The 72089-nt window shown below is 43.9% G+C and overlaps 1 protein-coding gene and 1 long non-coding RNA gene across 2 annotated transcripts; one reads left to right on the top strand and one right to left on the bottom strand.

Annotated features, from left to right (window-relative positions):
* The first annotated feature begins 16038 nt into the window (after positions 1 to 16038).
* HTRA1 (HtrA serine peptidase 1) lies at positions 16039 to 42949 on the top strand. Its single transcript, XM_069980241.1, has 10 exons — positions 16039 to 16301; positions 23221 to 23675; positions 26843 to 26942; positions 28711 to 28918; positions 33273 to 33467; positions 34449 to 34481; positions 39071 to 39185; positions 41247 to 41304; positions 41660 to 41755; positions 42137 to 42949. Exons 2-10 carry the CDS (start codon positions 23273 to 23275, stop codon positions 42303 to 42305), a joined length of 1377 nt encoding a protein of 458 aa, XP_069836342.1. The 5' UTR covers positions 16039 to 16301; positions 23221 to 23272; the 3' UTR covers positions 42306 to 42949.
* A 19013-nt stretch (positions 42950 to 61962) lies between these two features.
* On the bottom strand, positions 61963 to 69653 carry LOC138799286 (uncharacterized). The gene is made up of 4 exons (XR_011364234.1): positions 69469 to 69653; positions 69292 to 69350; positions 62360 to 69083; positions 61963 to 62135 (listed from the first exon to the last, which is right to left on the bottom strand). It is a non-coding gene; the product is annotated as an uncharacterized lncRNA (long non-coding RNA).
* Positions 69654 to 72089: the final 2436 nt, after the last annotated feature.

Below are 72089 nucleotides of genomic sequence, written 5' to 3'. Positions count from 1 at the left end.
ACCATTCAGCACCCAGGAGGCATGTTGATTGTCCATAACCATCTCTCCATTAGGGAGTTCAGGCTCCACTGCCACAATGAAAAAGTGCACCTGATGTACAAGATAAGTGGGCGATTCTGCTATAGGAGCCAGAACTTCTCATTATGTACTTATGTGTCCAGTACACACCTTCTATCCCAGGGTATACAGTGAGTAAGTCACATATGCTGTCACTACAGCCTATGGTGGACCTGTCTACTATACAGAACCACATTAATAAAGTACCTAATTTCCCGATCCATTCATTTATGGCATTTACTTCCCTCCAGATTCATTCTATGTGGCTGGGAAGTAGCCCCTCTCCCGTCGTCTGTGTCGGTGGGGTGGGGGAGGTTGGAGCTCTGGAGCAGACTCTCCATGCTTGATCTGATCTGCTCCTGGCTGTGTGGTCCTGAGTTTAGGCTATACAGGCTGATGACTCCCCCTGCAGGACAGATCGCAGATTCTTTTTTGGACAGTCTGTGGTGCAATGTGACATTGGTGGATAGAGCGACAACATGATGTCCCAGATGTGCTCAATCGGATTCAGGTCTGGGGAGGAACTGCTGAGACACTTCAGCCTCATGAGGTCTAGCATTGTCCTGCATTGGGAGGAATCTAGGGCCAACGGCACCAGCATATGGTCTCACAAGGGGTCTGAGGATCTCCTCTCGGTCAGGCTACCTCTGGCGAGCACATGGAGGGCTGTGCGGCCCTCCAAAGAAATGCCACCCCCACACCATTACTGACTCATTGCCAAACCAGTCATTCTGAGGGATGTTGCAGGCAGCAGATCACTCTCCAAGGCGTCTCCAAACTCTGTCACGTCTTTCACATGTGCTCAATGAGAATCTGCTTTCATCTGTAAAGAGCACAGGGCGCCAGTGGCGAATTTTCCAATCCTGGTGTTCTCTGGCAAGCGTCCTGCATGGTGTTTGGCTGTGAGCATAACGCCATCTGTGGACGTCAAGCCCTCATACCATCCTCATAAGAGTCGGTTTCTAACTGTGCAGACACATGCACATTTGTTGCCTGCTGGATGTCATTTTGCAGGGTTCTGGCAGTGCTTCTCCTGTTCCTCCTTGCACAAAGGCAGAGGAAGCGGTCCTGCATCTGGGTTGTTGCCCTCCTACGGCCTCCTTCACGTCTCCTGGTGTACTGGCCTGTCTCCTGGTAGCGCCTCCAGCCTCTGGACACTACTCTGACAGACACAGCAAACCTTCTTGCCACTGCTTACATTGATGTGCCTTCCTGGATGAGCTGCACTACCTGAGCCACTTGTGTGGGTTGTAGAGTCCATCTCATGCTACCATGAGTGTGAAAGCACCACCAACATTCAAAAGTGACCAAAACATCAGCCAGAAAGCATAGGTACTGAGAAGTGGTCTGTGGTCCCCAGGTGCAGAACCTCTCCTTTAAAGTGTGTCTTGCTAATTGCCAATAATTTCCACCTGTTGTCTATTCTATTTGCACAACAGCATGTGAAAATGATTGTCAATCAGTGTTGCTTCCTAAATGGACAGTTTGATTTCAAAGAAGTTTATTGACTTGGAGATAAATTGTGTAAAGTGTTCCCTTAAATTTTTGAGCAGTGTATATATACTGAATATATGTGGAAACTTGGGATGTTGATGAATTCCCAAATCTCATTGTAGACTTTCCACCATAACTAACATATCATAAAAATCATTTAGACGTATTTTATATGCTTTGAAATGTTTCAATTGGATATGATGGACCAGACCACAAGGATGATGGAAATGATACCTCAATATTAGTGACTTCATCGCTCATGTGATGGACTGTGTCAGTATGTTTGGGTGCAATGTTTTGACAACTAAATCTTTCTGACCGCAAACAGAGTCCTCCATTCACTTTAGTAATAAGATGACTTAAAGTTACGAATTGCCTGTATGGCCCTGCCCTTTCCTGTGTACTATATCCAATTTTTCATTATGGTCTGGTTAGTGCCATGTACACATCTGAATGTTTTATTGCTAAAGAAATTGCTCCCAAAAGATTTCTGCCATAAACATACAGAGTAAAGTACTATGTAAGCTAATGTACCAAGACCTGAGATGAACAGTAAAAGGTACTGCACCTGCACCATAGGGTTAGTGTGGGATGTAGAGGACATCCATGTGTAGCAAAGAACAAAAATCTATATAATCCTTATATCACACAGTATAGTAATCTTTTTTTATACAAGTGTACATGATTAATAAATATCCCAGATAGATAATACATGAAATCTACAGAGTCTTACTTACATGCAAATGCATCACATACCTGTCTACTTGCACTTACTGTATTAAACTAATTCATTATACTTCATACCTGGTAAATAAATACAGTAACAAGCAAACGCAGTATGTACAGTAACAGAACTAAGCTCAGTTCATTAATATAGAGCCAGAGCCAAGCTCAGTTTTTAAATGTGATCCAGATCTATATGAACATTAATATGGAACTATAGCCTGGATGCTTTTCTTAAAAAAATATATAAATATATAAATAATAAATATTTTTGTTGATAGGAAAATCATCCAGGGATGATTCTGATTGCCATATTGGAATCAGGAAGGAATTTTTCTCCCCGCTGTGGGGTAATTGGCATTTACTTTTATGAGGGTTTTTTTTGCCTTCCTCTGGATCAACGTAGGTTTATAGATTGAACTTGATGGACTCTTTTAACCTTATTAAATTTATGTAACTGTGTAAATAGACGTATTAAATCTAAGCTCAGGAAAAAAAAGTACCAGAACAAAATACATACTGATAGATACAGATCTAATAAATACAGAAAAATACAGATCTAAGCTCTATTCAAAATTATGGTTGTGGAACTAAGCCAAGTGAATACATATGGTACCAGAACTAAGACTAGTAAATACATATGGTAACAGAACTAAGCCTAGTAATTCTAGTACTAAAACTAATCTCAATAAATAAATACAGCCTCAAAACCAAGCTCAGTACCTAAATAAAAGTGGTAGAACCTAGCTCATATTCACGTATATGTTCCAATACCAGAAACAAGTGCAGTTTCTAAATTTAGCACCATAACCAGGGGCTGCCAACCGGAATTTTTCCTTTTTCTAGACAACTTATCTAAAAATCACAGAAAATATTTTTATGGGCACATAAGAAAACGATGAATTATGTCTAAAGCTCAGATACTAAGGCTTTGTTCACACACAGTATAGCATTGTTTTTTTTTCTTTCAATCAAAACCAAGAGTGGATTGAAAACACAGAAACAGTGCCAATTCTACCATTATATTTTTTTCTCTCTTGGTTCGGCTGCTGATTGTGGGTACAAATTCTGACCAAAATACTGACAGTAATACTTAAGGAGCACCCAAATGGCAGTTACTGTAAAATAATAAAAATTAGAGTTACAACTTGCATCAGCTCCTCCAGCTTCTAACTAATCATAGTTATATTACATGTTTCTTATAGACAGGGAAGTTGGGGGGGTCCAATTTTTATGGACTTTCCAGGGCTTTCTCTCTAGAGATCATACCACTATGACAGCTGCTCCTGAGCATGAGTTGTCTTTACATAGTTTGTTGTCCAGATACCTCCAATACCTTGGCAACCTAATAAAAAGCATTTCCCAGCATTTCATGTAAAGGCTAGGGCGAAGACACAATTACTGTGGAAGTAAAAAGAAAACACAATTTTTTGTGAGTGGACAAATGAGACCATTGCGTATGGGTTTTTAAGTTTGGAAACTGTGGAGCACCACCTGTTCATTGATGTGAACATCGGTTATGAAGGTTCACAAGGACAAACCGACATGCTACAGTGGACTGCCAAAATGAACCAGGGGACTACCAGACGTGTCTAAGAAAACCCTGATGAATCCTACTTTGTATGGGGTTCTGAGTCAGATAAATGGTCGCTGAACCTCTTCTAACAAAGTTACACCAGCTTCAATTTTTAAGGCCGTATTGGATTTAGATCTCCTCTGATTGTCAAAAAATTTTTTTCTCAGATGAGTCATGTTTTTTTCCTCATCAACCATAAGGATATTGGCATGTCCGACAAGAAACATCAGAGAACAAGCACCATGCAACCATTGATGGAAGAACATGAGCTGGTGGTGGCAGCATTGTTGTCTGGGGAAGGTTGCCATGGCATTATCTGGGCCTACTCAGTTATGTGTGTTAGGGCTGTGAAAGAGTCCTGCGTAGAGATGAGTGAATTGGGTTCGAGTCGATCCGAACCCGAAAGATCGGCATTTGATTAGCAGGGGCTGCTGAACTTGGATAAAGCTCTAGGGTTGTCTGGAAAACATGGATACAGCCAATGATTATATCCATGATTTCCACATAGCCTTAGGGCTTTATCCAACTTCAGCAGCCACCGCTAATCAAATGCCGAACGTTCGGGTTCGGATGGACTCGAGCATGCTCGAGGTTCGCTCATCTCTAGTCCTGCGCTCCATGTTGCCGCCGCCCCCACTCTCCCAGCTCCCATTATTCCCATGGATGCCAGAGCCCACATGCCTAGGCATGGCGGAATATGCTTTGTGAAAACCCGACTTAAGAGCATATGTTGAGGTGTGTTCTTATCTTCCTTCTTTCCCTACATTTGGGTTATACCCCAAACAGTGTTACTGTATGTAGGTTGCCTATGGACTTTCATTATTTATTAATCCACAATTGTTGTATAAAGCAAATAGTAAGAAAAGTGAACATACATATACAATTCCTGTACAAGTTACACAATCAGATGAAATGCAATAAGTTACAGAACGTGTAGAGTTATTGAAAAAATGACCATGCACAGTCTCCTTAAAATACTAGAGTGCTATTTACTGTAAGATCTGTTTTATTCTGTGTACCTCATGCTACTTTGTTGGACATTTCTGTAATGGTATTTGAAGGTTGTGTGGCCTCTAAAATAGAACAAGTTACAGTAGATATGTTACAAAACCTTGAACAGAAGACGACAGGCCCATACATCAGTGTTTTTCTTGCATTTTTTGATTTCTGAACTCTTAAATGACAGCCAAATCACTTTTTCTGAATAGCGCTAATAAATGCTATGTGTGAACATGGCCTTGGGGGCCTTAGGCTAGCCATACACTGATTTTCTACAACCTGGCTTATTTACGTTCTATGGGAGTGTTCATACAGAGAAACACGCAAACTATGCTGGCAGATTACTGTCAGTTTAGAAACAAGTAAACAAACAAAACAAAAAAAAATACATGGTTAGCTTGCACGCACTGTTAAAGGGGTTTTCCAGGCAATATAAACTGTGGACAGTTCATCTTGCCTGGAAAAGCCCTTGAACATTGTGTGCAAGCTCATCCTGTCACCAGTCACCCCCACTATTTAGCTGTTCACCACCTGGTGGTGGTGGTGGTGGTGGTGATGTGTAACGACATCTCAGGTCCCCTTCAAGTGAATAGAAGCCCAGCTGCAGTTACACATCACCACCACTATACAATGAACTGAGACAAACTCTAACCCTGCCTGTTTGATTTCTGCTGTGACTGCAACACGGCCAAAGGTATCTCCAGTGACTCACTCAATAGGGCTGCATCCAACTTCTTCAGCCACCGATATTCAAATGCCGAACAATTGGACTCCAGCATGTTTGAGTCACGCTCATCTCCAGTGCTTATGTAATGCAGAGCTTTCAGAGTTTTATTCTTCTCTGATGTAAAATGATTATCTATACTCATTCAGCTTTATAGGTATATAAAATCACCATAGAGGAAAGAGCTAATGTAACTTTTCTTTCATTCAGCCACAAATTGGCCCAGGCTTGTACGGCTGGTTCCAGCGCATGTTATCGCCTCCGGGCAGGAATATGCATCAACCTGTTTTTATATGGGCAGTGAGTGCCAACCTAGTAGGAAAATCAACAAGAGTACTCTAACTTTCAGGAGCTTTCTGAGACAATAAACTTACACAACCATCTTGCGTAATGTTTCAGTGTGAACCCATTCAAGTCTGTTTTAAATCTTTAGTACTATTCCTCGTCCTATGATCTATGATTTATTCTTATGAAACCAGGCTGCAATGTTATATAAGACAGACATAGCTCTTATGACTGACTCATACAGTCATTATCATCCACATGCTGCAGGATCGATGTACAGTACATGGCACTTTCTACTGCAGAATGAGAACAGGTGAGTGCAGATTTTCCTCATTGAGTCCAACAGAAAAGTAAAAAAAATTAAGTTGCAATAAAATGTATTTTTATGGAATTTTTGCAAATTTTCTACAGATTCCTAGATGTGGGTAAGCAATATATACACTTTACCAATTCTCTATGTTGACAGTTTCCTAGACCCCCCGATAATCTCTATTGGTTGGGCTCCAGCAATGGAATTACATCAACACATTTGCAGTTTTGTTCGGATTTGTAATGCGGATTACGCTTGGTTGAGTGTGCTGTGGAATTATGTATAGCTTGGGAATCTATTCTTTATCTGTATTCAGTAAGTCAGGTACAGTTTCTATAATACACAACATAAAGTATATTACATATGGCTCACACAGTGCTTTTATAATACCCGGCATACAGTGTATTACATGGAGATTGGCAAACACTGACCTTGTATACACTAATCAGCCATGGAATTCCACTGACAGCAGTAAATAAGACTAGGTCCGCACTTCTGCCAGGGTCACAGATCGGAGCTGGAAGGTCTATTCAAGAATGAAAACTAAAGGTCGTATTACACCTAGCGATTATCGTGTAAAGATCTGCCACAACGATTGATCGCTTGTGAAAAATGGCGATTATGTAGTGAACGATTCTGAGGTTATTTCATTCACCAATTTCTGTTATGAACAATCATTTTTACGTTGTTATATGGTCGCTAGTCGTTCCTCAGGACGACCCATACAACATGTTTTATTGGCGACCAACTTATTACACGAACAGGTATGCAAACGCTCGACGAACTACCAATGATAATATTTCAACATGTTGAAAGACAAAAATGAACGATTTCTTGTTTGTCGTTTGATCATTGGGTGTTAATAGACGGACGGATAATTGCTTATTTTCGATCGTTATAGCAAATTTTTACATCACGGCCTGTGTTACAACGGCCGTAATTAATAGACATTTTACGTTGTGTGAACATAGCCTTAAGGAACTGCTAATAAACAGTCAGTTCTTCAGGTTGTAAGTGTAAGGATCTGAGTGACCGAGTGTCTTATGAGGGGTTTCCAGTACACCGTGCCAAATGTAGTCCAAGAAAGGACAATTGGTGAAGCAGTGACAATATTATGGGTGCCCAGGGTTATCAATACCTGTTACTGGAAAATTATAACTTATCTGGTCCAATCCCAGCAAAGAGATGCTGTAATACAAATTACTGAAAAATGTAATGTTGTCTTTTAGAGAAAGCTGTCAAAATACATAGTGCATCACAACTTGCTGTACATAAGGTGTAACCATACTGACCCCTGTTCATTGGCAAATGCCCTAACAATGAGCACATAGGCATCCGAACTGGTCCATAGAGCAATGGTGGGAAGTAATTTGGTCTGATGAATAACATACTACCTATGTTAGCACTGTACACAAGTACACCCCAGCATGGCATTGGTAGTCTATTACAGCAATGCCTTCCTTTAGTAGAATAATATACACTGCCAAACTGAGAGAATTGTTCAGGAATAAAGAACATACTCTGATTTTCCAAAGTTCTTTCCTTTAATACAAGTAGAAAAGATTTCTAGGTCAATTACTTTTACAGTAATCGGAAAATGACATAGAATAGCACTGCAAATAGAAGTGTTATTAGGAAGGTAATATCACGATTAGAAGCAGCCTTACCTCTGAATAGTTTACTTTTCTATCAGTCTCATCTATTATTACATGACCTTGTAAACTGGAGGGAGATATCTCCTTGAGCAGAGCAGTAGTTTTGCTTGCATAAGAAAGCAGTACAGTTAGAGATAGCGCTTCCGAAAATTCTCAACACTCTAATCACACCAGAGCGACATTTCAGGCAGGGTCTGGTGTGGGGTGGCTTGTTCCCATCATCTAGAGTTTGTTCCTGTGTTTCTGTTGTGTTTATCGTGTTTGAATTTTTGCTGCTGACATTTAATGCGTTACTATAATGTAAAAAAAAAAAAAAAAATAGGCTCCATACACTTAAAGGGAAAGATTTTCTTTTACTGATTTGATACAAAACTTTTTATTCTAATCTGTTTTTATTTTGTGACTGTAGTTTAATTTTACTTTTTGTTCACTGTTATGGGGGCTGCCATATTGTTAACAGCATTTGGTGACATGCTTTACAGCAACCCTCATGGACATAGACTGCAATAGACAGACTCTGTTCCCTTGAGATTAATGTAAAACATTACTGAGCATACTCTTTCACCTTTAAAAGAGGACATTCCACAGGGAGATGCTAGTGTCTCCTCTACTGGTGTCACATGAAACTGCAATGCTGTACAGATCATTTTACAGCAGCCTGCTCCTATCACTACAGACATGAAATGGAGTCTTAGCTTAATTTTAGTCCCAGTGGTGACAATGAAAACTGCAAGATCTCTGGATTATTTTATAATATATATAGAAAAAAGGAAAATTACAAAAATTGTCACCAAAAATTCTTTAAAAATACGTTTAACATAAAAACATTATTTAAATAACAAGTCATTTTCTGATGACACACTCCCTTTAAGGCTGGGTTCACACTACGTATATTTCAGTCAGTATTGTGGTCCTCATATTGCAACCAAAACCAGAAGTGGATTAAAAACACAGAAAGGATCTGTTCACACAATGTTGAAATTGAGTGGATGGCCGCCATATAACAGTAAATAACGGCCATTATTTCAATACAACAGCCGTTGTTTTAAAATAACAGCAAATATTTGCCATTAAATGGCGGCCATCCACTCAATTTCAACATTGTGTGAACAGATCCTTTCTGTGTTTTTAATCCACTCCTGGTTTTGTTTGCAATATGAGGACCACAATACTGACTGAAATATACATAGTGTGAACCCAGCCTCAAAATGCACTCTGGTTTTTTTTTCTCACCACAAGCAGCTGGTGGTGAAGCTGGCATCCTGTCCCGCTGGCGACCATGTGACCATGTGACTTCTCCTCTGACTCCACTGTCCTCTATGCATCTCTAGAGGAGTGCTCATAGAGATGCATTAGAGACAGTGACTTCCTGCCTCTGTAGACTCTGGATATCCAGAGGAGAGGTGACATAGGCACCACAGGACTGTGATCAGGCAGAATAAGTATACACACAAGCTCGCTGCTGGGGGTGAAAAAAATGGACTGCTTCTTTAAGTGTATGCCTATTGCATGCAGCAAGATAAGGACAGCAGTGTGCAAAGGAGAGAGGCACTCAGTCAAGCACTTCTTCTGACTAGTTCTTGTGATCGGTAGAAAATCTGAACACTCAGACTGCGACCAATCAAAACTTTCTCTGAAACATTTCAAGAGTTTTTTGAAATGGTAACAATTTAAAGAGGACCTGTAATGCCCCCCCCCCCCCCCCCCCTTCTATTTCTAGGTGGTATCCACATGACGCTAAGAGGGCACGACTCAGGGTATGAATATGAGGTATTGGATTTTCTGGCACTAGAGGCTACAAATATCAAGTCATGCTGAATTGTATATTAGTCTTGTACTGTGGTGTTTGTACCCTCAGGGGCTGGTAGGCCGCTGTAGGCCACTGTTGCTGTAATGGTTTCTGACAGGACAATTGATCATTAAGCCAGGTTGAACGTTCATGTGTATAGGGGGATGAAGTGAGATGGTTGTTTGGCTAAACATACAAGGTGTAGACTAGGCCCGAGCCCTGAGAGAGTGAAAGCTCTCCTTCCCTTGGGGTGGTGGAGAGTTACAGACAAGGAACCAAAAGGGTTTCTTTATCTGTATATCAAAACTGAGAGGGTTAGGGTCCTCGGATTCCACGGGCCGAGCAACGATGTAAACGAGTGCCGATCTGCTAGATTGGCGCATGTTTACTGGGCCTATTCCACGACCCCGATGATCATGAAACAAGGGCTGCAAGGACATCGTTACCGATGTCCTTGCAGCCCTTGTTTCATAAATTACCTGTACCGGGCCGCAGGTCTTCTTCTCCCGGTCCCGCGCAGCAGCATTGGCTTTGGAGCGGAGCTGTCTGAACTGACAGACCGCACAGCCAATCACTGGCAGCGGCGTTTCCGGCCACTGATTGGCTGAGCGGTCTGTAAGTTCAGACAGCCCTGCTCCGAAGCCGATGCTGCCGCACGGGTCTGGGAGAAGAAGACCTGCAGCCCGGACAGGTAATGTATGGTTCTGCTGAAATCATCGGTCACCGCCGCGCACCACTATTCAACCGTAGCGATGCGCTGGTGGCGAACGACAATGTTATGTCGGGCCGATTCGGACGATTATCGCTCCTGTGGAATAGGTCCCTTACTCTGTGTAGAGGTCGTTTCCTGTAAAGAAGAGTGACCTGTGTATGACTCAGATGACCACACAATGACTTGGAGCTACACTCTCACATAATGCTTCTTAAACTTTTTCTATTGGAGCCTCACCCAACAGACAACATGATGCCTGGGCCTCACCAGACTAACCAACAGGGTGCTGGGCCTCACTATGGTAGAGCTCCATGGAAATATAAAAACTATTGCTTAGTATACCCTTCATTTGTCTTCTTATTTCTGTAGAACATTAAATTAGTAAAATGAGTCAATAATGTTCCTAAACCAGAGATTGTTACAGCCAGGAAAAGGATGTGCAGGTTATAGTCATGTTTGTGAAAACTCTCTCCCCAGCAGTTAGGGGACGCCTTACTGGTAAGGCCTGCTACACAGTTTAGAGGGGTTATCCAGCGCTACAAAAACATGGCCACTTTTCCCCCTTTCGTGTCTCCAGATGGGTGGGGTTTGAAACTCAGTTCCATTGAAGTAAATGGAGCTTAATTGCAAACTGCACCTGAACTGGAGACAAAAGAGGGGGAAAGTGGCCATGTTTTTGTAGCGCTAGATAACCTCTTTAAGAAGCACTGCAAACGTTGTGACTCTAAAAAATGGAGGGTTTGTAGTGTTCAGCACAGCATTTGAGGACAGAGAACATCTACTGATTGATTAGTTAGCAAATGGACACCATATGTACCCACCTACTCATGCCATCAGTCAAGGAGGAGTTTTAGGGTGGTAGGATCAAAGACATAGTTTAGCTATAGGAGGAGCAGCCAAAACTGGGCCATGGTGCATGAGGGTACCTAAGGGCGCCTCTACCACAAATAAGGCCACCGTATTATAAATGGTGCGTGATTGGCGAGGGACCTTACTACGGATTGGGTAGAACCTTGTCTGTCTCTGGGAAGAGATAAACTGAGAATTCCCAAATTTGCACCATCAACTTTATTATTTTAGTAAGTGTGACCCCCTGTTCTACCATTTGGAGGGGATGTTTAATGAGTGCATATTGTGCCAACTGTTTGAACTCTGAAAGGGCATCATCCAGATGTACATAGTTAAGAGTATGTTATGTCCGGTGACAGATGCACATTCATGAGTTGGCTGACCCCTTTTAGTCCCTATACTTCCACAGTGCACTCCTATTACAGTACATTGTTGGCACTGTATGTGGCGCTGTGTAGTGTGGTCTGTGCTCTCTGCTTCATCCCTTAGCTGTGCTCTGGCCTGTCCTCTGTTTCCTGGCCTGTCCTGCATATTTGTGATGCTGTTTGTTCCCGGCACTGCGCTCTTCTTTGTGAGCGATGCTCTTTGTGCGCTGATCTCAATGGCTCTTTATGCTTTATTCTTGTGTGTTCCATAATACACAGCATTGTATGTAGCCTGCACTTTGCACTTGCACCCAAACCTGTAATCACTGTGCAATATGACTGTATGCTTCACTGATATGACTGATTAATATAAAAGTTATCCACCTATGGAGCCTCTTATACAGTGACTTAAAAGGCAAATCCATTACTATGGACATCTGAAATTCCCAGCATGTCCACTACACAGTGCATGGAGCTGTCTGCTCTTGGCTATGTTCTCTGTATACATGCAGGTCTGGAAAACCACTGATCGATAGGGGGCTGGATCTTAGAGCTGCACTGATCAGATGGTGATGGCCTATCCTAAAGCCAAGCAGGCCATCAATTAAAAAAAATAAATAAATTTTTCCCCCTCAGAGGGTCACTTTAACATGCTCACATTTCTGCATGGGGTCAGCAGAACAGCTCTGCCCAGAAACATATAATCCTGATAATAACACTATATTAGGTAACTGAGATATCAAATATTATTTGATATATTTCATGCCTTCCGGTTATAATTATAACTGTGGCACCTAATGTTCATGTGCTGTATGTTTCTTTTCTTAAAGGAGTTTTCCAGAACATTTATATCGATGGCCTATGCTAAGGACAAGTGTTACACCTAGATATATTTTAGAAGCTTTTCTGTGCGGGATTTTTATCTTTTCTGTAGATATAACTCTTGTGATTTTTATCTATATTTTTAATTGATGTGGAACTTGCCCCTTTAAAGTTGAATAGGGCAATGGGTTCTGAGGTTGTCCACCCATGAGTTCTTGAAGAACTCTGATCTGTTATTGATACCCTCCTGACTGATCTGTATAACCACTTGCATAGTATACATATAAAATCTAAGTACATTTTTTAAAATGACAATAACCCTTTAAAATGGTTAAAAAAGGTGAATACAAACCAACTGATGGGGCAAAATAATCCGCCCTTTCCCAACAATGGGGCATCCCAAATGATTATTTCAATCCTCCAATAATATGATATCACAGCATATAAATAATGCAAAAATGTAACGCTGCAGTAAAGGGATGATGGAAAAGATGATCTCAAATTACAGCTATATCAGTTCCTTACAGCAATAGTCATCACTAACTCTGTATAATTCTCTAACAGCATTTTACCTCAGAATATGCAATTCTGCAGAGCACCAGTATGAAGGCTCCCCAAAAAAAGTTCTGGACTAGCTGACGCTTTAATACTGTTGGGAGATAAGGGACAGGAATGTTGGATTGTATCAATTTGACCCTTTTGTTTTGGGGAGATAAGCTGCCGCCAGAGCTGTCTGGCTGCGGCTTGTCTCCCTTCTGCTTATTCGGGGGAACTTATAGAAAGGAATTGTCTGATATAGCTGCAGTTTGTTGGGCTGACATCTATTGAAGGTGTATGGAGACTCTAAAGGGGTTGTCCAGGATTACAAAAAGCATAGCTATTGTCTTGCAAAAGCAGCCCCACCCCTGGCCTCAGGTTGTGTGTGGTATTACAATTCAGCGTCATTTCTGCTATGTTTTCAGCTTACTGGCTATTGGGGGATAAAATCCAAACGCATATGTGTAACCCAAGGCTTAGTGATGGAGTCACATCATGGTCCTGGTGTTTGCAGGATCACACATGCACTATAAAAAGTACATGATACATTATACTGTGCTGAGTACTGGACTGCTGAGCTCTATGCTGGGCTGGGTACTGGAGTGCTGAGCTATATTTTGTGCTGGGTGCTAGAGTGCTGAGCTCTATGTTGTGCTGGGTGCTAGAGTGCTGAGCTCTATGCTGTGCTTGGTACTGGAGTGCTGAGCTCTATGCTGTGCTGGGTGCTAGAGTGCTGAGCTCTATGTTGTGCTGGGTGCTAGAGTGCTGAGCTCTATGCTGTGCTTGGTACTGGAGTGCTGAGCTTTATGCTGTGCTGGGTGCTGGGGGGCTGAGCTCTATGTTGTTCTGGGTGCTAGAGTGCTGAGCTCTATGCTGTGCTTGGTACTGGAGTGCTGAGCTTTATGCTGTGCTGGGTGCTGGGGGGCTGAGCTCTATGTTGTTCTGGGTGCTAGTGTGCTGAGCTCTATGTTGTGCTGGGTGCTAGAGTGCTGAGCTCTATGCTGGGCTGGGTACTGGAGTGCTGAGCTATATGTTGTGCTGGGTGCTAGAGTGCTGAGCTCTATGCTGTGCTGGGTACTGGGGTGCTGAGCTCTATGCTGTGCTGGGTGCTAGAGTGCTGAGCTCTATGCTGTGCTGGGTGCTAGAGTGCTGAGCTCTATGCTGTGCTGGGTACTGGGGTGCTGAGCTCTATGCTGTGCTGGGTGCTAGAGTGCTGAGCTCTATGCTGTGCTGGGTGCTAGAGTGCTGAGCTCTATGCTGTGCTGGGTACTAGAGTGCTGAGCTTTATGCTGTGCTGGGTGCTGGAGTGCTGAGCTCTATGCTGTGCTGGGTGCTGGAGTGCTGAGCTCTATGCTGTGCTGGGTACTGGGGTGCTGAGCTCTATGCTGGGCTGGGTACTGGAGTGCTGAGCTATATGTTGTGCTGGGTGCTAGAGTGCTGAGCTCTATGCTGTGCTGGGTACTGGGGTGCTGAGCTCTATGCTGTGCTGGGTGCTAGAGTGCTGAGCTCTATGCTGTGCTGGGTGCTAGAGTGCTGAGCTCTATGCTGTGCTGGGTACTAGAGTGCTGAGCTTTATGCTGTGCTGGGTGCTGGAGTGCTGAGCTCTATGCTGTGCTGGGTGCTGGAGTGCTGAGCTCTATGCTGTGCTGGGTACTGGGGTGCTGAGCTCTATGCTGTGCTGGGTACTGGAGTGCTGAGCTCTATGCTGTGCTGGGTGCTGGAGTGCTGAGCTCTATGCTGTGCTGGGTACTAGAGTGCTGAGCTTTATGCTGTGCTAGGTACTGGGGTGCGGAGCTCTATGCTGTGCTGGGTGCTGGAGTGCTGAGCTCTATGCTGTGCTGGGTGCTAGAGTGCTGAGCTCTATGTTGTGCTGGGTGCTAGAGTGCTGAGCTTTATGCTGTGCTGGGTGCTGGAGTGCTGAGCTCTATGCTGTGCTGGGTACTAGAGTGCTGAGCTTTATGCTGTGCTGGGTACTGGGGTGCTGAGCTCTATGCTGTGCTGGGTGCTGGAGTGCTGAGCTCTATGCTGTGCTGGGTGCTAGAGTGCTGAGCTCTATGTTGTGCTGGGTGCTAGAGTGCTGAGCTCTATGCTGGGCTGGGTACTGGAGTGCTGAGCTCTATGCTGTGCTGGGTACTGGAGTGCTGAGCTCTATGCTGTGCTGGGTACTGGGGTGCTGAGCTCTATGCTGTGCTGGGTACTGGGGTGCTGAGCTCTATGCTGTGCTGGGTACTGGGGTGCTGAGCTCTATGCTGTGCTGGGTACTGGGGTGCTGAGTTCTGTGCTGTGCTGGGTGCTGGAGTGCTGAGCGCTATACTGTGCTGGGTGCTGGAGTGCTGAGCGCTATACTGTGCTGGGTGCTGGAGTGCTGAGCGCTATACTGTGCTGGGTGCTGGAGTGCTGAGCGCTATACTATGCTGGGTGCTGGAGTGCTGAGCGCTATACTGTGCTGGGTACTGGGGTGCTGAGTTCTGTACTGTGCTGGGTACTGGAGTGCTGAGTTCTGTACTGTGCTGGGTACTGGGGTGCTGAGCTCTATACTGTGCTGGGTGCTGGAGTGCTGAGTGCTGTGCTGGGTGCTGGAGTGCTGAGCGCTATACTGTGCTGGGTGCTGGAGTGCTGTACTTTGAACTGTGCAGTGTTGTGTCCAGTGCTGTACTCTGTTCTGAGCTATATGCAGTGCTGTGCTCTATGTTGTGGTATACTCAGTTCTGTATTGTCAGTGCTCTACCCTGTAGTGTATCCAGTGCTGTACTCTGTGCTGTGCTATATCCAGTGCTGTGGATGTTGTACTCTGCGCTGTATGCAGTGCTGCATTGTCATTGCTATACTCTGTGCTGTGCTGTATCCAGTGCTGTGGTGCTGTACTCTGTGCTGTGTGCTATATGCAGTGCTGCATTGTCAGTGCTATACTCTGTGCTGTATCCAATGCTCTGGTGCTGCACTCTGTGCTGTACCCAGTGCTGTGATGCTGTACTCTGCGCTGTATTGTCAGTTCTGTACTCTGCACTGCGCTGTACCCAGTGCTGTTGTGCTGTACTCTGCGCTGTACCCAGTGCTGCCGTGTTGTACTCTGCACCTTGTTATATGCAGTGCTGTATTGTCAGTGCTGTTCTGTCTCCAGTGCTGTGGTGCTGTACTCTGCGCTGTACCCAGTGCTGTGCTGCTGTACTCTGCGCTGTGCTCTGGCAGGGTGCCCTGCTCTCTCACATGAGTTGCGGGGGTGGAGTAATTCTCTGTTTTGGGGCTTTTCCAGATAAAAGAAGCTGAATCAGTGCAGGGCTGTGAGGACAGAGCCGGTACACTGACAGCAGCACCACACAGCTCCCGGGACCTGGGAGGAGATCATAACGGGCTGTGCATCCCCGGGGACCCTGCTGCTTCTGGATACACCGAACACCGGAACTGTAAGTACCTGCGCACTGGGCTATGGCATATACTATATACTATATATATCAGCAGAACAGTGCTAGGGGGGGAAACAGTATGCATGGTGACTACCCCCTTATATAACTGCTAGGATCCTAATGAATTGGTATCTAGCTGTGATCCCATTAAGTGGATAATTGCAGTTGGGGATAGTAGTAATAAGTGTGCATACAGTGAGGATAGTACTAGGTAAGTGTGCATACAGTGAGGATAGTACTAGGTAAGTGTGCATACAGTGAGGATAGTACTAGGTAAGTGTGCATACAGTGAGGATAGTACTAAGTAAGTGTGCATACAGTGAGGATAGTACTAGGTAAGTGTGCATACAATGAGGATAGTACTAGGTAAAGGTGCATACAGTGAGGATAGTACTAGGTAAGTGTGTATACAGTGAGGATAGTACTAGGTAAGTGTGCATACAGTGAGGATAGTACTAGGTAAGTGTGCATACAGTGAGGATAGTACTAGGTAAGTGTGCATACAGTGAGGATAGTACTAGGTAAGTGTGCATACAATGAGGATAGTACTAGGTAAGTGTGCATACAATGAGGATAGTACTAGGTAAGTGTGCATACAGTGAGGCTAGTATTAGGTAAGTGTGCAAACAGTGAGGATAGTACTAGGTAAGTGTGCATACAGTGAGGATAGTACTAGGTAAGTGTGCATACAGTGAAGATAATACTTGGTAAGTGTGCATACAGTGAGGATAGTACTAGGCAATAAGTGTGTATACAGTAAGGATAGTACTAGTTAAGTGTGCATACAGTGAGGAGAGTACTAGGTAAGTGTGCATACAGTGAGGATAGTACTAGGTAAGTGTGCATAAAATGAGGATAGTACTAGGTAAGTGTGCATACAGTGAGGATAGTACTAGGTAAGTGTGCATACAGTGAGGATAGTACTAGGTAAGTGTGCATACAATGAGGATAGTACTAGGTAAGTGTGCATACAGTAAGGATAGTACTAGGTAAGTGTGCATACAGTGAGGATAGTACTAGGCAATAAGTGTGTATACAGTAAGGATAGTACTAGGTAAGTGTGCATACAGTGAGAAGAGTACTAGGTAAGTGTGCATACAGTGAGGATAGTACTAGGTAAGTGTGCATACAATGAGGATAGTACTAGGTAAGTGTGTATACAGTGAGGATAGTACTAGGTAAGTGTGTATACAGTGAGGATAGTACTAGGTAAGTGTGCATACAGTGAGGATAGTACTAGGTAAGTGTGCATACAGTGAGGATAGTACTAGGTAAGTGTGCATACAGTGAAGATATTACTTGGTAAGTGTGCATACAGTGAGGATAGTACTAGGCAATAAGTGTGTATACAGTGAGGATAGTACTAGGTAAGTGTGCATACAGTGAGGAGAATACTAGGTAAGTGTGCATACAGTTAGGAGAGTACCAGGTAAGTGTGCATACAGTGAGGAGAGTACCAGGTAAGTGTGCATACAGTGAGGAGAGTACTAGGTAAGTGTGCATGCAGTGAGGATAATACTAGGTAAGTGTGCATACAGTTAGGAGAGTACCAGGTAAGTGTGCATACAGTGAGGAGAGTACTAGGTAAGTGTGCATGCAGTGAGGATAATACTAGGTAAGTGTGCATACAGTTAGGAGAGTACCAGGTAAGTGTGCATACAGTGAGGAGAGTAATAGGTAAGTGTGCATGCAGTGAGGATAATACTAGGTAAGTGTTAGTACCAGGTAAGTGTGCATATAGTGAGGATAATACTAGGTAAGTGTGCATACAGTGAGGATAGTACTAGGTAAGTGTGTATACAGTGAGGATAGTACTAGGTAAGTGTGCATACAGTGATGATAGTACTAGGTAAGTGTGCATACAGTGAGGATAGTACTAGGTAAGTGTGCATACAGTGAGGATAGTACTAGGTAAGTGTGCATACAATGAGGATAGTACTAGGTAAGTGTGCATACAGTGAGGATAGTACTAGGTAAGTGTGCATACAGTGAGGCTAGTATTAGGTAAGTGTGCAAACAGTGAGGATAGTACTAGGTAAGTGTGCATACAGTGAGGATAGTACTAGGTAAGTGTGCATACAATGAAGATAATACTTGGTAAGTGTGCATACAGTGAGGATAGTACTAGGCAATAAGTGTGTATACAGTAAGGATAGTACTAGGTAAGTGTGCATACAGTGAGGAGAGTACTAGGTAAGTGTGCATACAGTGAGGATAGTACTAGGTAAGTGTGCATACAATGAGGATAGTACTAGGTAAGTGTGCATACAGTGAGGATAGTAGTAGGCAGGGCCGGCTCCGGCTTTTTGTGGGCCCTCGGGCGACAGAGCCTCGGCGGGCCCCTTTGAGGAGCAAATCATGGAGAGACAGGTGAGGAAAGATTTGCAGCAAAAGAAACATGCGGCTGCTGCATATCTTTCTCCTCCTGTATCTCCTCATCTCTCCTGCATGCAGCTCCTGCTGTGTGTGTGTGTGTATGTGTATATATACAAGCGCACACACACAGAGCAGGAGCTGTATACAGGAGAACTAGCAGCACCAGCATGATTATATATATATATATATATATATATACATGGTGAGACCCCTAGTTCTCCTATATACATGTCCTGCAGTGATATACAGTGTATATATATATATATATATATATATATATATATATATATGTACACACACTGAACATCACTGCAGGACCTGTATATAGGAGAACTAGGGGTCTCACCATGTTTATATGATAGAGACAGAGAGACAGAGAGAGATAGAAGATAGACAGATAGATAGATAGATAGATAGATAGATAGATACAGATATCTAGTTGTTTTGTGTATAGAGGTCCTGCTGTAACATATATATATCCTGCTGTAATAGATATATATATTACAGCAGGACCTCTATACACAAAACAACTAGAAACCAGCACATACAGAACACTTAGTTTGCAGAGCCTACCGTGCTGCCCTCTATCAGGTCAGGTGCCCGATCACATGACCCGTGACATCATCAAAGGTCCTACACACTCAAAGGTCCTTTCCTACTCGGCTGTAGGGAAGATTTGTGAAGGAAGACAGGTGCCCGGGGGCCCCAGTATGTATCGGCGTGGCCCCTAACTGTCACATGCGGCCTCTAGGGGCCCAGTCCCCTTTGTTACTACACTTTTTTTTCTTTTTTACTAACAAAAAAATGTAGTAACAAACGGGAGTGGGCCCCTAGAGGAGCTGTGGGCCCCGGCATTTGCCCTAGTTAGCCGGGTGCTGACGCCGGCCCTGGTAGTAGGTAAGTGTGCATACAGTGAGGATAGTACTAGGTAAGTGTGTATACAGTGAGGATAGTACTAGGCAAGTGTGCATACAGTGAGGATAGTACTAGGTAAGTGTGCATACAGTGAGGATAGTACTAGGCAATAAGTGTGTATACAGTAAGGATAGTACTAGGTAAGTGTGCATACAATGAGGATAGTACTAGGTAAGTGTGCATACAGTGAGGATAGTACTAGGTAAGTGTGCATACAGTGAGGATAGTACTAGGCAATAAGTGTGTATACAGTAAGGATAGTACTAGGTAAGTGTGCATACAATGAGGATAGTACTAGGTAAGTGTGCATACAGTGAGGATAGTACTAGGTAAGTGTGCATACAGTGAGGATAGTACTAGGCAATAAGTGTGTATACAGTAAGGATAGTACTAGGTAAGTGTGCATACAGTGAGGAGAGTACTAGGTTAGTGTGCATACAGTGAGGATAGTACTAGGTAAGTGTGCATACAATGAGGATAGTACTAGGTAAGTGTGTATACAGTGAGGATAGTACTCGGTAAGTGTGTATACAGTGAGGATAGTACTAGGTAAGTGTGCATACAGTGAGGATAGTACTAGGTAAGTGTGTATCCAGTGAGGATAGTACTAGGTAAGTGTGCATACAGTGAGGATAGTACTAGGTAAGTGTGCATACAGTGAGGATAGTACTAGGCAATAAGTGTGTATACAGTAAGGATAGTACTAGGTAAGTGTGCATACAGTGAGGAGAGTACTAGGTTAGTGTGCATACAGTGAGGATAGTACTAGGTAAGTGTGCATACAATGAGGATAGTACTAGGTAAGTGTGTATACAGTGAGGATAGTACTCGGTAAGTGTGTATACAGTGAGGATAGTACTAGGTAAGTGTGCATACAGTGAGGATAGTACTAGGTAAGTGTGTATCCAGTGAGGATAGTACTAGGTAAGTGTGCATACAGTGAGGATAGTACTAGGTAAGTGTGCATACAGTGAGGATAGTACTAGGTAAGTGTGCATACAGTGAAGATAATACTTGGTAAGTGTGCATACAGTGAGGATAGTACTAGCAATAAGTGTGTATACAGTGAGGATAGTACTAGGTAAGTGTGCATACAGTGAGGAGAATACTAGGTAAGTGTGCATACAGTGAGGATAATACTAGGTAAGTGTGTATACAGTGAGGATAGTACTAGGTAAGTGTGCATACAGTGATGATAGTACTAGGTAAGTGTGCATACAGTGAGGATAGTACTAGGTAAGTGTGCATACAGTGAGGATAGTACTAGGTAAGTGTGCATACAATGAGGATAGTACTAGGTAAGTGTGCATACAATGAGGATAGTACTAGGTAAGTGTGCATACAGTGAGGATAGTACTGGGTAAGTGTGTATACAGTGAGGCTAGTATTAGGTAAGTGTGCAAACAGTGAGGATAGTACTAGGTAAGTGTGCATACAGTGAGGATAGTACTAGGTAAGTGTGCATACAGTGAAGATAATACTTGGTAAGTGTGCATACAGTGAGGATAGTACTAGGCAATAAGTGTGTATACAGTAAGGATAGTACTAGGTAAGTGTGCATACAGTGAGGAGAGTACTAGGTAAGTGTGCATACAGTGAGGATAGTACTAGGTAAGTGTGCATACAATGAGGATAGTACTAGGTAAGTGTGCATACAGTGAGGATAGTAGTAGGTAAGTGTGCATACAGTGAGGATAGTACTAGGTAAGTGTGTATACAGTGAGGATAGTACTAGGCAAGTGTGCATACAGTGAGGATAGTACTAGGTAAGTGTGCATACAGTGAGGATAGTACTAGATAAGTGAACATACAGTGAGGATAGTACTAGGTAAGTGTGCATACAGTGAAGATAATACTTGGTAAGTGTGCATACAGTGAGGATAGTACTAGGCAATAAGTGTGTATACAGTAAGGATAGTACTAGGTAAGTGTGCATACAATGAGGATAGTACTAGGTAAGTGTGCATACAGTGAGGATAGTACTAGGCAATAAGTGTGTATACAGTAAGGATAGTACTAGGTAAGTGTGCATACAGTGAGGAGAGTACTAGGTTAGTGTGCATACAGTGAGGATAGTACTAGGTAAGTGTGCATACAATGAGGATAGTACTAGGTAAGTGTGTATACAGTGAGGATAGTACTCGGTAAGTGTGTATACAGTGAGGATAGTACTAGGTAAGTGTGCATACAGTGAGGATAGTACTAGGTAAGTGTGTATCCAGTGAGGATAGTACTAGGTAAGTGTGCATACAGTGAGGATAGTACTAGGTAAGTGTGCATACAGTGAGGATAGTACTAGGCAATAAGTGTGTATACAGTGAGGATAGTACTAGGTAAGTGTGCATACAGTGAGGAGAATACTAGGTAAGTGTGCATACAGTGAGGATAATACTAGGTAAGTGTGCATACAGTGAGGAGAGTACCAGGTAAGTGTGCATACAGTGAGGAGAGTACTAGGTAAGTGTGCATGCAGTGAGGATAATACTAGGTAAGTGTTCATACAGTTAGGAGAGTACCAGGTAAGTGTGCATACAGTGAGGATAATACTAGGTAAGTGTGCATACAGTGAGGATAATACTAGGTAAGTGTGCATACAGTTAGGAGAGTACCAGGTAAGTGTGCATACAGTGAGGAGAGTACTAGGTAAGTGTGCATACAGTGAGGATAATACTAGGTAAGTGTGCATACAGTTAGGAGAGTACCAGGTAAGTGTGCATACAGTGAGGAGAGTACTAGGTAAGTGTGCATACAGTGAGGATAATACTAGGTAAGTTTTCATACAGTTAGGAGAGTACCAGGTAAGTGTGCATACAGTTAGGAGAGTACCAGGTAAGTGTGCATACAGTGAGGAGAGTACTAGGTAAGTGTGCATACAGTTAGGAGAGTACCAGGTAAGTGTGCATACAGTGAGGAGAGTACTAGGTAAGTGTGCATACAGTGAGGATAATACTAGGTAAGTGTGCATACAGTGAGGAGAGTACCAGGTAAGTGTGCATACAGTGAGGAGAGTACTAGGTAAGTGTGCATACAGTGAGGAGAGTACTAGGTAAGTGTGTATACAGTGAGGAGAGTACTAGGTAAGTGTGCATACAGTGAGGAGAGTACCAGGTAAGTGTGCATACAGTGAGGAGAGTACTAGGTAAGTGTGCATATAGTGAGGCTAGTATTAGGTAAGTGTGCAAACAGTGAGGATAGTACTAGGTAAGTGTGCATACAGTGAGGAGAGTACTAGGTAAGTGTGCATACATTGAGGATAGTACTAGGTAAGTGTGCATACAGTGAGGAGAGTACTAGGTAAGTGTGCATACAGTGAGGATAATACTAGGTAAGAGTGCATACAGTTAGGAGAGTACCATGTAAGTGTGCATACAGTGAGGATAATACTAGGTAAGTGTGCATACAGTGAGGATAGTACTAGGTAAGTGTGCATACAGTGAGGAGAGTACCAGGTAAGTGTGCATACAGTGAGGATAGTACTAGGTAAGTGTGCATGCAGTGGGGTTCCCATGCAATAGCCTTATACACAGTGCTCAGCTCTTATTAGAGCTCCTTATTTCCTATAACCACAGTACTAGCCTGGAGTCATTTCCATCATGTGTAGAGCTGTCACTTCTCTATCTTCCTGCAGGTTATTGGGGATCCTCAGAGGGGCGCCTCCAGTGGAGTGTACCGGTAATACAATGCTGTGGGTTGTACTACTCCTGTCCTATGCGGTTCCCGCTGCTTTGCTCCCATCATCCCGATGCCCAGCCCGCTGTGACCTTTCCTCCTGCCCGCCAGTGCCCACAAACTGCCCGTCCGGAGAGACTGCCCTGCGCTGCGGGTGCTGCACAGTGTGCGCTGCTGATGAAGGGGAGAGATGCGGGGAGGGAGCAGCTGACCCTGTGTGCGCCTCTGCCCTGAGCTGTGTGAAGAGTGCTGCAGGGGGTGCCCGGACCTGTCAGTGCCCATCACCCCAGCCTGTGTGTGGAAGTGATGGCAAGACATACAGCAGCCTGTGCAGACTGCAGGCAGAGAACAAGGCAGTGCAAAGCCAGGGGTCTGCAGCCATCATCCCCATCCAGAGGGGAGACTGTCAGCAAGGTAAGGGGGGCTGCACTTACATTTCACTGATCCTCTACAGCTCAGTGACAGCCAATATGGTTGCTACTTTTTTCCATAGGGGTAGTAGTCCCTCCTCTCTCATGTATTACAGGGTGTCAGACATCTCCCACTTCTGTTACTCTTTATAAGCAGGCACATGTGCTGGCCAGGAGTCCATACAAGTGGTTGATGCTGTGGGATAGAAGTGCATTCTGCACGTGAAGTCTGTGCCAGATCCTCTATGTTTAAAGGCTTGTTCAACTCTTTTGATATGTTGCTGCCCAAGGTGAGAATAACAATTCCTTCCATTCTTGTTATTATCTATTCAGCCTCCTTCCTCCAGTTTTCAGCTGCTGCTTTCTGCTGAAAACACAAAAATCTCTCTATCTCTCTGTCTCCCCTCCTCCCCCTCCCAGCTGATGTAAAGAAGTCCCTGACTGGCTTTACCTGCAACTTTGTAGCTTCTTTGTTATGCTTAGAGGGTTAATCACAGTGAGTTCATCAGCAACTTGACCTCAGAATAACCATCCCAGCATTACAATGAAGCTACAATGTTGCAGATAAAGCCAGTGAGGGACTTGTTTACATCAGCTGTCTCAGAAAAGAGGGGGAGGAGGATTAGACAGAGAGAAAGGCTCACACACAGATTTTTTTGTTTTCAGCAGAAAGCAGTAGCTGAGAACTGGGGGAAGGAGACTGAATAGATAATAACAAGTATGGAAGCAATTGTTAGTCTGACCGTGGGCAGCAACATATCAAAAGTTATGTTTGAGTGAAATCCCCCTTTAATGGACCAAATGTGGTCTAATAGTCACTACTTTTGGCCTAAATCTAAACATGGAGTGGCACATTTATCAATGTTTGTCGCTGGTATACGGCACAGAAAATGTGCAGATTTTTGCCTTTTCCAGGCTGTACGCATGGTATAAGCCCTGCTTGCTTGCCTACAAGCCTAATTTATCATAGTTTAAGGTGCAAACAATGGTAGAAATCTACATCTGCTCTGGAGATTCTGTGCCCGCTGTGCTGCAGGTGCAAGGCTCATTGAACTGCATGGGGGCGAGGCCATATTTAAGGCCAGGGTACTCTTGATGAATCTTCCCAATAGTTTCAATGTGGGATTCAAAAGCATGATCCGTTTGAGACCTGTATAGTGTTAGAAATGCACTGCATTACTATGTTCAGTCTATTGAGCTCTGGTGTAGATATGCTGCAGTGTATGTTGGCATACTGTTCTGCAGTACAATGCATATGATTTTCCTGTGGAAAGTCTATTGCACTAGGGCTGTGTTCACATTATCAGTGTCTGTTATGAGCTTGTCCTGTTTTATGTCTTCTAGTTTTTATCACCTGCTATATGTCTTACAGGAAGTGGTGTATTCTTTCCAGTCTGACACAGTGCTCTCTGCTGCCACCACTGGCCATGTCAAGAACTGTCTAGAGCAGTAGCAAATCCCCATATGAAACCTCTCCTGCTCTGGACAATTCCTGACATGGACAGAGGTGGCAGCAGAGAGCACCGTGTCAGACTGGAAAGAATACAGCGCTTCCCGCAGCACATACAGCAGCTGATAAGTACTGGAATACTTGGGAATTTTTAATAGAAGTAAATAACAAATATGTGATATTATAAGTTACTGTACAGTATAGCAATCAGCATGTGGAGTAAAATGTATAACTGCATAAACCTGAAAAAAACTGCAGCAGTTTGTAGATACAGGATAGAGCTGCAGATTCCCGTAATGCATTAGCACTCTCTGTCCAGGGATAGAGGGGTTGCAGCTATGAAGCGATTACCTCCACAGTCCTGTCCCCTGATGTAAGCCCCAGCCTAAAGTGGATCTGCTAGGATATGGAAGGTGAGGGAGACTTCCTGGGTCAGAGTACAGGACTGTAGACCCCGCTATGCAGAACATGCCCCTCCCCCACTCCTCCTCCCACCCAGTACAGGGAGCTCTTAAACCAAAGCAATGCTCTTAAACCAAGTCACAATTTTTAAAAACTGTGAGCTCTTCTTGCAAAACCCTCTCAATCCAAATCTTAAACTAAGGTACCACTCTGATCTCCAAATTACTGTTGCCAAAATGAGTTTCCTGATTGTGGCTAATGAACACATCTGGAGTAACACATTAGCACTCAGTAATTGTGAGGGGTTGTCCAGGATTAGACAAAGCACAGCTACTTACTTGCAAAACAGTGCCATACCTGTCCCCAGGTTGTATGTGGCATTGCAATAAAGTGCCATTCACTTCAATGGAACTGAGTTGCACCAGTAGAGAGAGGTATCACACGTGGGATCACCCTCTATTAGCAGGACCAGAGAACCAACCTGGCTAGTCCATGTATTACATGGACAGCTATAAAGTTAAATGGTAGAGGTGTTATATTGCATTTCTCCAGAATCGCTAGGGATTTTGCTTTTATAGGACAACCCTTTAAATTGGCACTTAGGGCATTCTCCACATTCCTGGAGCTTTCCCTGGCACGTGGCCCTGCTTACACACAATTTACTTCCAGCAGTTCAGTTCAGGTCAGGGCAGCATGTTAAGGGCCGCCCCACCTCAATCCGGTATTCCTTGCATAAGGACTGGGATCTTGGTAAGGTCTTTCCCCATGAACTACTGGCACAGACAGTGAATATGAAGGGCAGAACAGTCAGCTAATAGTCCAGGATTCTGGTGAACGGAACAAAACTAAGGGGGAGATTTATCAAACTGGAGTAAAGTAGAATTGTCTTAGTTGCCCCTAGCAACCAATCAGATTCCACCTTTCATTCCTCACAGTTTCTTTGAAAAATGAAAGGTGGAATCTGATTGGTTGCTAGGGGCAACTAAGACAATTGTACTTTACACCAGTTTGATAAATCTCCCCTTTAAGCGTTGTGATGATAAGCAGTTATATTGTACATTGCTTTCATGCATTGATGTACTGTTAGGCTTTTTTGCCGTTTTATTTGTTTATGAGCACATTATGGGACAGATGGTATTTATGGAGCACAAAGAATGTGTGGCCCACATCCAAACTGATAGAGGACCATAGAAGATCTGAGGTTTTTACATAGCATCATCTTTATTGTAGCTAGTCAAGAAAAAATTTTCCAGGTTTAACCACCATACCTGCCTCATAACCTGCAGCTCAAAATTCTCCCACCACTTTCTCTATTACAGGACAGAAGGACCCCGACAGTCCTCGCTATAAATACAACTTTATTGCTGATGTGGTGGAGAAGATTGCACCAGCTGTTGTGCACATTGAGCTGTTTCGCATGTAAGTTCCATTAGGGTAATGGGCAAAAATGTGGTTCAAATGGGGACATAAAATTAACAGTAACAAGCAGGATATATGAGTGTTGGCTTCCAGATGGAATAAGTTAACCTTGTGGCTGACATAGGTTATGGGTTTAGTGTAAAGTATGTCCGACATAACCGTATACACATTTAAGCCTTCAGCTTTGCTTTATGTTGACTTCTTGACTAAACGCTGCATTTGCAAATATGTTGACAACTATTGAGATCCCAACCATGTTGCCAGAAAGCCTCTGTATTACTTACTGCTTTATAAATTGAGTTTTTCTCCAACTATGAACTTTATTTCGATTTAGAGTCCAAAAATTCTGTGCCGATTAATTTCCTGCTTCATCTTTGTTTAGGTTGCTTTTTCATATACGATTGTAGAGCACTAAATCCCTTGCCATTTATATACTTAAATGGTCACTGTTGTTTCAAACAACTTACCTCTTTATAATTCTTAACATCTTTGTAAATCCCTTTATTACCCAAAAATATACTCCTTACCCCCAAAGAATAGATTTAAAGTCTTGGTCAGTAGATGTCTCACTTCCATTCAATGTCCTTTGCACTGCCAGTTGTTGAAGGAATTCTGCCTGTAGTAACAGCTAGATCAGGACAAAACACAGGACGTAAAGGGGGTGACTTAGCCTGTGCTTTGTGCAGGAGAGAGGGAGACCTTAAGAGAACCTGGACTGTGTGGGCAATCTGAGCCGATCTGCTTGCTGACAATGATCCACGCTGTTTCTGAAAGTTGATTCAGTGCTTTCCTCTTATCTCTCATCACCATTAAAGCTCAGACAATGTATCTACTGCTGTATGTCCACACAGCTGCATAATCTCTCCTCCCTTCAGATTTTCAGCAGCTCATATCTTACTGTAACCCTTTCTTTGCTGTGCTGCTGCTGTTTATTTTTATTTCTGTTCACACCTTACAAGGCGAATGCATCAGGACCCTCTTCTCCCTCTAAATGCCATCTATCATGAAATAGCAGGGATACTATGTGCTGGGCTGTAACTGGCCAGAGAATTATGGAAAAGAAAGTCCTGTGTATGTACTACTTGCAAACAGTTCAAATATAATCCTGTCCTTTCAAATGGAGATAATGAGAAACAGCTGTGCACCAAGGAGAGGACTCTCAGGGGCTCCTTAACAACAGTGAGATCATCAAAGTCACCACTCTGTAGGGTGAATTTAGTAAAACCATGCAGGTTGTTACAATTCTTTTAAAATGGCTGGTACACATACCACAACCGCTTAGGACAGGGATAGGGAACCTTGGCTCTCCATCTTTTTCAAAACTCCCATCATGCCTAAAGCTTTGGCTAGGCATGATGAGAGTTGTAGTTTTGCAACAGCTGGAAAGCCAAGGTTCCCTTCCCCTGGCTTAGGAGCTTGTGTTGCATAAACTCCCTCTAGTGGTGGCAAAAGACAGACAGAATTTGAAAAATTAGCAATATGTCTGTGTGATTAGAAAATCACATCTCACATTTTGTACGGAAAGAATTAGCACAGTACTTTACACCTGATAAGGTTGTTCAGTGTTTGAAGTGCATTGTAAGTGATCAGAATATATTCTACGGTCAGTATAATATAACACAACACAATATAGATATACATTAAGCACTTTTCTATAGAAATAACCAGTTCTAAACATAAGAACAAGATCTTATTGTGTTTTGTTTGGAGATTCTGAAATGCAGTTTTGTTCGGGCACAATCATCTCACAACTGTTACTTCATTTCAGGTTCAATTTCTTCGGAAAACGGGAAGTTCCAGCAGCCAGTGGCTCCGGTTTCATTGTCTCTGAAGATGGGTTGATTCTTACCAATGCCCACGTAGTCACAAACAAGCAAAGATTAAAAGTGGAGCGCAGTGATGGGTCCACCTATGATGCCAAAATCATAGATGTGGATGAAAAAGCAGACATTGCCTTAATCAAAATTAAAGCAAAGGTATGGAGCTATACGTCATGTCCTATAACAATAGAGATGAGCCAATCTCAAGCTTGCTTGGGTCCGTCCAAACCCGAGCGTGCAGCAATTGATTAGCAGTGGCTGCCGAAGTTGGATGAAGCCCTAAGGCTGCCTCAAAGACCTGGATAAAGCCATAGGCTATATCCATGTTTTCCAGGACTCCCTAGGGCTGCATCCAACTTCTTCAGCCACCGGTAATCAAATACTGCTTGCTCGGGTTTGGACGGACCCAAGCAAGCTTGAGATTCGCTCATCTCTACATAACAATGAGCCCCAGCTTCTGATTGTAGTTTTCCAATTAAGAGGCCAATGTTGGAGACAAAAAGGTATTAAAAAAAACAAAACAAGAGGACACAGTGAGAGGTTAGTTAAGGAAAAGATCAGAAGCAACGTGATAAAATATTACATTATTGAAATAGTAGTAGATGCTTGGAACAAACTTCCAGCAGATGTGGAAGGTAAATTTACAATAACAGAATGTAAACATGCCTGGGATGAACATATATCTATCCTAAGATAATAAGAAAGGAGATACTAAAAGGGCAGACTAGATGGACCAGGTGGTCTTTTTCTGTTGACAATCTTCTATGTTTCTAGGTACTATAACTGTTTCAGTGTACTATAACATGTCCCGTTTTTGATCCATTTTTTCATAGACATCCATTATATTTAAAAAAAATGGATCAAAGCGGATCATAGAAACATAGAAGATTGTCAGCAGAAAAAGACCACTGGGTCCATCTAGTCTGACCTTTTAGTATTTTCTTTCTTATTATCTTAGGATAGATATATGTTTACCCCAGGTGTGTTTAAATTCTGTTATTGTAGATTTACCAACCACCTCTGCTGGAAGTTTGTTCCAGGTATCTACTACTCTTTCAGTCAAATAATATTTTCTCACATTGCTTCTGATCTTTCCCCCAACTAACCTTTCACTGTGTCCTCTTGTTCTTGAGCTCAGTTTTTTACTAAAAACACTTCCCTCTTGAACCTTATTTAGTCCTTTAACATACTTAAAGGTTTCAATCATGTCCCCCCTTTCTTTCTCTTTTTTTTTTAAAGTACTAAAAAAAAGTCAGCTACGTTTTTGTGAACGTTAACAAAAAAAAAATGCATGACTTTTGATCCGTTTTTTGGGGGGGAAGTCAATGGAAAAACGGATCAAAACGAATGCACACAAATGCATAAGTTTTTCCATTCGTTTTTTGCAAATACAGATTAAAAAAAACGGATTGCATTAACGTAGTGTGAACTCAGCTGTACTGGTTCTTTAGGGCAGGCAGTAGGGACAGCATCCAGTCTGTGTATAAGAATTCCTTTAAGTGCGGTATTTGAATGTAAGAAGTAAAAAAAAAACCCTCAGTTTTGGAGTCGGACCATAGTGATTTTCCATCACAGTCTTAGTTGTGAGTGTGGGGTCCACAGTGAAACCATTCAGAATAATAACTCGGCATGCACTTCTTACTTTGTTCACGTAAAGTCTATTAATACAGATTCGTATACGAATACATATAGATCAAAGTAAGGGAAGCTAGGGTCAACCTGTGAAGTGATACATATAATGAGGGCTGAGTGCTACATTAGACAGGGAGTCTAAGACCAGAGAAATTATAGGTTTACTGGACCAAAATGAGACATGTCAGTGACACATAGTTAACTGTGTACACTGGACTGGAGCCAGGGCGTAGAACTCATTAGACCTCTCTAGAAGTGAATGACAACACAATCCTATGACTGTACACAGTGCTGAGTGCTATGGTGCTGTGTGTGTCTCAGGTGAGAACATACCTCCCACTGTTACAGCCCCTAATAACGGCTGCTATTGAATATCACCTTGCTTCACATATAAACCGCAGTAGGTCCGAGTAGGTCTACTTATTCTTCTGCTATATGTTTTGTATGTTTTTTTTTATCCCTATAATGTACCTGATCCGAGGTAACACAGTCTATAAACCAGACTTAGGACACAACTGCACAACATCATTTTTTAGCAGGTTGACAGTTTTTTTTTCTTTTACGTCCATCATATTGTGCCCCAAACATGGACGTTATTTTAAAGCAATAGCCATGGTTCCAAAGTTAACAGCCAACCATAAAAATGGCCATCAAACAGCCCAAAAAAAAGATGTTGTGTAGTCGTAACCTACTGTACCCCTGTAAAGGGTTATTCTACTTTTCATCATGGTGTATTACAAGTCAATAGGACTGTGCTGCAGTTCTCTGCACAGCTGGTGACCAGGAGCATCTCTAAGCAGGAAAAACTTTGAAGAGCAGTGACCCCTTCATTCCCAGGATTGGTAGGGTCCCAGATAGAGATGAACAAACTTACAGTAAGTTCAGCTGAACCCGAACCTGATCTCTCTAACTTTGCATCCTGGAAAAGATGGATACAGATATAGGAGAACTATGACTTGCATCCTGTTTTTTTCCAGGCTGCAGACTTAAAGGGATTGTCCACTTTATAGTAAAATTGCTCAGTGTACAGTATTAGTAAGTGTACTCACTGACAGCAGCTCCCTGTGTACCTCATAGAGCTAAAGTCAGACTCCCGTCCTCTAGGCTGGGCTGCCCTGCTCTGTGGCGAGTCTGTCAATAATATGGCCGACATGGAGAAGCATGTGACCATGCTACGCCCCCCAGTGTCCACCAGAGGCATAAACAGGCTCATTGTTGGACACTTGGGGGCGGGGCATGGTCATATGCTCCTCTATGTCGGCCATCTTATGGACAGACTCACCCAGCCTGGAGGAGCGGAGGCAGATATTAGCTCTATGAGGCACACAGGGAGCTGCAGTCAGTATATACAGTGAGTACAATTACTAATGCTGTACACAGAGCAATTTTACTATAAGGTGGCCAACCCCTTTAAGCAGTCGACCACTCAATCCGATTCGGGTTTGGCCGAACTTACTGCAAGTTCTCTCATCTCTACTTCCTACCGACAGGCAGTAGTTGATCACTTTAATGCCACAAATTTTAAAATGTTTTTTTTAGTCCTTTCCTGCCCCCGCTATAGATTGCATTCTTGCAAAAGAACAAAAGTCATTTACCTTTATGCATTCTCCAATCTGGCTAAATCCCACTTATGACTGTCGAGATCTGTAAGTTTCTTACTGCCGCAAATATTTCATCTACCTAAATAGCTGAGATTAAAGGATAAACTCCATGCAGTATTTTTTATTCCAATGGCATGTACTGTATAAGTATGCACATGCACAGTGTTGTATACATACCTGATTAGTCATACTGAAGTATACGTGCCAGCTGGGATACAGGCTGTGGATTTTGACTCATTCATCTTAATCCACATGTTTTGGATGGGTGTTCTCCATGTCCCGGCTATCCTTGTTAGTAAATATACGATGCATAATGTAAGCATGTGGCGGATGGCTCGCTCACAATTCATGCTTGTTAGAGCCTGTCAGAATACGATATGGCGGAGAGGAACCACCCATACAAACAAGGAGGCTGCACGATAAATCAGCCAGGAAACCTAGGAGCACACTTATTAATATATGAAGTGACTGGCACTTAGTCCCGGCCAGGTGTCGGCGCATTAAGAATAAATGTAGCCTTCACTAAATCTTCCCTTCACTAGACGGCTGATAGCTGAGTGACTCATATGCAGCTGGTTTTGGCTGAAGACAATGGCAGCGCTTGGAGGACGGAGCATGACTGCACGTCCCCAGCTTTGGAACGGCACTGAGCTCTTTTTCTTGGGAAAGTTAGAAAAAGAGTCCTGAGTTATGAGAACAATATGTCTACGGTTTTGAAGATTTTTTTGCCTAGCAACAGTTACTTGTTATAAGACAGCGCCTTTTTCTTATTACTGACAACTAATTTATTTCACTGCTTGGGCCTGTGTTTTATTAATATAATACCCATCCCCCCACAAATAATTACTGTATTAAGCTCTCTAAACCTGTAATCACTGTATAATCATATGCAGCCCATGAAGACTATGGGTCTTTCATATGTTCTATATCACATCCCTATGTTTTTTCTTCTTTCCCCTTGTGTTTTCTATGCCATCTGATCAGTCCTTTACTTTAAAGGGGTACTTTACTGGTCAGTAAGTTATGCAGATTTATAAATTACTTATTTTAAAAAAACCACCTCAATTCTTCCAGTACTTATCAGCTGCTGTATGTCGTGCATGAAGTGATGTATTCTTTCCAGTCTTACTCAGTGCTCTTTGCTGCCAGCTCTGTCCATGACAGGAACTGCTAACACCACAGAATGTCTTCCTACAGTGTATACACTGAAATAAACTATATGATGGCCATATAATGGCTTAATATATGGAACTTTATCTGTGATTATGTTTTCTCAGGGGAAGTTGCCTGTTCTGCTCTTGGGCCGGTCTGAGGACCTGCGTCCAGGAGAGTTTGTTGTTGCCATTGGAAGTCCATTCTCCCTGCAGAATACAGTCACAACAGGTATCGTGAGCACCGCACAACGTGGCGGGAAGGAATTGGGCCTGAGAAATTCTGACATGGAGTACATCCAGACAGATGCCATCATCAATGTAAGTCACCTATCCAGTAGGACTGTTGTATGCGTGGCTGTCCTGTTGCTCCATCTAGATTTATCCTATAGGTTTTGTTTGGTGGTGTTCCTGTAGTCTTTCATTCTTCTCAAAATATTCCCAAAACATAAAACCAAGTCATTATAGGAATATGTGGTGTTAGGTCGGATGTTAAACTTCAGTGCTATGAATTAGACAGATGTGAACCATACCATACAGTATTGTGTGTTCCAACAAATTTGGTATATTTGGTGTTGGCACATGTAGGGCTTGACAATAGGAAATTTGTTGGAGCAGTCCTTGAGCCATTGAGGGTTTTGGGAGCCATTCCCTGCTTAAGGGCCCGTTCACACTATGAAATTCCGTGCCGACATGTCAATTTTTGAGCGGAGAGGCGCAGAGAGTAGAGGTGTGCAAGCCTTCCCATTCAAACAGATAGCAGGCAGGATTGGACAGTGAGCGTGCCAGCTCAGAGTTGAGGTAGAAGAATGGCTGAGGCATGCATAGAAAACAAATGTTACTGTCATTACAATAACTTTGGTTAAATCAATAGTATAAGTGAGTATATAACTTGGTAATATATCTTATAAGAGAAACAGATGTAAGAAGGACCAGGAGGATACCTAGTCAGTCAATGTGTTCCCCTCTATATGGAAAGCGCAGATGGGAACAGATGATACAGGCGGGGTGTCTCGCAATATTGAGCCACAGACCCCGCACTATAGGGAATAGGGATTTATTTGCAACGCGTTTCGGCCCACTCAAATAAATACAGGGGCCTTTTTCAAGCATAAAAAAGTACTGAACAACGATGCCAGGCAGAATAGAAATAGTGCTACTCCTCATGTATATGCACACGACTGCGTAAACCTGAAAAGTCACCTAAAATGACAGATACATTTTAATAAATGCAGCTTCTGTGTAATTTTTGTGCTGACAGCTGTAGCTGAAGATGATAGTAACAATTTGTTTACTTTTTAGTATGGGAACTCCGGAGGCCCTCTTGTGAATTTGGTAAGAGACTGTTTCACATACTCTTATATATTGGTTATATATATGATAACAGTGTTGTCAGAACATGATGCCTGATACCGGAAGAGATTGGTAACAAGTCTGTGCATTGGCATTACATGACTACATGGCTGAAGTATGTAAGGTTGGCATACAAACACAGGGAGGGGGTGTAAATTGCTGACTAACCATCAACAGACTATTTTCTTCTGATTAATATCCACAAATTACTTTATTTTATGGTTAATGAAGTTTTAAGTGTCTGAAAAAAGTGAAAGTTTTTATTCCAAAGGAAGGTGGAGGGATAAAATAGTAATAGAGTCGGTATGTAGCTTGACAGTTATAGCACACACAGTTGTCTTCTGAGATACATTAAACCAAAAACCTTATAAAAGGCAAAAACATCAATTAAATGAATGAATTCAGTAATTACTAATATATTGTCATATCAAATTGTACAGGCTTCAGCATGTTTTTGCTCAAATTACCCCAGACAGGAAGTTGTGTAGTCCTTTCATTTTCAATGTGGTGTTGTCTCAGCAGCTCCCACCTCCTCCCAAGATGACACATTATGTTGTCCCCTTAGAGATGTCACCACCTCCCTGTTATATACATATACATCTTTATTGGGACATTAAGGGAATAATGTGTTTACAACATGCTGCCTTGTTGTGAATGATGTCAAAGGCAGATGAGCAGACAGGGAATGAATGCAGCAGGTCCAATAGTCTGCTGTGTACCGAAAGGTCCACAACAGCTCTCGGTGGAAAACTAACAAGACTGCAGTGGGAGGGGAGTAGGCTGGGTGGGAGGGCTGAGTGTTGTAGCAAGAAACACTGTATGACTATACTTCATAGGTGCAGAAGGGTTTATTACAAAAATATATATTGTGACAGACACAAGTACAAACATACACAAATATATATACAAGATGATCTACAGTATCCCTACCTATGCTAATCAGGGTGCTCCCTGGTATGGGCGTCCCCAAATTCCAGGTGCAGAGAAACTATCCCTGCACTATAGCAGTTAAACATATACAAATTCATGCGATATATGTCTCATATGTGCCAACATGTTAAGTCGATAGCAGTGGTAAGTGGCACGTAGTACAAATAGCATACGTTAGTGCAATGATATGTTCTGGCAGAGGCAGGAGTAGATAAATGATAAAATGCACTGAATGGCATCTATGGCTCTCGTTGCTTAGCCAATCTATACCTATTCATATATGATTATATCAGACCTAGCTATCATAGGTAGATACAGACAACAGACGTCAGACTTCTTCCAACGCGTTTCCCCCTGCTGTTACAAGTTAGGCGGGTTCATCAGGGAAATGTGTGGGTCACGTGTAAGGGTGTCAGTATTGCTGCGAATAGATAATCACAGAGTCAGTGCTAATATATATAGGATAGGGGCCCAGTAATATGAACATGTATGGGGTGTGGGGTACCTTGATTTGGTCGTCAAAGTGGATATCTTGACAGTAGAGGTGTTATTTCTCACACAAAATATCTGGTGGGGACATGTGAGTTGTTAGGTACACCATATATCGTAAATCAACTATGCATATGACTTCTTATAGACCGTGGAGGTGGTTACCTAGTCAGTCGAGCCTTGGAGCCCACAAGGATGGAGGGTATTCCAGAGACTTGTGACAATGTGTAGTGGGGTACACTAATGATGGTATCTAGAGGGGTACATCATATGGATGAGAACAGTGTGTAAGACAATACACTCAGTAGGGTCGGTAGCAAGCTAAGTCAAGGACTTACATGTCGGCGTCCGGGATATCTGGATTGCCGTAATGGAGTCTTGGTAATGGTTCCCCGGAGGTCCGGGGTGAGCCAGAGTGCGCCTGTTATGATAGCCGTTAAGTGTTTGTGGCATAAGAGGATCAATGTCCCAAATGAATTTATGCTGTAGATAAGGCATAAAGTGATAAGTAACTAACCTTATGAAGTGAGGAGGCTAATCGTGCCTAAGTATAGAACTTACATAACGGCGTCCGTGGTAGCTGGCTTGTCATCTTGTGCATGTCCATGATGCGGAAGCACGTGTCAGGAGCGTCCTATGGCGTCCGGCGCCCTATATATGTGAGTGAGGCGGTCCTGTAGGTGGGGAAATCGGCGTGTCCTACGGTCCTGTAGGTGGGGAAATCGGCGTGTCCTACGGTCCTGTAGGTGGGGAAATAGGCGTGTCCTGCGGTTCTGTAGGTGGGGAAATAGGCGTGTCCTGTAGGTGGGGAAACAGGGGTGTCCTCCTGACAGTTTCCACGGTGTGTGTGTTGGTCGTGTGACGTCATCGCGCTGGTGTCCAAAGGCGTCCTACTGGGTTGCTATGATTCTAGGATCACTTGAGCGTGACTCCCGGTCATGTGACAATCTCGAACCAAATGGTATATTAGCGTCCTATTGGTTGCTAGGTAGCTATGCTGAGAGGGGTCTAACTGTGGGACACTTAGTCACGTGTGCCTCGGCCCCCAATAATTTGACAGGGATGTGCCAATGATATATCAGATAGTCCAACGGGGATACGATGGACCATCTGTTGAGTGCCAGGGGTCTGGGGGGGGGGGGGGGGGGGGGGGCGCCTCTAGGGTAATATGTTTGATGTACATAGAGTGTGTAGAGAACGGGGGGGTGTAACCAGTTGAAATGTTGAAATGCATAGTGAATAAATAAGGAAGACGATTGTGGTGATTTTCTGGAGAGGTTACAGTGGTAGTCCCCAGCATGTTCCTGACTGTAGATGATATAGAGTGCTAAGCTGTGGCTACTTTGTCTATCCATGAGGGTCCGTTGGTGATTAAAATTATAAGCTGCTACTGCCCAAGTATAATGTGTTTATATGGGCTTGATGTGTTACTAGGAGGGCAAGGTACGTTGTACAGTGGTAAGTAGTGAGTTAGCGTGGAGCTGGTGAGGCAAGGGCTAGTGGTGGTAGAAGCCTACCGTAGTTACCGATATTTGTAAGACTTGTAGTGTAATCCTGCCATTCGTTTAGATGAAGCATGTAAAGGAGAGTTGATCATTTAGACCGTTGGGTTCTAGAGTTTTTAGATGAAATATCCACCTTGCTTCTTTTTGTAGAAGGACGTGTCTGTGTCTCCTTTTCTGGCATTCATTCTTACTGTTTCCAAAACTTGGAATTTGAACCGATACGGATCCGTCTCATGTTTTACGCGCATGTGGGTGGCCAAAGGTTTGGGCCGACTGTGTCTGATATCTCCAATATGTTCCAAGATGCGACGTCTCAGTTCGCGGTTGGTCTTCCCCACATATGATAGAGGACAAGGGCAAGTGGCCATGTATATGACTGCAGTAGTCTTGCAGTTAGCGAATGTCCTGTTTTGGAAGGTGCGAGGGATGTGTGCCACCTTGAATGAGTTTGATACTTCTATATAGGGGCATGCCTTGCACTCTCTACATCTGTATGTGCCGGCATGTTTCTGTTTTTCAAGCCATGTCCGTGTTCTCGCTGGAGGGGGTACATAATGATACATAATGGGTGAGGTCATCTCCCAGATTTCTCCCTCGGCGATAGGTGATTTGTGGCTTGTCTGGGAGGTAATCCCTGATTTCCTTATCCATCTTGAGAACGGGCCAGTATTTTTCCAGGATTGCACGGACGTGTGGGGCTGCGCTATCATATGTGCCTATAATCCTAGAGGTTGTATCTTCCAGTGCTTTGGTAGATTGAGGGGCAAGCAGATATCTTCTGTCTTGCTGGAGTGCAAAATGATATGCTTCCTTGAGTGTTTTGTTCGGGTAGCCCCTGTCTTTGAAGCGGTGTTGGAGTCTCTTGGCTTCCTCCTGGAAGGTGTCTAAGGTGGAACAATTCCTGCGTATTCGCAGGTACTGGCCTTTCGGAATACCCCGTTTCAAGGCATGTGGGTGATGACTCTCCCATCTTAGCAGGTTGTTACCCGCTGTGGGTTTGCGGTAGGCTTCCGTGGAGAGGGTGGGAGGGCTGTCATAAACAGCTTAGGGAAACCAGTGCATTCTGGGAGGTAGTAAGACATGATAAGAAAGATGATTACAAGCCACAAAACAAATGGATTTTTGATGATTTCAGAACTGGGACAGAGAGTTAAGCACTAGTATATGCTTCATTTTTTTACCTGATATCAGGGTACCCCTCTACGAATGGCTTATTACCATCCCTTGTATGTAAATATGATTCACAATCCACAATAAATTGGAGACCGCTCCTTTTTTTTTTTTTTCTTCCATGTTCTCTGTACAAAGTGCAGCTGTGTGCATGAGCCCTAGGTGCTTTTTGTGTAATATTTTAATAACTGTGTTAAATGGCGTCATAGTAAACGTTAATACGGTACAAGACTCCTGTTAGAAACACATCAACATAGTCATTAACAAATAAGTAAAACACTTCATAAACCAAAAGTGATGGTCATGAGTAATAGGATACTCACTACTAAAAACCTTCGCAGCCTGTTTACTACAAAATGAAGGTTTGCAGATTTTCATGTACAAGTCCTTGATGTTGTTTCCCCCACGCAGGGCAGTATTTCTGTTGGATTTGTCTACCACGCTCTTTTAACCAGCGTTTTCTTTTTCTCACCACAGGACGGTGAAGTAATCGGGATAAACACTCTAAAGGTTACTGCTGGCATCTCCTTTGCTATTCCATCAGATAAAATCCGCAAGTTTCTTGCCGAGTCACACAGCAGACAGTCCGCAGGTGATTTTGCAATCTCTGTCCTTTCATGGGGAAAGTGGCAATGAATAGTCACCATTTATTACCGCTGATAACAACTACCTGCAGTGAGTGCCAACCTACACACTAACAGGCTGACGTTTGAAGGAAAATAAACATGAACTAAATGGGTTTTTAGATGAAAGAGGAGGTAATGACACATGGCCGGTCAGTGAGGGCCCACACATGAACGCGGTCCAAGCCAGATGTTTGTTAGGGTTTGACCAACTTGGATACAAGTGTGTGGTCCAGTGTACCGATCCGGTTTAACCTCAGTACCAAATAAACAGAGCCTGACCTTGCTCTAAGGATTCATTCGTGGAAAGGGGTTTCATAGAAAAAGTTTAAGTAGCCGCCTACCCAATTGGAGCACTCCACCAACCTCCTATCCTAAAACAGCCTGTGTGACAGTGTTGTATATGTCTTCATATGAAGGTTATACACTCTAGAGCAGGCGGTCAGACTTGCAACTCTCCAGCGTTGCAAAACAACAATTCTTATCATGATTGGACAGCTAAACACAAAGCTTTGCTTGTCCAGGGATGATGGGAATTGTAGTTTTGCAACAGATGGAGGTCTGTGAGTTTGACACGTGCTCTAGAGGGATATAGTAAACCCATTGCGGTACATTTATCAAAGATGCGCTTGTGGCGTACACCACAGCAAAGGTGCAGCCATTGCTCGGCTGATGGGTTGGTTGGGGGTGTAGTCTGCCCGGCAAGCAGCAGCTGTACAGGAGCAGGTCACGCTGGGGTAATCAGGGTCTTTTAAAGGACCTTCATTGCTGACAACAATATATATCCAAATGTATGTGGACAAATGATGGCACACCTATATAAACGTGTTGGACATCCAGTTCCAAGACCATAGGCGTTATTGTAAAGGTGTTCTCCCTTTTTGTGACTTTACCACCCTGCGCCCTTTCGTGAAGGCTTTCCACGCGATTTTGGAGACTCTCTGTGGGAGCTTGTGCCCGTTCAGCACTCTTTGATTTGTAAGAATGGGCACTGATGTTGGATGAAGAGGTCTGGTTTCCATTCTGTATTACAATTCATCCCAAAATGTCTGGTGGAGTTGAGGTCAAGGATTTGTGCAGGACACTAGAGTTTTCCTACACCAAACCATCAAACTATGTCTTTATGAAGCATGCCTATGTCCTGGGCCACAGTCATTCTGGAGCAGAAAGGGGTCAAACCCAAACTGTGCAAACAAAGTTGGAAGAATACTCTCCAAAATGTCTTGAACGTTATTCCTCACTGTAAAGCGAGGCCCAAGGCCGATTGCTGAAGAACAGTTGCAATGTAGATTACCAGGTTACAGAGAGATGGCTTAGAATAACACCAAATGGACATTTCAATTGTTTAGTTGAGCATTTACAAAAACTAAATTGTATCAGATTGTATTATTGATGGTTTTCAGGATAAAAGCAAATATAACAACACACTATACGCATTATTACACACTGCAAACAAAACAGAAATGGAGTTGTAATCCAGCTGCCAGTGACCAGGCACATTCATTATACTAAGGCTGGATGCAGCATGGATTCATTTTGATTTGCATTGACTTCTGTAGTTTTGTCAGCTGGTGCTCGAGTTGAGGTCCATGTGCGCTGACTCTGAGCTATAGATCTGTTTAGACACTAAATGATTTTGATAGAACATCTATATCACAAGGGCACATAGAAAACACACACTACCCACACATTAACTTTTATGTTACGCATATTATTTTCTAAGTGATTTTTTTTTTATGTTACTATCTATATTCTAAAATTATCCTAAAATATTGCCGTTTTTAATTTGGCGACTAGGCCTTCTAATAAGATGAGACTTTGTGTTCTCACTTTCCACATTCTCCTCTTTAGAATCATAGACAGTTGTCACTCAAGCTCACAGGTCCTGCACAGGTCACAGAGCATGCCTAGTAAAGTGATACAGTGACTTTAACTCAGTATAATCTTGCAACAATGTAACATCATTGCACATAGGACATATCCTTTTCACATGTCCTAATTGTTATATGTGTTTTTTATGTTTTTTATAGGTCAGGGTATTAAGAAGAAAAGATACCTGGGAATAAGAATGTTGTCTCTCACCCCAGGGTAAGAGCCTGTCCTAATTCTGTAGGTGATGTTAATACATTAAAGGGAATTCTCAAAACTGCTAACTGTATTAAATATATCGTCTTAGTGCCCCCACCGCTAGGATTTGTCTCTTGGGCACTTTCCATACTAGTAGTCAGGATTAAACATTTATTTTCCATTACATGACCATAGACCAAGGTATCTCCTCCTCACTCCTCTCCCCATCCTCCATATTTAGCTCTGTCAGATTCTACTATGCAACATATATATATATATATATATATATATATATATATATATATATATTTATTAAAGTCAATTACCATAGCACCTACTGGTCTAGTAGAAATAAAATTGTCTTTTGTCATTGCAGCAAAGTGAAGGAACTGAGGGAGCAACTAAAGGATTTCCCTGATGTGACCTCTGGAGCGTATATTGTAGAAGTTCTTCCAGATACACCAGCAGAAGAGTAAGTGGAGCTCAAATGGACTTGTATTAACCTTACTGCATCAGCCCCAATGCTTAAATATCCATGCCCTCTAGACTAGAGATGTCACACTAGTGACTCTCCAGCTGTTGCAAAATTACAATTGCCATCATGCTTGGATGGCCAAAACTTTGGAAAATGTAATATAAGGGGGTACAAAGCCAGCCATGGACCTCACATTTCTTCATACTGTCCTATAGTTGAAAAGTGACATCCCATTGATTGCAATGTTGGGCATCTTCTGAACTTTTTCTTTTCATTGTAGCCCCAGTAATTTAACAAAGTAATTAAAAAATCTTTAAATCGTAGGGTGGCCTATCATGGTCTCCATTTAATCCTGATGTTTGTGTCTTTTTATCTCAGGGCTGGGCTGAAGGAAAGTGATGTCATTATCAGCATCGGCAGCCAGACTGTTACCTCCAGCAATGATGTCAGTGAAGCCATTAAGCAGGAAGGATCTCTACGTATGGTAGTACGTCGTGGGAATGAGGATATTGCCATCACCGTGACACCAAAAGAGATTGATTTATAATGGAAGAAGTGAGCTGGTTTCATAGGTCTTCCAAGCTATAGATCCAAACATTGACACTGCACTTGTGAGGACACTGTGTGTATAAGCACTGAATACTAGTGACCCCTCCCTTGACCACCCAAAAGACCCATTTAGCTTTTTATTACAGAATTCTCTGCCTTCACAATCCCACCCACTGGTGTGCGCTGTTCTCAAAATAACATGCTGGTTTGTGTGTCTTTAAGGGGTTTTCTATCCCTATGAATTTCTTTTTTTACAAACAGCTAATAATATGTGTACTCACCTCCCCAGTCTCCTGCTGCTGCAGTGATAATGCCTCCTGGTCCACAGCTCTTTGTTCACAAGTTGCAAAGACGACGTGGCGTATCAATACCACTGAGGTCAATACTACGATATGATTGATGATTAACTATGATTGCTCATAGTGGATTCATTGTTAGGACATGACATTGCTGGCATGGAAGCAGGGAAACTTTGGCATGGTCATGGCAGGGGACTGGTAAGGTGAGTATTGCAACTTTGGTTATTTTTTACCATTGGGTGCTGTTTGTGAAAATTTTCATGTAAATGTAAAAACTGGAGGAGAGGTAGAAGTGATACAATAATAAAGACCCAATCGGTCCATCAATTATATTTTAAATGTATATTCTGATGTTCTTCGCTGTTTTAAATTTTCTGTCTGAAGTCATTTTGCACTAAAAGTTGAGTTCTTGGGAAGCTGGAAAATGAATCAATTTCATAGCAATCGTATAATTACAGAAGTTGAGTCATACCTTTGCCAGGCAGTACTTGGCAAGTACTACAAGAAGACAGGAATTTTTGGGTAAAATACTTCACCGTAGAACTCCAAAGCTAGGACGGGCAAAGGCACAGAAAATAGTAATAAGCGCTCCCAGTAAAATGTTATAAATCTAAAGATCAGGGATTGCTTTAGATTTGGCAACTGATTCATAGGCTTTCGGTGTAACTGTCATTTAATTTTTTTCTGCAGAAATCAATAGTACAAGTGATTTTAAGAAACTCTGTAATAGGTTTTATTTAACAAAATAGGCTCTTTCTGTACTCAAATAGATGTTTCACCCCCACTTCTTATCTGTGCATTATCAAGCAAAACTGTCGTCATTACAGAGAAGCAAATTGAAGATGGGTTATCTGAGTCCATTATAACCTATGGAGAGGGGAGACGCGGAGGGGGATGAGTGAGCAGGAAGAGGGGACAAGCAGCTGTATAGTTTGGAGACTATCTGGGCACATAATATGCTGGATTCAGAGGTCAGAAAGGTCACTGCTACTCTTGGAACTCAATGAGAGAAGATTGCAGGATGATATGCTGTGGAGGGCTGCCTTTTCTCCTCTCTCCTCTTCCCCTCCCCCTCCATAGGGCGTAATAGACACAGAAATCCTGCATCTTCTGAAGTGGGGGGGGGGGGGGGGTTGCAAAACAGATTTTTGAGTACAGAAGGAAACTCTTTTACTTAATAAAACCTTTTACAGAGTTTCTTTAAATTGCTTGTACTATTGATACATTTAAATCAGTTACGCATTAACCAATATACATTGGTGACCACTAAAACGGTTCATGCGTGCACGCCAGCAGAGCATTTGATCCTAGCAGTCTATCGTTCAGGTTAAACATGGCTTTCTCAGGGGAAGTTGGCCAGTGTAGTATTTGTTTTATTGCAGAAAGAATGCAAAGTTTCTGATACGGCGCTGGCATGTTCTGTCGTTGGTGGCAGTCCAAATGTTGTGTATGTAGTAGAGCATTAGATTCCTTACATAGTAAAATGTCCTCAAACCAGAAGCAACATAAATCAACTCAGATATTAAAAATAGCACATTATCACAATTTATGCAAATGAACACTCCACAGCATAGGACAGTGGCCAATATTCTAGTGTTGGGAACATGTCCTTGGATGACCTTGTCTACAATAGTAGACCCTATATATTGGTGTGTTTATATATTTTCTAGGAGCATAAAGTCCCCTAGCAATAGTCATTGTGAAGTGTCCACACATTGCTGGGGCTCAGTCATGCTGTTAAGTTATTACCTAGACGGGTTTCATACGGCAGTATTTGGCTTAGTGTTTTGCATCAGTATCTGTAAGCCAAACTAGGAATAGGCACTAAACATAGAGAAGGTATAAATCTTTCCATTACTTTTTTTTCTCTCTAGCTTCCACTTCTAATTTTGAAAACATGGCCACTTTCTTCTAGAAACAGCATCACTCTTGTGCTCAGTTCAGGTGTGGTTTTGCAGCTCAGTTCCATTGAAGTAAAATGGAGCTTAACCCCTTAGCGACCCATGACGCAAACCTGACAGCTGCATTGAAGTGCTTCATGCACAACATTCCTGGTTTCTAGTGGGACGGATCTCCCCCCTGCGATGCGATTGCAGGGGGGAGATCCGTTCTTCTGGCTGGGCCGGCACTCAGCGTCGCAATGACGCTGATCCCGGCTCGGCAATAGATTGCTGTGGCCTGCAGCAGGCCATAGCAATCTATGACCGATCTAATCGATCTTTGCTGTGTATATACACAGCATTGATCTCTATGAGAGATCATTGCTGTGGATATACAAGTCCCCCAGGGGGACTTCTAGTTAATGTAAAAAAAAAGTAAAAAAGTGTTTTTATTAATAAAAAATCCCCTCCCCTAATAAAAAACCCAAATCACCCCCCTTTTCCCATTTTATAAATATAAATTAATAAATAACAAATAAATAAACATATTTGGTATCGTCGCGCACGTAATTGCCCAAAGTATTAAATTATCCCATTCCTGATCTTGCACGGTAAACAGCGTCAGCGCAAAAAATTCCAAAGTGCAAAATTGCGCATTTTTGGTCGCATCAAATCCAGAAAAAATGTAATAAAAAGTGATCAAAAAGTCGTATATGCGCAATCAAGGTACCGATAGAAAGAACGCATCATGGCGCAAAAACTGACATCTAACACAGCCCCATAGACCAAAGGATAAAAGTGCTATAAGCCTGGGAATGGAGCGATTTTAAGGAACATATATTTGTTAACAATGGTTTGAATTTTTTAAAAGCCATCAGATACTATATAAGTTATACATGTCATATATCGTTGTAATTGTAACAACTTGAGGAACATGCATAACAAGTCAGTTTTACCATAGGGTGAACGGCGTAAATGCAAAACTCCCCGAAATCCAAACAAATTCGTTTTTTTTTTCAATTTGAAGGCGTAAATGATTTTTTCCCGGTTTCGCAGCATATTTTATAGAAAAATAATGCATGCCATTGCAAAGTACAATTGGTTTCGCAAAAAATAAGTGCTCATATAAGTCTCTAGGTGAAAAAATGCAAGCGCTATGGACTTTTAAACATAAAATGGAAAAAGCAAAAGCGCAAAAACGAAAATTGGCTTTGACCTTAAGGGGTTAATTGCATTACCGCACACAATCTGGTGACAGGGGGTTGCCCTGTTTTTGCCCCCCCCAAAAAATAGGTGTGCATTCTCTGAGGGCGTGTTCACACTACAGAATCCGTGTAGCATAGACACCATTCTACGCTCGGGCAGATTCCGCCGTCTTTGAGAGGACAGCAGAATCGGCCCGATCATAGAATGGAGTCTATGGCACGGACGAAGAGTCAAGTGGGAGCACGCGGGGGCAAGCGGTGGAATCCGCTGGATGTTATCTGCTCGGATAATAGGCCATTCCTGCTCCACTGGAAATTCTGGGAAGAAAGGATATGCAAAATAGCTCTCACACCTCTTTGGCTGTACTCACACGTTCCATGTTCTGCACGGAACACGGACGTGGAATCCCTGTAATAGACTTCTCCCCTTGCCCAGGCAGCATCTGTTATAAGATGCTGGGAGTGGGGGAACCGTACAGATATGTGCCGCGCGGCTGATTCATTACAGCGTGGCACATATCAGTACAGTTCCCCCACTCCCAGCATCTTATCACGGATGTTGCCCGGGCGGGGGGAGAAGTCCTTTACAGGTATTCCATGTCCGTGTTCCGTATGGAACACAAAACGTGTGAATGTAGCCTTAGGCAAAGAGATGTCCCTCCAAGTCAAGTCTCACTCTATCTAGGATTCTTAGAACATTGACGGGGGATTTAAAAAGGAAACTGTATATTGCAACAGTAACATGGTGTGAACCTAGCCTACTAATGGCCCTATTCCACGGAACGATTATCGTTCGTTTTCGGACTATATCGACCGCTACGGACGATAATCGTTCCGTGGAATAGAGTGCAACGATCAGCCGACATCGTTCATGTCGGCTGATCGTTGCAGTCGCTTGTTTTTCAACATGTTGAAAAACAAGCGACTGATATAGCAGCGATCTGCTGCCGTCGCTCCGTTGAATAGGAGCATCGGCAGCAGACGCTGCTATATCCTATGGGCTGCCCGGACGATCAGCGATCCTCCGAGCAGCCCCCCCGCAGCTCCCCGCCGCCCCTCCCGCACTCACCCGCTCGCTGCAGCCGCGTTGAATAGCGGCTGCAGCGAGCGGCGAACGAGGAGCAAACGAGCGCTAATAGCGCTCGTTTGCTCCTCTAAAACGACCCGTGGAATAGGGCCATAAGGCATTGTGTTATCCCTAGTGCAAGACCTGAAGGGGCTGTTCATGATATGTGTTTGATGGGGAGCTTTTGTATTTCATTTGGTTTCCTTAGGCTATCTCCATATATGCATTCATACATCTATTATTATATAACAGCAATGTCAATGTCAACAGTGCTAAATGGACCAGACCCCATCAACTACAAGTGGGTCAATTGGGTATTTATCAGTGTACCCAAAATATAATTCTATTTTTTTTTTGTCATTTTTGAGCTGAAAATGCTTTTCTTTAACCCCTTAAGGACAGAGCCTGAAATGGCCTTAATGACAGAGACAAATTTTATGAATATGACCTGTGTCACTTTATTCATTAATAACTTCGGGATGCTTTTACCTATCTGGCTGATTCTGAGATTGTTTTCTCGTGACATATTGTACTTTACATTTCTGGTAAATTGGAGTCGATAATCATAACAAATCTTTATGAAAAAAACCCAAATAATGTGAAAAAATGTGAAAAACTGCATTTTTCCAACTTTGAAACTTTTTTGCGTATACAGAAAGTGGTTATACCACATAAATTATATATTAAATAGCATTAGCAACATGTCTACTTTATGTTGGCGGCATTTATTAAACGATCTTTAATTTTTTTTAGACAATAGGAAGCTTAAAACATTAGCAGCAAATTTCCAAATTTTCAGTAAAATTTCAAAATCAGATATTTTTAGGGACCTGTTCAGGTTAAAAGTGTATTTGAGGGGCCTGTATGTTAGAAAGCCCCACAAAGCACCCCATTTCAGAAACTGCACCCCCCACACTCTGCAAAAGCATATCCATAAAGTGTTTTAACCCTTTAGGGGAGTCACAGAAATAAAAGCTAAGTGTGTAAGAAATTTGAAAATTTTAATTTTCTGTGCAGAGATTTTATTGTAATCCAATATTTTTCATAATTATAAACCTATTACCAGAGAAATGCACCCCAATAATTATTGCCCCGTTTCTGCAGTTTATAGAAATACCCCATATGTGGCCCTATTGCGCTATTTGACGCAACCACAAGCCTCAGATACAAAGGAGCGCCTAGTGAATTTCAACGCCTCCGTTATATTTGGTCATTTCTGACTGTACCACTTCAGGTTGGCAGAGGCTCTGGGGTGCCAAAACCTAAAAAACACCCCTAAAGGGACACCATTTAGAAAACTACACCCCTCAAGGAATGTAACAAGGGGTGCGGTGAGCATTTGGACCCCACAGGTGCTTCACAGATTTTCCGAACAATATGGTGTGAAAAAAGAAAAAAATTTTTTTTACACTAAAACGTTGTTCTAGCCTTCAATTTTTCATTTTCTTAAAGGGATAAGAGGAAAAAAAAGACACAAAATGTGTAGCGCAGTTTCTCCCGAGCAAGGAAATACCCCACATGTGGCGATAAAGTGCCAAGCGGGCGCAGGACGAGCCTCCAAAGGGAAGGAGCGCCAATTGGCTTTTGGAAGCTGAATTTCACTGGAAAGGATTTCAAGGGCCATGTCGCATTTACAGAGCCCTCGTGCTGCCAAGACACTGGAAACACCCCACAAGTGACCCCATTCTGGAAACTACACCCCTCAAGGAATCTAACAAGGGGTGCAGTGAGCATATGGACCCCACTGGTGACGGGCACAAATGTGGAACAATGTGACGTAAAAGTAAAAAATTTCATTTTTTCACTTTCATGGCACAAATGTGCCCGTCATCAAGGGGTCCATATCCTCACTGCACCCCTTGTTAGATTCCTTGAGGGGTGCAGTTTCCAGAATGGGGTCACTTGTGGGGGGTTTCCAGTGTTTTGGCAGCACGAGGGCTCTGTAAATGCGACATGGCGTTCATCATCCATTCTAGCCAAATCCAACCTCCAAAATCCAAATGGCGCTCCTTCCCTTTGGAGGCTTGCCCTGCGCCCACATGGCGCTTTATGTCCACATGTGGGGTATTTACGGACTCGGGAGAAATTGCTCTACACATATTGTGTGTTTTTTTCTCTTTTAACCCCTTGTGAAAATGATAAATTCAAGGCTAAACCAACATTATAGTGTAAAAAATGTAATATTTCATTTTCACGCCACATTGTTCCACATTTGTACCCGTCACCAGTGGGGTCCATATGCTCACTACACCCCTTGTTACATTCCTTGAGGGGTGTAGTTTCCATAATGGGGTCACTTGTGGGGGGGTTCAACTGTCTTGGCAACACAGAGGCCTTTTGAATGCAACATGGCCCCTTAAAATCCATTCCATCCAAATCCAGCCTTCAAAAACGAAATGGCGCTCCTTCCCTTCGGAGGCTTACCCTGCACCCGCATGGCGCTTTATGTACACATGTGGGGTATTTCCGTACTCAGGGGAAATTGCTCTACACATTTAGTGGTTTTTTTTATCTTTTAGCCCCTTGTGAAAATGAAAAAATCATGACAAGATTAATGATTTAGAGTAAAAATTTTACAAAAATTACACTAAATGTTGGTCTAGCCTTGATTTTTTCCATTTCCACAAGGGGTTAAAAAAGAAAATTAACACAAAACGTGTAGGGTAGTTTCCCCTGATTACGAAAATACCCCATATGTGGGCATAATGTGCCATATAGGCACAGGGCAAGCCACCAAAGGGACAGAGCGCCATTTAGAGGCTGGAATGGAGGATGGAGGCCATGTCGCAATTACAAAGCTCCTGTGCTGCCAGGTCAGTAGAAACCCCCGACAAGTGACCCCATTCTGGAAACTACACCCCATAAGGAATCTAACAAGGGGTGCAGTGAGCATATGGACCCCCCTGGTGACAGGCACTTACGTAGAACATGTGCCGAGAAAATAAAAAATACCATTTTTTTCATTTTCACGTCCCAAATGTGGCCGTCACTTGGGGGCCATATCCCCACTGCCCCCCTTGTTAGATTCCTTATCGGGTGTAGTTTCCAGAATGGGGTCACTTGTGGGGGGTTTCTACTGTCCTGGCCGCACAGAGGCTTTGTAATTGCATCATGGCATCCTCTAATGGGAATGGCGGCCATACCTACTTAGCTGGAGAAAAGGGACAATTCTAATTTATTTGGGGGTATTAGGGCAATTATTAGTTTATAAGGTTGGAAATGACAGGTGTCCATCAAATTCAATCTGTGTTGATCCAGAGGAAGGCAAAAAACCCTCGTGAGGCAGTAGCCTCATCAATGGGAAAAATTCCTTCCCGACTCCATAATGGCGATCAGAATAATCCCTGGATCAACGTGACCCCTGAAATAGGAATAAGGGACAGAATTTAGATAATGTAGAACCCCAATGACGTGTGGTGCGCCTTGGAGCGATCCAATATGCAGAGGCCGGGGTGATCAGGACAGGTGTCACACTGGAAATGGTGTCCTTCCTGATCCCCCTGTTACGCCACACTCTGCACTTCTTCTGGGGTCTCCCTTTCTCCTGTGTGGGGGACGTCACCTGGAAAATGTTGCCCTGGTGCGATCCGGGGTCCTTCATATCCAGAAGCGCTGGGGCCGCTATATGGCTACTAAATATTAGGGCTCTATTACTACTTCTGATATGTTCGGATCGTGCTGCAAGCTACAGTAGCTCGGGCAGCGAGGGACCGGAAGAGGGGGTGCTGGTATAAATGTTATCCCCGTACAGGTGGTAACCACTATCCAGCAGTGGGAAGATCAGTTCCCGGACGATCTTCCCACTTGTTCCGAGGATGGGGGGGGGGGGGGGGGGGGGCCTCTGGGGCTGGATTCGGGTGTTCCTTCCTACATACACTCTAAGGGTACATGCACACTGCGGAATCGCGACAGATAACCCTTCGTGCATTCCGCAGTTGGCACCCGCCGGCGGACTGATGCAGGCGCACGTCTCCGTCCGTGTCATAGACTCCATTCTATGCACGGGCGGATTCCGCTCTCCGTCCAACGTGTTCATTCTTTGGATGGACGACGGAATCCGCCCGTGCATAACATGGAGTCTATGACACGGGTGGAGACATGCGCCTCCATCAGTCCGCCGGCGGGTGCCAGCTGCGGAATGCACAAAGGGTTATCCTTCGCCATTCCGCAGTGTGCATGTACCCTAAATCTGTAAGTGTACCCTGAGGTACTCTCACAGAGTGTGTAGAATTTCACACCATGCCGTCATCTCTTATTGGGACGGTACTGGCGGAAAAGACGTGTCTGGGGGGCAGCGTACGCTACGCTACCCCCAGACACGTCACTGGATGATGAGGATGAATGGAGGAAAGAAGGATCCCCCCAATTCATCCTCACTGGCTGTTTCGGTGTCGGAGGCAATAATAACGTATCCCTCTGACACCGAAAACACCCTGGGGGCCATCTTTATATGGGGACTAGTATATGGGGTATGTAGTGGTGTAGTGTCAAACTTTATTCAATGTAGTGTGGTGTAATGTAGTGTTTTTTACGTGTTTTTTTTACAGTAAGTATAAAAAAAATCTACGCCAACAAAGGAGTTGCTGATAAATGCCGCACTTATGTGCGGCACTTATAAGCAGACCGTGGCAGTAGAATATAGAAAAAAAACACCCTACGCCAAAAAGGAGGAGTTGCTGATTAGCAGCGCACTTTCGTGCGATGCTAATCAACACTCAGCGGCGATAGGGTGCGGAAAATAGAAAAAAAAAAATTGGGGAAAAAAAAAAACACTTTTTCTATATTCTGAATATCCCTGTAGCTGCTGATAAGTGTATTACACATATCAGCCGCTAGGGGGCAGCAGAGCGCAAAATCCGGAAAATGACGAGGCTGGAGCCGAAAATAGCCGAAAGAAGACGACGAGGACCGCCGGAAAGACCCGAAGACCGAACGGAATGACGGAGGACGCCGCGAACCCGGAAGCCGCCGATCAGGAGCCCGGGACAGGTGAGTAATGTACAAATACCTGCTCTGGACCCCTCGGCTACCTAGCTGAGGGGTCCAGGGCAGGTATTTACTATTTTGTGGGACTCTGATCGCCGTGCCACCGGCCCGATCGCCGTGAACGGCCGGCCGGCCGTTCACGGCGATCGGGCCGGTGGCACGGCGATCAACATTACTTTTTACAGTAATGGCGGTCGGTGCCGTCCTCGGACAGCACCGACCGCCATTTTTTTCCGGGTCATCGGGTCACCGATGACCCGGAAAGGTTCCGATCGCCGCTATTGGCTGATCTGAATTGATCAGCCTATAGCAGCGATCGTAAGCACGGGGGGTGTTAACCACCCCCCGTGCCGAGAAGCTATGATGGCCTGCTATGATTTATAGCAGGCCATCTTCCCCGACCGCTGTGTGTGAACACGCAGCGATCGGGGAAACATCGGGCGTAAATTTACGCCCTGATGCGCTAAGTACCAGGGCGCCAGGGCGTAAGTTTACGCCCAATGTCGTTAAGGGGTTAAAGGGAACCTGTCACCCCCCGTGCCGGGGTGACAGGCTCCCGACCTCCCGTTAGAGCCCCCTATACTCACCTAATCCCGCCGGGTCCCGCTTCTGGATCCAGTCGGGTGACGGAAATCTCAGCCGCCGCAGCCCGGCGCGCGCGCTCCTCAGATGAGTCCAACGCTCATACAGAATGACGGAGTGCTGGACTCTCCTGTCATTCTCTATGGGTGTTGGACTCATCTCTCAGCGCGCGCGCCAGGCTGCAGCGGCTGAGATCTCCGTCACCCGACCAGATCCAGAAGCGGGATCCGGCGGGATTAGGTGAGTATAGGGGGTTCTAACGGGGGGTCAGGAGCCTGTCAACCCGGCACGGGGGGTGACAGGTCCTCTTTAACAACTGTACAAAAAAGAATACCAAAATTAACTCCCTTCTAACATTGGTGTTTTTTGAAACACTATGTATCAGGGTTTCTAATCCTAACATTACACTGCATAGTCGCATCTCTGGAAGAAAAAGAAAGATGACCCTTGAATTATACCTTTCTGTCAGGTTGTGAAAAAAACTCACTGTGGTCATGTCTGTTTCTGGATATCAACCAGTATGTCCAGTGTTACACGTTCTTGCAGGTGTTACTATCCAGATTTTCTGCATGGACATGATACATTCCTCATAATCCCATCACTGGAGGAATAGACAGACATAGGGTTTTAATTTTTTCAGAGTGTTCGGAAGTAAAAAAAAAATAACATGGCCAGCCTTTATGTACGTGGAATTCTGCAGCTGTGCACCATATGACAGTATATTAAAAAAGCGGTACCAAAACCCATCAAAAGGGCAGTGAATGATGTCATCACTGTTATTTCCTTTACTCATAAAAATCTGGAGGACAGGGGTGAGAGTAAATTCTGTGTAACAAGAGGAACATGTTGGGCCTGATCAGGGTCAGACTGAGGGTCCTTTTATACACAGATATCGGACAGTCAAAGCCAGGAGCAGATTTGAAAAGCCAGAGAAGAAGGTGGGAGCACAGACAGGTTAGGCTGCGTTCACACTACGTTTTTGGATTCCTTATTTTTTTTTTACCGCATTGCAAAAACCTAGTGTGAACCCAGCCTAAGTATGATCTGTATCAGGCAGCTAGTTAGTTAAATAGGCAGTTGCTACATATAGGTCATAACAGTACTGACTATTACAACAGATTTCGCTGCGAAGCCAGTACGTGTGAATCTGTCTCCCTAAGTCAATAATGACTTATAATAATTCTCCAATAATAATTCCCCCTGTGGCCAGTAATAATGCCCACCAGTAGTTAGATGCAATGTCCCCTTTAACCTGATATGCCCCCTCCAGCCAGGTATGACCAGTAAAACCAAGTATGCCCACTGCACCCAGATACACCTCTTGCAGTTAGATATGCCACTTTCAGATAGGGATGCCCCTGCAGTTACATATGCCCCTTGTAGCCAAGTATGACCATTGCACCCAGATAAACCGCTTGCAGTTAGATATGCCCCTTTCAGATAGGGATGCCCCTGGAGCCAGATATGCCCCCTGCAGCCAAATACATCCCTTGCAGCCACATATACCCCTTTTGGCATGGTATGCCTTTTGCAGCCAGGTATGTGCCCCATGCCACATATGCACCCTGAAGACAGATATGCCCTTAGCCAGATGTGACCCCTGGAGTCAGACCTTCTGTAGCTAGGTATGTCCCCTGCCTTCAGATATGTTTCTTGATGCCAGGTATATCCCCTGTAGCCGTATAGCAGCCGGATATGTCCCCTAAAGCGGTATATACATCTTACTGCCAGATATGTCCTATGGAGCTGGATATGTCCCCCCGCAGCCAGATAATTCCCCTATGTAGTCAGATACCTCCCCCATGTAGCCAGATACCTCCCCATGTAGGTAGTTACCTCCTCATGTATTTAGTTACCTCCCCCATGTAGCCAGATACCTCCCCCATGTAGTCAGATACCTCCCCCATGTAGTCAGATACCTCCCCATGTAGCCAGATACCTCCCCCATGTAGTCAGATACCTCCCCCATGTAGTCAGATACCTCCCCCATGTAGTCAGATACCTCCCCCATGTAGCCAGATACCTCCCCCATGTAGTCAGATAGCTCCACCATGTAGTAAGATACCACCCCCATGTAGTCAGATACCTCCCCCATGTAGTCAGATACCTCCCCATGTAGCCAGATACCTCCCCCATGTAGTCAGATACCTCCCCCATGTAGACAGATACCTCCCCATGTAGTCAGATACCTCCCCCATGTAGTCAGATACCTCCTCCATGTAGTCAGATACCACCCCCATGTAGACAGATACCTTACCCATGTAGTCAGATACCTCCCCATGTAGTCAGATACCTCCCCCATGTAGTCAGATACCTCCCCCATGTAGTCAGATACCTCCCCCATGTAGTCAGATACCTCCCCCATGTAGTCAGATACCTCCCCCATGTAGCCAGATACCTCCCCCATGTAGTCAGATACCTCCCCCATGTAGTCAGATACCTCCCCCATGTAGTCAGATACCTCCACCATGTAGTCAGATACCTCCTCCATGTAGTCAGATACCTCCCCATGTAGCCAGATACCTCCCTATGTAGTCAGATACCTCCCCATGTAGCCAGATACCTCCCCCATGTAGTCAGATACCTCCCCCATGTAGTCAGATACCTCCCCCATGTAGTCAGATACCTCCCCCATGTAGTCAGATACCTCCCCCATTTAGTCAGATACCTCCCCCATGTAGTCAGATACCTCCCCCATTTAGTCAGATACCTCCCCCATGTAGACAGATACCTTACCCATGTAGTCAGATACCTCCCCATGTAGTCAGAGACTTCCCCCATGTAGTCAAATACCTCCCCCATGTAGTCAGATACCTCCCCCATGTAGCCAGATACCTCCCCCATGTAGTCAGATACCTCCTCCATGTAGTCAGATACCTCGTCCATGTAGTCAGATACCTGTCTCATGTAGTCAGATACCTCCCCCATGTAGTCAGATACCTCCCCCATGTAGTCAGATACCTTCCCCATGTAGCCAGATACTTCCCCTATGTAGCCAGATACCTCCCCCATGTAGCCAGATACCTCCCCCATGTAGTCAGATACCTCCCCCATGTAGTCAGATACCTCCCCCATGTAGTCAGATACCTCCCCCATGTAGTCAGATACCTCTCCCATGTAGTCAGATACCTCCCCATGTAGCCAGATACCTCCCCCATGTAGTCAGATACCTCCCCCATGTAGCCAGATACCTCCCCCATGTAGCCAGATACCTCCCCCATGTAGCCAGATACCTCCCCCATGTAGTCAGATACCTCCACCGTGTAGTAAGATACCACCCCCATGTAGTCAGATACCTCCCCCATGTAGTCAGATACCTCCCCATGTAGCCAGATACCCCCCCATGTAGTCAGATACCTCCCCCATGTAGACAGATACCTTACCCATGTAGTCAGATACCTCCCCATGTAGTCAGATACATCCCCCGTGTAGTCAAATACCTCCCCCATGTAGTCAGATACCTCCTCCATGTAGTCAGATACCTCCTCCATGTAGTCAGATTCCTGTCCCATGTAGTCAGATACCTCCCCCATGTAGTCAGATACCTTCCCCATGTAGCCAGATACTTCCCCTATGTAGCCAGATACCTCCCCATGTAGTCAGACACCTGTCCCATGTAGTCAGATACCTCCCTATGTAGTCAGATACCTCCCCATGTAGCCAGATACCTCCCCCATGTAGTCAGATACCTTCCCCATGTAGCCAGATACTTCCCCTATGTAGCCAGATACCACCCCCATGTAGTCAGATACCTCCCCCATGTAGTCAGATACCTCCCCATGTAGCCAGATACCTCCCCATGTAGCCAGATACCTCCGCCATGTAGTCAGATACCTCCCCCATGTAGTCAGATACCTCCCCCATGTAGTCAGATACCTCACCCATGTAGTCAGATTCCTCCCCATGTAGCCATATACCTCCCCCATGTAGTCAGATACCTCTCCCATGTAGTCAGATACCTCCCCATGTAGCCAGATACCTCCCCCATGTAGTCAGATACCTCCCCCATGTAGCCAGATACCTCCCCCATGTAGCCAGATACCTCCCCCATGTAGCCAGATACCTCCCCCATGTAGTCAGATACCTCCACCGTGTAGTAAGATACCACCCTCATGTAGTCAGATACCTCCCCCATGTAGTCAGATACCTCCCCATGTAGCCAGATACCTACCCATGTAGTCAGATACCTCCCCCATGTAGACAGATACCTCCCCCATGTAGACAGATACCTTACCCATGTAGTCAGATACCTCCCCCATGTAGTCAGATACATCCCCCGTGTAGTCAAATACCTCCCCCGTGTAGTCAGATACCTCCTCCATGTAGTCAGATACCTCCTCCATGTAGTCAGATACCTGTCCCATGTAGTCAGATACCTCCCCCATGTAGTCAGATACCTTCCCCATGTAGCCAGATACTTCCCCTATGTAGCCAGATACCTCCCCATGTAGTCAGATACCTGTCCCATGTAGTCAGATACCTCCCTATGTAGTCAGATACCTCCCCATGTAGCCAGATACCTCCCCCATGTAGTCAGATACCTTCCCCATGTAGCCAGATACTTCCCCTATGTAGCCAGATACCACCCCCATGTAGTCAGATACCTCCCCCATGTAGTCAGATACCTCCCCATGTAGCCAGATACCTCCCCCATGTAGTCAGATACCTCCCCCATGTAGTCAGATACCTTACCCATAGTTAGATACCTCCCCATGTAGTCAGATACTTCGCCCATGTAGTCAAATACCTCCCCCATGTAGTCAGATACCTCCTCCATGTAGTCAGATACCTGTCCCATGTAGTCAGATACCTCCCTATGTAGTTAGATACCTCCCCCATGTAGTCAGATACCTCCCCATATAGTCAGATACCTCCCCATCTAGCCAGATACCTCCCCATGTAGTCAGATACCTCCCCCATGTAGTAAGATACCTCCTGCATGTAGTCAGATACCTCCCCCATGTAGTCAGATACCACCCCCATGTAGTCAGATACCTTTCCCATGTAGTCAGATACCTGTCCCATGTAGTCAGATACCTGTCCCATGTAGTCAGATACCTGTCCCATGTAGTCAGATACCTCCCCCCATGTAGTCAGATACCTTCCCCCATGTAGTCAGATACCTCCCCATGTAGCCAGACACCTCCCCCATGTAGTCAGACACCTCCCCCATGTAGTCAGATACCTCCCCATGTAGTCAGATACCTCCCCCATGTAGTCAGATACCTCCACCATGTAGTCAGATACCTCCCCCATGTAGTCAGATACTTCCCCATGTAGTCAGATACCTCCCCCATGTAGTCAGATACCTGCCCCATGTAGTCAGATACCTTCCCATGTAGTCAGATACCTTCCTATGTAGTCAGATACCTCCCCATGTAGTCAGATACTTCCCCCATGTAGTCAAATACCTCCCCCATGTAGTCAGATACCTTCCCATGTAGTCAGATACCTTCCCATGTAGTCAGATACCTTCCCATGTAGTCAGATACCTCCCCATGTAGTCAGATACTTCCCCCATGTAGTCAAATACCTCCCCCATGTAGTCAGATACCTCCCCTATGTAGTCACATACCTCCCCCATGTAGTCAGATACCTCCCCTATGTAGTCAGATACCTCCCCATGTAGTCAGATACCTGTCCCATGTAGTCAGATACCTCCCCATGTAGCCAGATACCTCCCCATGTAGCCAGATACCTCCGCCATGTAGTCAGATACCTCCCCCATGTAGTCAGATACCTCACCCATGTAGTCAGATTCCTCCCCATGTAGTCATATACCTCCCCCATGTAGCCAGATACCTTCCCCCATGTAGTGATACCTCCCCTATGTAGTCAGATACCTCGACCCATGTAACCACATACCTCCCCATGTAGCCATATACCTCCGCCATGTAGTCAGATACCTCCCCATGTAACCACATACCTGCCCATGTAACCACATACCTGCCCCATGTAGCCAGATACCTCTCCCACAATCAGACCCTGCAGACAGGGTACAGTACCAGGAGGATGTTGGGATGAACTGGAGGAGGGCTAGCTTGGAGCATTCATTGTGGACCAGTCAGATACCTCCCCATGTAGCCCATGAGGCATTCACTTTACTCTTCCTCTCCATCTGGCCTAGGCCTCCATGATAATTTCTTGCAGCTACAATGCTCTGCACTTTTCCAGCACTTATTTCTACTTATATCATAAGTAATTACTACTAGGAAAGTATCAGGTATTTTTTTTAGTTAGAGATTAATGTTAATCCCACTATAGTGTACAATAAAGCCACTTTGTATCGCCGTTATATATTGTGTTTGTAATATTCAATAGCACCACTAGGTGTCAGTATTGTACAGTGAGTTACAGCTGGGACAACAGATTCTATAATGGGTGTGCTAGCTCTTAAAATCATAATTCCAGAAGTCTATGAAGACCAAAAATATTAAAACTTTTATCAGTAATACTATAATAAAGTGCGACATCAAGTGAAATTAAGTTTGGGGATTCTGTATTTATCAGTCTCATGTATTTCTAATTGACCAGTGAGTTAGAATAGCAATGAGATCTTAAAGTGTAGCTCTTTTAGTTGGGAAATTATTCTTTGTTCAAATACATACATGTGAGTATTCAAAATTAACCACAAGGTGGCAGCATATCACTGTCCTTTGTAAGTGTCACTGCTTATTTAGTGTTCATATACAGTCTATCAATTTAAATTGATTAAGAAAAGATGAAGAGTTTGAATCATGTGCTGAGAAACAGTATTTAGGGAGGCTATCATTGAATTATTCTGTGATTAGAGAATGCACCAGATTTATCACACAGCGCTCCCTGCTGCCTCCTTTGTCCGTACCAGGAACTGTCCAAAGTATTTGCAAATACCCATAGAAAACCTGTTCTGCTCTGGGCAGTACCTCACACAAAGAGAGGTGGCAATAGAAAGCACTGTGTCAGACCAAAAAGGGCAGGGCAGACATTTCTGTAAGGCATACAGCAGCTGATATGGCCAGGACAAGATTAGCATTACAGTTCCTGGGCATTCAGCAAAGGTTGATAGGTGCAGGGGACCTGATATGATTCCAGTTACATTTAAGGGCCTTTTACATAGGCTGATTACCAACCAGGAGCGTTCTTAAAAACACTCCCGTGGCTGATCATTGTCCTGTGTAAAAGTTATATCAATCAACCGAGGACAGGGAAAACGTCCAATCCTCGGCTGATCGGGTCTTTAGAGCGGGCTTTTAAATTTATCGTTTTCGGGCAAACATCTTCCTGTGTAAACATTGTTATGTGCGTTTGGCAACAATAAAAGAAAACTGACAGAACTGATATGTATAGTGTCAGCTTGCTGTGATTCAGCATGTCTTCTTCAGTCCGGCTGTATCTTCAGGCCCCGACTCTGTCTGTAAATCATTCTGGATGGACCACAAGCAGTGCGGATGTAAGTATACACTGCTACATGTGATCTTTAAACTGACAGCACAGATACATCCATATCTGTGCTGTCAGTTTCCTGGGCTGCACGAGCAAGTTTGGGGAATAAGTAAGATCACCCAGGGTCCACGAGGAGGGAACCTGGATATAAAACTCCTCCAAGAGGAGTCCCGCTGGATTCACAGACTTAAAAGTCTTAGTCCATTAGGCTTGAATGAGGGCTTTGCCTTCACGGCATTCATTCAAGGACTAAGGGACCTCATATATCCAAATAGTGATAGTTAATCCCATCTGCCCGCTCCCCTGGAGCTCTGATTACAACTATATATTAGTACATTCTCTATAATAACACAACTTTTAGCAAAGAGAAGCGCCTATTTTAGTGTGATTATGTGTTTAGAGTTTCCATCTCCAACATGCATTATGTGACCTTTTTGATCTATGTATCTGTCTTGTAATTGACGGTGTGTATATAATCTAAGTATTAGTGCAGGGTCCTTTGTGCACATACGTCATGGGAATTCCGATCTCATGTGTGATTCACCTGCTGGTCTCCACTCGTGGGATGTTGTATGGTGACAAAGTTTTCGCGCAGATGGGACTGCGCATTTGAGCATCACTTTGAGTGCTCATCATTGGATATGTAGATTTACTCCTCCCATGTGTAATGTGATTGGAGGATGGACTCTATCTGGAGGTATAAGAATCCCCACAAAGGCGCGATGCGGCACATTGCCCGTACCTCTTGACAAAGGCACGTTGTGCCGAAACATGTCGAGGGGGCCTGTCCTTGTCTTTTAATTTTCACTGATGAGTGGTATATACTCGTGACTGCAGCCGAGTGTGTGTTGGTGCATATAGTTACTTGTCCATCCTGGCTGCCGTTTACTGTGTCTCTGGGTACCCCTCCTGTCCAGCCTAATACGGGAAGAGCAAGACCCACTAGACAGCTAGCTAGTATATTTTGATCTAGTAGTATGGGCTCAAGCCCTGCAGTTTAGCAGCCAGACCAAGGTTACCGGCACACCATTTTTATCCAATCTGAACCATAGAATGTACATGTGTATTGGGATAATGTACTGATCCATCTTTGTGTGGCACATTGTATGTGTTTAATTCTGTGTCTGCCGTATGTACCTTTGCTTATTCCTATCACTCAGTTTGGATGCCGAGAGATTTCAACTTCAGCCCTACCTGGCTACTCAGCCCCTATGGGCAAAATACTGATGTGGTTTAAATGCACACATGGTATCTTATAGGCATACCAACAATCACAATTATGTGAATTAGGTGATATGGTATACCCGTGTACTGTATAGCATATTAGCCTCTGCTTTTTCCTCAACCTTTACATATTGGTCAATGTGAGGCAAATTGTTACAGCGGAGATTGATTGCGATACAAATACTAATCACAATATTGTGAATTCAATTACAAGGCTGTAAGGATACTCCTATGGAAAGCGACATTGACCCCTAGTGGTCAATCTTGGAATTGTTTCTTTCCTTTCCTAATACACTGATTATATAATAATAGAAGTGTGCCGATGTTTCCCTGTTAGTATGGTTTGATGAATCTAGACACCCTCAGTCCACTCATCAGTGTATTTTTAAATTTATACTTTGCACAAGATATATACCCATCATTAATAAAGGTATTTTTATTATATACAATCCCTTTAGATTCTGGGTAAATTTAGAGTCTTAATAGTCCAGTTTTGAACTGGTTCTATGTGTAATTTGGATGGTATTGACTCTCCCAGTATCTGCCCATTCTTTTTTGCTTTTTTTGGCACGAGCAATACAAGGATCATTTGTGCAGCCTGGGCTCCTTGATTTATTGTGCTGCCTAAAGACCCTTAGTCAGTGATTTCTGCTGTTACACCTATCACTGTGCTTCTATCTGTGTTGATAAAAAGGGCAGTGCTTGGAAATTAGCTGTGCTGAACAGAAAGTCTTAAGGCAGCCACCCACCTTCAATAACTGATGGCCAAACAATCGGTCAGCCGTCAGTTATCTCTCCCCTTCCTGCCTCTCCACCTTCCCTCCTCTCCACCAACATCATCTATCAGCAATCAGTCGGGAGAGACCCATACACCTTTTATAATATAGACAGTGAAATGGATGATTAAAAAAACATCACCAAAACTTCTGCCGCGTTCATGAACTTTCAGGTCAGATTCAATAAAACAAATGACAAGAATGAGGCATTCAATATTTTTATAATAATCCGGCATCTCTCTTGATGATAGAGTTGCATCTCAAGAGCTTGGGATCTTCTTCCATCACACTTGGCCGAACAACCACTTCTGACTGGACAGTCATAGCTGCATGGAAATCCAAGCTACAGATACTGTACTGCTCAACCATCCTCTGGCTAAATTTACTGTAAGAAACATAGACGTTTGTCAGCAGGAAAAGACCACATAGTCCATCTGGTGCACCCATCTGTTCTTTTCTTTATTATTATACCAGGATAGCTAGGTATCCCAGGCAGGTTTACATTCAGTTACAGTACATTTGCTAACTGCATCTGCTTGGAGGCTGTTCCAAACATGTACTACTCTTTCAGTAAAGAAATATATTGTTCCTGATCTTTGCCCAACTAACCTCAGATTGTGTCCCCATGTTCTTGTTTTCAATTTGTTATTAAGGGTGAGAGTCTCAGGAACGCTACAGACGCTTCCAGGAGTCATATGGGCCCTCCAGAACGCTGTTTCTCTCTTTAGCTCGCCATGAAAGAGGAACATTAAAAGATAGTTAGCTCTTTCAATAAGACACACTACAAATGTCACACAAACAGCCAAATCTACACTGCTAAATCTATTGCCTTATATATGATATCATCTATTACGCTACTTGTATAGAACACCCCGCATGCATACATATGCAGAAAATCTGGCCTATAGCTGATATTTTGCCCATAGAGAAAATTGCCTTTCCCCAGATGTTGTGTGTTATCACATTTTTATTCTTTCAATACATAATATGACAAAAAAGAATATCATAGCTACGCATAGGGCATTATCATACACATCAGCTACACAATGGCTGATTGTAACAGTCTTCATCCTCAGGTGGTCTCTCACCATAGGAAAGTGGTCATTTCTCCCAGGTCGTCTTTGTTCTTCCATTTCTTTCTGGTCTCTGCCTCTTCTTGCAGAAAGACGTCCACAGCTTCTTCTAGCACATGACCACAGACATAAGCCACAACTATCACACATCATACACCATTCACATGTGCAATATTTGGAACATAGCAGTGGTGACAACAGTCTTCGTCTTTTGCTGTGTTCTTGCCCAAGGAGGGTGGTCATCTGTCCCAGGTCTTCCTTGTTCCCCTATTTCTCTTGGGCCTCTACCTCTTCTTGCAGAAATAATTCCACAGCTACTTCTAGCACATGATCACAAACATAAGCCACAACCATCACACATCATTCACATGTGCAATATTTAGAAGCATGTAGTGACAACAGTCTTCATCTTTAGCTACCTTCTCACCCTAAGAAGATGGTCATCTCTCCCAGTTCTTTGTTGTTCATATTTCTTTCTGGCTGCTTCCTCTTCTTGCGGAAAGACGTCCACAGCTACTTCTAGCACATGATCACAGACATAACAACTGTCACACATCATAAAACATTCGCATGTGCAATATTTTAAAGATAACCAGTGGTGAGAACAGTCTTAATCCATAGCTGGCTTTTTGCCCAAGGAGGTTTTCCATCTGTGCCAAGTCTTCTTTGTTGCTCCATTTCTTTCTGGCAGCTTCCTATTCTTGTAGAAGGACGTCCACAGTTACTTCTAGCACATGATCACAGACATAAGCCACAACTATTACACATCATACAACATTCACATGCGCATTACTAGGAAGATAGCCTGTCATGATAAAAGTCTTCAACTTCAGCTGCCTTTTTGCCCAATAAGAGTGGTCATCTGTTTCAGGTTGTCTTTGTTGTTGTATTTCTTTCTGGCCATTGCTTCTTCTTGCGGAAAGATGTCCACAGCTACTTCTAGCACATGATCACAGACACAAGCCACAATTATACAACATGCACATGTGCAATACTTGAAAGAAAGCATGTAGTGACAACAGTCTTCATCTATAGCAGCCTTCTCACCCAAAGAAGGTGACCATCTCTCCCAGGTCTTCTTTGTTGTTCACTTTTCTTTCTGGCCGCTTCCTCTTCTTGCAGAAAGATGTCCACAGCTACTTCTAGCACATGATCACAGACATAACAACTGTCACACATCATACACCATTCACACGCGCAATATTTGAAAGATAGCCTGTGGTGACAAAAGTCTTGATCTTTCGCTGTCTTCTTGCCCAAGGAGGGTGTTCATCTGTCCAAGGTCCTTTTGTTGTTCTATTTCTTTCTGGCCTCTGCCTCTTCTTGCAGAAAGACATTAACAGCTACTTCTAGCACATGATCACAGACATAAGCCACAACCATCACACATCATACAACATTCACATGCGCAATACTCAGAAGATAGCCTACGGTGACAACAGTTTTTATCTTTCACTGTCTTCTTGCCCAAGGAGGGTGGTCATCTGTCCAAGGTCTTCTTTGTTGCTCCATTTCTCTTGGGCCACTTCTTCTTTTGGCAAAAAATTGCCCAAAGCTACTTCTAGCACATGATCACAGACATAAGCCCTAACTATCATACACCATTCACATGTGCAATATTTGGAAGATAGTCTGTGGTGACAACAGTCTTTACCTTTAGCTGCCTTCTTGCCCAAGGAGGGAGGTCATCTGTCCAAGGTTGTCTTTGTTGTTCTATTTTTTTCTGACCTCTGCCTCTTCTTGCATAAAGACATGTACATCTACTTCTAGCACATGATCACAGACATAAGCCACAACTATCACAGATCATACAACATTCACATGCGCAATATTTGGAAGTATTCCTGTGGTGAAAACTTCATCTTCTTCGTCTTCATCTTTAGCTGTCTTCTTGCCCAAGGAGGGTGGTTATCTGTCCAAGGTCTTCATTTTTGCTTCATTTCTCTCAGACCACTGCTTCTTCTTGCAGAAAAGAATCCACGGCTACTTCTAGCACATGACCACAGATATAAGCCACAACTATCACACATCATACAACATACAACATGCACATGTGCAATATTTGGAAGAAAGCATGTAGTGACAACAGTCTTCATCTTTAGCAGCCTTCTCACCCTAAGAAGGTGACCATCTGTCCCAGGTCTTCTTTGTTGTTCCTTTTTCTTTCTGGCTGCTTCCTCTTCTTGCAGAAAGAAATCCACAGCTACTTCTAGCACGTGATCACAGATATAAGCAACAACTGTCACATATCATACAACTTTCACATGCGCAATATTTGGAAGATAGCCTATGGTGACAAAAGTCTTCAACTTCAGCTGTCATCTTGCCCCAGGGGGATGTTCATCTCTCCCAGGTCGTCTTTGTTGTTCTTTTTCTTTCTGATCTCTGCATCTTCTTGCAGAAAGACGTCCACAGCTACTTCTAGCACATGATCACAGACATAAGCCACAACCATCACACATCATACAACATTCACATGTGCAATATTCAGAAGATAGCCTGTGGTGACAACAGTTTTTAACCTTTACTGTCTTCTTGCTCAAGAGGGGTGGTCATTTGTCCAAGGTCTTCTTTCTTGTTCCATTTTTCTCAGGCCACTTCCTCTTCTTGCAAAAAGACGTCCACAGCTACTTCTAGCACATGATCACAGACATAAGCCACAACTATTACACATCATAAAACATTCACATGCACAATATTTGGAAGATAGCCTGTGGTGTTAAAAGTCTTCAACTTCAGCTGTCTTCTTTCCCAATGAGGGTGGTCATCTGTCCCAGGTTGTCTTTATTTCTTTCTGGCCATTGCATCTTCTTGCAGAAATTCATTTACAGCTATTTCTAGCACATGATCACAGACATAAGCCACAACTATCACACATCATACACCATTCAAATGTGCAATATTTAGAAGAATGCCTGTGGTGACAACAGTCTTCAACTTTAGATGTCTTCTAGCCCAAGGAGGGTGTTCATCTGTTCCAGGTCTTCATTGTTGCTCCATTGTTACACCCAACATCTCCTGGGAAATCTTCTTTATATAACGTGTAATATAAAATACTGCACACAACATCTCCTGGGTAACCTGCTGTATATAACATGTAATACTATACACAACTTGCTGTATATACCATGTAATAATATACATTACTACTCCTAACATCTCCTGGGTAACTTGCTGTATATACCATGTAATAATATACACTACTACACCCAACATCTCAAGGGTAACCTGCTGTATATAACATGTAATCATATACACTACTGCACTCAACATGTCCTTGATAACCTGCTGTATATAACATGTAATAATATACACTACTGTACCCAACATCTCCTAGGTAACCTGCTGTATATAACATATAGTATACACTACTGCACCCAACATCTCCTGGGTAACCTGCTGTATGTAACATGTAATATACACTACTGTACCCAACATGTCCTGGGTAACCTGCTGTATACACTACAACTCTCAGCGTTTACTGACAGTCTGCAACCCTCATGAAATGCTAGGATTTGAAGTACAAAGGAGTAGACAACTCAAGGGGTTGTCCCCTCGGAAACTACAACCGCCAGCATTCTCTGAGAGCTTTGTAAGTGTAGGGCATTCTGAGAGTTGTAGTTTTTGTTATTTAGGGAGTTGTGATCACAGATACATTAGTACAAGATGGGAGAAGGTCTGCATGTCACTTCTGATGGGTTCTTTTTTTAGGTGCCCCCCATGATCAGTTCTATTGGTTGGCCACAGGTACCCCAGTCTCACACTGGAGCCTGCACAGACAGCAGTATGCATACCCGGGCGTACATATGTGTGTGTGGCAGAAAGTTGGAGATATGAATAGGTTATGGGGGCCCAAACACATTTTTTATGCACAGGGGCCCTCTGCAATCTGTGTCCGCCTCAGCCCACCGCTACTGGAAGATGCGCCGGTCCGTGCACCTGTCCATCACCGCCGGCGCCACACTCTCCCCCTGGGTTCTATCTGCCACGCTGGACCAACACAGCTGACAGAACAGCATAGGAGCTGGACGGCCTGACTGCAGCCAATGTGGTAAGCAGGAGAAGGGGGACATGTGGAAACCAGGGGGAAGGGAGACATGTGGAAACCAGGGGGAAGGGGGACATGTGTGTGGAAGACAGGGGGAAGGGGACGTGTTTGTGGAAGACAGGGGGAAGGGGAAATGTGTGTGGAAGACAGGGGGAAGGGGACGTGTGTGTGGAAGACAGGGGAAAGGGGACGTGTGTGTAGAAAACTGGGAAGGGGATGTGTGTGTGGAAGACAGGGAGAAGGGGACATGTGTGTGGAAGACAGGGGGAAGGGGACATGTGTGTGGAAGACAGGGGGAAGAGGACATGTGTGTGGAAGACAGGGGGAAGAGGACATGTGTGTGGAAGACAGGGGGAAGAGGACATGTGTGTGGAAGACAGGGGGAAGAGGACGTGTGTGGAAGACAGGGAGAAGGGGACATGTGTGTGGAAGACAGGGGGAAGGGGACATGTGTGTGGAAGACAGGGGGAAGAGGACATGTGTGTGGAAGACAGGGGGAAGGGGACATGTGTGTGGAAGACAGGGGAAAGGGGACGTGTGTGGAAGACAGGGGGAAGGGGACATGTGTGTGGGAAAACAGGGGGAAGAGGACATGTGTGTGGAAAACAGGGGGAAGAGGACATGTGTGTGGAAAACAGGGGGAAGGGGACATGTGGAAAACGCCTCGGGGAGGGGACATGTGGAATATATATATATTAAGGGGATGCTACTGAGGGGGCTATATATATATGGATGGGATGCTACAGAGGGGGCTATATATATATATATATATATATATATGGAGGGGAAGCTACAGAGGGGGCTATATATATATCTGGAGGGGAAGCTACAGAGGGGGCTATATATATATCTGGAGGAGAAGCTACAGAGGGAGCTATATATATATGGAGGGGATGCGGGCTATATATATATGGAGGGGAAGCTACGGAGGGGGCTATATTTATGGACGAGATGCTACTAAGGGGGCTATATATATATATATATGGAGGGGAGGCTACTGAGTGGGCTATATATATAGAGGGGATGCTACACAGAGGGGACTATATATATGGAGAGGAGGCTACTGAGTGGGCTATATAGAGGGGATGCTACACAGAGGGGACTATATATATGGAGGGGAGGCTACTGAGTGGGCTATATATGTAGAGGGGATGCTACACAGGGGGGATTATACATATAGAGGGGATGCTACACAGAGGGGACTACATATATGGAGGGGATGCTACAGAGGGGGGTTTATATATAGAGGGGATGCTACACAAACAGGCTTATATGAGGCACAGAGGGAGCACGATTACTGTGTGAAGCAGATGTGGACTTTGTATAGAGATGAGGATGATGCTGGAGTGAGGAGTCTATAATGTCTGTCTGGCAGATCCTGTGGGGACGAGTCGTGGTCGGGGAAGTCTTCATGATGGGCTGAGCCAGATGGAGAGGAAGAGGAAAAACGAACAACTTTGATTTAGCAAAACGTCACTCATAGAGAGAAGCCGCCTCCTGTAAGTCCTCATGGAGAGAAGCCGCCTCCTGTAAGTCCTCATGGAGAGAAGTCGCCCCCTGTAAGTCCTTCTCATTATCAGCTGAACTGTCCCATAGACAGCAGCAGCAGCAGCAGCCTCCTGTATGTGGGAGCAGGGAAGGCAGTGCTGGGTCTTAGCTCCTTCTCTATGACACCTCAGCTGGTAACAAAAATTATAATACTATAAATACTATAAAATTATAATGCTCAAGCTGTAGGTGTATTACAACTTGGCTCCTCTTACTTCAATAAAACTGAGCTGAAATATCAGCTGGTAACAAAAATTAATATTAAACCTTCACAAAAAGCTGACCTAGATGCTGTGTAAGTTTTTTTTGTGTGGTAATTTATATGCTTATTGGCCAGCATTTATTGTTTACATAGCCTGCGGACTTATATATTATATAGCCCCTCCTCAGCCAGGTTAGTTGGGGTGTGGTTAGTAGGGTGGGGACAGAGCTAGAGGAAGCGTGGTTAGCAAGGGGCCCACAATTTCAGAACTGCCCGGGGCCCATGGTATCCTTAATCCGCCCCTGGCCGCCCTTGATCTATTCTCTCATAAGTTACATTGATACATACATACGGCAACCAGTGTTCAGAGCAGAATTGCCCAATCCCCCCTCTAGTAATGTTAGATAGACGTCACCTGAAGTCTTGGCCCCAGGATCATTCTCGCTCCTCAGTGTTCGGCATCTTTAAAAGAAAGAAGAAACATTTGTATCAAAACTGTTTAACAGAATTGTCGTCCCCATAGCAGCCAATCAGAGCCCAGCTTTCATTTTATAACATTATTTCCAGCAACCATTATCATTGAACGTCTGGTTTATCTCAGTGATTACTACATGTGTGTGTAACATGGATATAAGAATAAATGTTATAATGGATGTGTCCATACCCATACCTGATGTAATCCCAGTACAGCCATATCCAGTCACTGCACAGAGCCATGGTGTCTGATCCCTGTAATAGAAAATATAAATTAATACTATAGGTTGTAATCTTACACATGCCCCTCCCCCATTATCTCCATCACTCATCCCTATCAGACATTGCACACAGTCTGCATAGATAGACCCACCTGTATTGTAGGTCAGTGGTCTTTATCCTGTGGCGCTCCAGCATACACATGTAGGCCATAGATCCAATCATGTCCCAGGAGTCGTCTTTGTAGCAGGAGATGGAGGACGCCCTGTGATGAATATTGTGCAGTGTAGTTTCTCTGGTGGCAGCAAGCTGTGCATCTCATCCCTGATTCTTTGCTCCTTAAGATGTTGTCATGTCAACCAGAGGCATGGTGACATCACTTTGTTTATTCCACTACTGTGGCAGCCAATCAGATTAGCACTTATAGGTGTGACAATTGAAGCAATGATCTGATTGGTTGCTGGGTTGAATGGCAGTGGCAGCCAATTAAATTAGTGCTTATAGGTTTCATAATTGAAGCAATGATCTGATTGGTTGCTAGGGTCAATGAGGATACTTATCTGTCTTAATCCCTATAACTGTCATCACATGATGTCCTATGGGGGAAGGGTCCAGGGCAGTACAAAGTAAATAGAAGCCATGATAAAGTAATTGTATATTAGTGACAGTGGGGGAGATTTATCAAACATGGTGTAAAGTGAAACTGGCTCAGTTGCCCCTAGAAACCAATCAGATTCCACCTTTCATTTTCCAAAGAGTCTGTGAGGAATAAAAAGTGGAATCTGATTGGTTGCTAGGGGCAACTGAGCCAGTTTCACTTTACACCATGTTTGATAAATCTCCCCCAGTGTATCTTTCTGTATACAGCCTCAGGTGTACAATGTGACCATGACAGCACATAATGGAACAGGGGAGACATCTCACTAATGGGGAGACCATTAATAACTCTCTACTAGTAAATCTGTGGTTTTTCTCCCATAGCAACCAACTAGAGCTGAACTAAGCTTAATAAGCTACGGACAACCAACACATCTCTACTACTAGATAGATTGTGATCCTATCTCCCGAGGTGTCTGTCACCTCTTATAACCGCATTGCAGTAAACACAACGCAAAGTGGCTGCACTTTAAAGTGACTCTGTACCCACAATCTGACCCCCCCCCCCAAACCACTTGTACCATCAGGTAGCTGCTTTTAAAGGGGTAGTGCGGCGCTAAAAAATTATTCACAGAATAACACACATTACAAAGTTATACAACTTTGTAATGTATGTTATGTCTGTGAATCGCCCCCTTCCCCGTGTCCCACCACCCACGCTAGACCCGGAAGTGTGTAGTGGTGGGGCACGGGGAAGGGGGCGATTCACAGACATAACATACATTACAAAGTTGTATAACTTTGTAATGTGTGTTATTCTGTGAATAATTTTTTAGCGCCGCACTACCCCTTTAATCCAAGATCTGTCCTGCGGTCTGTTCGGCAGGTGATGCAGTTATTGTCCTAAAAAAATACTTTTAAATTTGAAGCCCGTGCCAAACTCGAGTATCTGTGCCCTAACTGTGCACCACCCCTCCGTCCCTCCTCCCCACCCTCTTCATCATTAAAAATGCCTCTGAAACATTTTCTCCATGCTGAACATTGCACAGGTCCTTAACAATCCAGCCCATGTGCCGGGATGCCACAGGTGGGGAATAGGAGGCAATCTGCCTGGGGCATTCCTAATGATGAGGAGGGTGGGGAGGAAGGACAGAGAGGTTGTGCAAAGTTCGGGCACAGATACTCCCGTTTGGCACGGGGCTTCAAGTTTAAAAGTATTTTTTAGGACAATAACTGCATCACCTGCCGAACGGACCCCAGGACAGATCTTGGATTAAAAGTAGCTAGCCAAAGGTACAAGTGGTCTGCGGGGGTCAGATTGTGGGTATAGAGTCACTTTAAAGTGACTGTTCCACCAGACCCAGGCTGAAGCCCAGGAGGAAACCTAGCCCCTGTGTGAGAGGGTTCCATTGATTCTAATGGAGTCACGTCATGGAGGGGCTGGGGTTTCTTCCCACTAAGGGTGGGTCGGCCCACCTCCAGTGCTTCAGCCTTGTTGATGTGGTTGTGTACCTGACCTTCAGTCCATGATGGAAACCAACAAGAAAAGCAATATCATTATGTAAAAAATGGTTGTATTGACATAAAGCGCAATATAGGCAATCCTATGTATGAATACTGTTAATATATGTAATGAATGATTACCTGGTTATCTTTCTGCAAAATGCTTTCCGTAGTTTTCGGTATATGTGTCAGTTGTAGATCTTTGGCAGATGCTTGGTAACGTTGGTTGGCAACAAGATGGTTAATGTGACCCCCGCTGGAGGCGCCCCGGCCCGGCCTGACGATAATCCTGACGAGGGCAACCGCTACTGTTGCTGAAACGCGTTGATTACTTTTTTGGCCTCACCAAGCACCCGTACAAGCAGTGACGTCACTCAATCTTCCCGGGAATTTTTTGAACTGCAACATCAGCGTAGCCCACTGCGGAGCAGTGCCGCCGGCCAGGGCGCCTCCAGTGGGGGTCACATTAACCATCTTGTTGCCAACCAACGTTACCAAGCATCTGCCAAAGATCTACAACTGACACATATACCGAAAACTACGGAAAGCATTTTGCAGAAAGATAACCAGGTAATACATAGGATTGCCTATATTGCGCTTTATGTCAATACAACCATTTTTTATATATTTTATCACCCAGTGAACCTACGGGTGTTCACTTTTGACAGTCAGCGG

This window comes from Dendropsophus ebraccatus, chromosome 8 (genome assembly GCF_027789765.1).
Source record: "Dendropsophus ebraccatus isolate aDenEbr1 chromosome 8, aDenEbr1.pat, whole genome shotgun sequence".
In the NCBI taxonomy this organism is placed as follows: domain Eukaryota; kingdom Metazoa; phylum Chordata; class Amphibia; order Anura; family Hylidae; genus Dendropsophus; species Dendropsophus ebraccatus.
This window is presented reverse-complemented; position numbering and strand designations above follow the sequence as displayed.

Bases quoted from the DNA above. Each gene is read 5' to 3' on its own strand.
- HTRA1 (XM_069980241.1), top strand. From the start codon at position 23,273: ATGCTGTGGGTTGTACTACTCCTGTCCTATGCGGTTCCCGCTGCTTTG. The intron at 26,943-28,710 runs GTAAGTTCCATT...ACTTCATTTCAG, and splicing joins CACATTGAGCTGTTTCGCAT to GTTCAATTTCTTCGGAAAAC. The intron at 41,756-42,136 runs GTAAGTGGAGCT...TTTTTATCTCAG, and splicing joins CCAGATACACCAGCAGAAGA to GGCTGGGCTGAAGGAAAGTG.